General features: G+C 41.8%; 4 protein-coding genes across 5 annotated transcripts in view; 3 read left to right on the forward strand and 1 right to left on the reverse strand.

Annotated features, from left to right (window-relative positions):
- The window catches only part of SLC18A1 (solute carrier family 18 member A1), a 14,482-nt gene extending 11,468 nt beyond the window's left edge, over nucleotides 1-3,014 (reverse strand). Inside the window, exons 1-4 of the mRNA XM_042475382.1 lie at nucleotides 2,903-3,014; nucleotides 1,490-1,874; nucleotides 714-772; nucleotides 264-347 (exon numbers count right to left, since the gene is read on the reverse strand). Of these exons, the coding sequence (XP_042331316.1) occupies nucleotides 264-347; nucleotides 714-772; nucleotides 1,490-1,874; nucleotides 2,903-3,014 (640 nt within the window). The remainder of the gene's footprint in view (nucleotides 1-263; nucleotides 348-713; nucleotides 773-1,489; nucleotides 1,875-2,902) is intronic.
- Nucleotides 3,015-8,815: 5,801 nt separating this feature from the next.
- Nucleotides 8,816-30,779, forward strand: ATP6V1B2 (ATPase H+ transporting V1 subunit B2). The gene is made up of 14 exons (XM_042474305.1): nucleotides 8,816-8,977; nucleotides 18,679-18,734; nucleotides 18,932-19,030; nucleotides 19,582-19,675; nucleotides 19,787-19,864; nucleotides 20,641-20,780; nucleotides 22,195-22,296; nucleotides 23,027-23,124; nucleotides 24,016-24,139; nucleotides 25,452-25,602; nucleotides 26,559-26,641; nucleotides 27,770-27,874; nucleotides 28,140-28,269; nucleotides 28,947-30,779. Exons 1-14 carry the CDS (start codon nucleotides 8,842-8,844, stop codon nucleotides 29,087-29,089), a joined length of 1,539 nt encoding a protein of 512 aa, XP_042330239.1. The 5' UTR covers nucleotides 8,816-8,841; the 3' UTR covers nucleotides 29,090-30,779.
- Nucleotides 30,780-35,544: 4,765 nt separating this feature from the next.
- On the forward strand, nucleotides 35,545-40,182 carry LOC121935140. 2 transcript variants are annotated; one of them, XM_042476304.1, is made up of 4 exons: nucleotides 35,545-35,591; nucleotides 37,093-37,225; nucleotides 38,165-38,288; nucleotides 38,829-40,182. In XM_042476304.1, exons 1-4 carry the CDS (start codon nucleotides 35,589-35,591, stop codon nucleotides 39,409-39,411), a joined length of 843 nt encoding a protein of 280 aa, XP_042332238.1. In that variant the 5' UTR covers nucleotides 35,545-35,588; the 3' UTR covers nucleotides 39,412-40,182. The 2 variants fall into 2 exon arrangements, with proteins under 2 accessions (XP_042332238.1, XP_042332237.1); XM_042476303.1 differs by lacking the exon at nucleotides 35,545-35,591 and having other exon boundaries at nucleotides 36,510-37,225.
- Nucleotides 40,183-51,006: 10,824 nt separating this feature from the next.
- The window catches only part of LZTS1 (leucine zipper tumor suppressor 1), a 29,444-nt gene continuing 20,522 nt past the window's right edge, over nucleotides 51,007-59,928 (forward strand). Inside the window, exon 1 of the mRNA XM_042477470.1 lies at nucleotides 51,007-51,107. The gene's annotated coding sequence lies outside the window, so the exon portion shown is untranslated. The remainder of the gene's footprint in view (nucleotides 51,108-59,928) is intronic.

A 59,928-nucleotide genomic window follows, 5' to 3' on the forward strand; every position in this document is an offset into this window, starting at 1 on the left:
CACCCTGGCTTTGAGCATCGTTCTGGTGGCCCCATCCAGGATCATAAGAAGATGGTTTATTATACTGTGTCAGACCACTCACATGCAGGGTGACTGGAAGTCCTAACTACAAAGGAGGACAGGGGACAGCAAAATATAGCACATTCAAGGAATGACAGAGGATTAATTGGGACTGCTCTTGCCAAATCAGTACAGTTGGATGGTAAGGGGAGTGCTTTTCCATCCATCCAAGATCTCCCCGTAATGCCCATTAACATGTTTACCTGCAACAGAGGAACAGGCGGACCCAATGCCTTGCATTGCTCGAGCAATGAACAGCAAGGTGTAGGTAGTTGAGAGAGCAAACACTGCCAAAGAGGTAAAAATACACAAAATTATTATATTGGTAAATTCAGAATTTCTGTGTCTGTGAAGCACTTTATACGCTCTACAGTATTGCTGATGCAATGACTGATTGTATCTTTTCTGTAAACCTTTCCATGTTAACCTACCATGGAGTCCAAAATCAAAAGGTGGAATTCCACCACTTCCACAAATAAGTGGAGATTAGGTATGGGTGACTTTCCAGATATTGTTGAGTTTCACGTTCCATCATCCCTAGCTTGCATTGCCAATGGTAAGAGATGAGAGTTGCAATCCTACATCACATTCCCAAACTCTGGTTTAAATGGATGAGAAACTTGAAGGCCAGTTGTGAGGGACGCAATACTTACAGAGTGTGGAGAGAAACATGATGACAAACCCAAGAAACATGGGAATATGGTATCCTATCCTACAGAGAGAGAAGAAGTATATAGCTGCACATTCACAGTCAAAACCAGGCATATTTAATTAACATTTTGCAATGGGTGCATGGAGTGAAGGGCTGGCATCAATGTCCAGCTTTCTTGAGCAGATGATTGGTTTGGTGGCCTGGCAGGTCCTACTTACTTCCCTAGACATCAGGCAGCTAGAAATAGATTTACATATCTCACCATATCACTAAATGAACAACATAGCTGCCATTTTAATTCTCCATAATACATCAAGTTATTTGGGAAACTACAGGACAAGTAAAGTGTCTTTCACAATTACCTAGCACAGGGCCAAACATTTGAAGATGGGTTATAGTGGCAGAGAGAGAGAGAGAGAGAGAGAGAGAGAGAGATTACTCAAATCTCTTTCCATGACACTTTTCCAAAATACAGTCAGTGTTATCCATGGATTCAACTATCCACAGCTTGAAAATATTCCAAAAAGCAAGGCTTGATTTTGCCATTTTATATAAAGGACACCATTTTACTATGCCAGTGTATATAATGGTAATTGAGCATCCATGGATTTTGGCATCCATGTGAGAATAGGAGTAAAACGTGGAGGATCCTGGAACCAAATTCCAACAGATACCAAGGACCCAGTGCACTTTTCAAACACTTGCTGCAGGTGGGATTTCATATAGGTACTAAAATAAGAGAGATGGCCTCTACCCGTAGTTGGCAAGCCAGCCTACCTGTTTGTTAAGGGTCCCACAAAGGGGTTGGCTATGAGTTGCATCAAAGCTTTTGAGGCAAAGAGCAGTCCGACCCGGATGTTCTCCTTCGTAAGAAATTCTGCCCCATCCATACAACTGTTGTTCAAGGATGAAGTGGCCAGGGGGAGATGAGGCAGGACATTTCTGTTTTGGACATCAGTCGTATTTGCAGTGATACTGTCGGCAGTGTAGTCTGAAATGGTCACCACCCTCCGTGGTGGCAATGTGGTTTTGCTGTAGTAGGAGAAGATGGAGGAGTAAGGACTAGCTGATGAGAGCATTTGAACTGTTGGAACTGTAGTCTGAAGAGCAGAATGGGTAGCATTTTTGTAGGTGGCAAATAAGAAGGAAGGAATGATCGGCACTGAAAGGAAATTAGGGAAGGAGTTAGTTTATACTGTACTCCTAATCCTCATGACTGAATCAGGAAAATTAGACTATATTTTAATCTTCTGTTTATCTGTCCCAAGCAAGTCATAACACTTCAAATAAACATGCAATAAATGTAACAAAGAACAATACTATAGGAAGAGTCACAAATGATGGTAATAATACCATCTAGACATAGCAAAAACACCAGTCTATACAACCTTGAATGCTGCAAATAAACTGTTCTAATGCAACAGTGTAGAATGAAATAAATGGGTGAATATAACCTAAAACAAACATTACAGTACACCACTTGCAACTCCAAGTAGGTGTGTGCCTTCTTATGGTGGCCATATGGAGAATCTTTCATGGGCTTTTATTGGTGGCAAGATTTGTTTAAAGGGTGGGTGGGTTGCATTGCCTTCTTGTAAGGATGGGTGAGAGTGATGTGCCCAAGCTCACCCAATGGGTTTCCATGGCCAAGTTGGGATTTAAACTCTGGCCCGCCACTAAATGCTGGCCTATCATAGCAAGTTTCCAGTTGTAGATGGAGGAGGGATAAAGCCCCCAGAGTCCTAATCCAACAGTCAAACCATTGCACCACTCCATTCCATACAGTTAATACGGGGTTCAGAACTTGCAATGTTACTTTTAATAAAATGAATGGCATAACATGCTGAAACCACATCTAGAATACCATTTACTACTACTCAATCATGGATGACTTCAGCATGTCATTATATCTATTCTTCTTAAAAGTAACTTTCTAGCTCTGCCATTAGCATGCACAATATAACTAATGTTTTTAACCCTTGTAAGCCGCCTTGATCATCTCTATGGAAAAGCGGGGTAAAAATAAAAATTATTATTATTATTATTATTATTATTATTATTATTATTACTAGAAGCTGCATCTCTCACTCATAACACAAACTGCCCTAAAATGGAAGTCTCTCAACTCCTGTGTAACACCTTGAGCATAAGGCTGAAAAGAGACAGACAGACCAACATACTAGTACATACCCACAACTGTCAGCAACATATTGTCTACAAGCAAGGCAACAAAGACGACTAGTAGCACCAACTTTCGTGATTCCCTTCCCTCTTTTAACCAGATCCAAGGCACACACTCCATTGTCATCCTTGGAAATCTTGTCACCTTCTTGGTTGCCTTTGCCTGCTTCTTAGCACTCTGCGTTCCCTGTCACCTGTAAGAGAAAGAACTCCACACAATTTCTGCCCAAACGTTCCAGCTTTCCAATGTTCAAAAGCATCCTTTGTGAAAAATTGTAACTGTTGGCTTCCATTTGATCTGAAGGGATGTCATGTTTTCTGCTGCTCCAGAAACTAGACACAGAGCAATGGATTCAAACTACAGGAGAAGAGATTCCACCTAAACATGAGGAAGAACCTCCTGATAGTAAGAGGTGTTAGACAGAGGAATATGCTGCCTTAGAGAGTGGTGGAGTCTCCTTTTTTGGAGGTTTTTAAACAGAGGCTGGATGGCCATCTGTCAGGGATGCTTTGGTTGTGTGTTCCTGCATGGCAGAAGGTTGGACTGGATGGTCTCTTCCAGCTCCAGAGTTCTATGAACTGAGTAGTGTGAAAAGGCCCTTTGAATCAGTCATTGTCTCAACATAACTGTCAGGATCAGGGTCCGGACATGATTGTGTCATGCTTAATTGCTGCGTTTGAACATATGTGCGTAAATTGCAGGTTAATGGGTTGTTAGCGAGGCTGGAAAAAGCAAAGATTATGTATCATTCACAGCCTGGGATAATGAACAGATGTATGGGAGGAAGTATGAGTTGCCAATTGCCAGGTGGTTCTTGTGGGAATCTGTAGCTTGGTACAGTGTGAAAAGGAGGAGGAGGCAGGCCTGGGAAAAGACTGTTTTGAGTTGTTAACAAATGGGGTGAATGCTTTTGAATCAAGTGAATTGGTTGAATTCTAAGTATACTGATGTAACTGGGGAAAATTCCTCTGTCCTGACAACTATGAATAAAGCTTTTCTGAATCTACTGAAGGCTTGTGTCCCTGGAATGGAGTTGTCCTGTACATTAAAATAACCTACTTCACAACTTCTGAGTTCGGAGTGTGTTTATTGCAAAAAGCTATTAGCTATCACAATTCAATATTATTAAGGTAAACTGCAAACAAATAAACTACAGTAACAGTAATACATTTAAAAGAATACAGGTAACAAGCAAGTGATAGAAAAATATACAAATGCAAAAATATAAAATCATCACTAATATAGATTAAATTAAAAGCCCCCTGGGCCAGATATGATGTATCTTCATCACCTTTATGTAATTCTTATAAATGATTTTGATGCCTAGATTGTAACTTACTTGTGGCCAAGGCAAATTATGCAACCATAGTGGTAATATATGAATTGTTGCCTGGCAATAAGATACAAATCTGCTCAAGAGGAGGTGGATTTGAAAGAGAGTGGGGAATATGACTAAGAAACCTTTGTCTAAGGGCCATATAGAGAGGGCATTGCAAAAGATAGTGGTGATTGTCCTCTACTTCCCCTGACTCACAAATGCAAAATCTTTGGTGCATGGGAGTATTCTTATATCTTCCCTTCAAGTAGGCAGACGGCATACACTGAAGGCGTAGGGCTGTAAATGCTTTTCCAAATGTGGACAGGGTCAGGTTTAAAAAATATTGTTCCATCCCAAAAGATGTTTTATATAGTGGATATCATAAAGAATATGTTGTTTGGAAAAGCATTGTTTGTTTCTGTTGATAGAATAATTTGGAAGGGCTTCTGCATGAATCTCATAATGATGGAGCATCATCCTGACTGAATCTGTCCAAGAGTTTTGGGAGTGAGGTTGTAATTGCTCTAGAAAGCATTTTTAGGAAGCCAGGTGCCACTCATGCTAGCCAGCTTCATCTGATATGAGGCTAGAGCTGTTTGCATTCTGGCTTTAAGAGATATTAGCCCTACCTCACAAGGTTGTAGTGAGGATGAAGTAAAAGTTAGGGTGAACTGTGCATGACACCTTGACTTGAATGAAAGGAGGGGAAGTTATACATGCAATAAACAAATTCAATTTGTAGATACAGGATACACTTTGTTTTGCTGCTTCAATAAAGTTGTTTTACAATTGTCAGAGCATCATGGTTGCTTCAGCAACATGGATGTCCTTTCCTTGTCTGTGCCAGTTTAAAGTGTGAAAAGTCACACTTCTATTTTCTATAAGCTTTTTATTCCTTCTCTAAACTAGCAGAATTTATTTTGGATCCCTCCCTGCTTTCCCCTTTCCCTGATGTTCATTATTCTTCTTGCCTTTGTCAATAAATATAGCAGAACCTCAATTGTCGTGACACCAACAGTTATTTCTTTTTCAATCCTTTATTCAAAATCCCTGGGAGACAACTGGCCATATATTACTCCAAAGTGATTGCAATCTTATGAAAAGAGCGAAGGAGACCAAACCAATCTACGGCTTGGATGCTGCTATCTAACACATGTCACAGAGAGAGAGAGAGAGAGAGAATTTTTAATGCACCAAACAGCATTTCAGACCCAGTTTATTCCAAATCCTAGGAGGATATAGTTAAACACTGAAAATATGTACGGCACCAGCTAACATTAGAGAAACATTAAAGCAAAACATTTCACTGGCTCTCATGTGTATTATTATTCCTTCTTCTGCTCTTCTGTTTAATACATATCAGAGAGACTCATCTCATAAAGTCTTTGCAATTCTTCCAGGATCATACTTGAAGACAATTACAAATTGTATAGTTTTTTGTGGGTTTTTTGGGCTATGTGGCCATGTTCTTGAAGAATCTATTCCTGATGTTACTCCAGCATCTGTGGTTGGCATCTTCTCTGTTTCTCTGAAGATGCCAGCCACAGATGCTGGCGAAACATCAGGAATAAACTCTTCTAGAACATGGTCACATAGCCCAAAAAACCCACAAAAACTATGGATGCCGGCCATGAAAGCCTTTGACTTCACATTACAAATGCTATGTTTTGGAGCTCTTTAAAAGAATTCTGATGAAGTCCTGGAGAATTTCTAGGGAAGACAGAAGTAATTGTAGCCAATGTGCACAAATATGGTAATGGTCCTTAGCACACTAAAGGGGAAAATGCACATCCCTCACATCAAATAACTTGAGAAATACCGTTCTAAGCAATTACTTAATAGTTTGCATCTTTCTGATTATTTGGAAGCACAGAGAGAATAACCCTGCATCATGATCTCACTGAAATCAATGGGGTTACTGGTGGGGAAAGAGCAAGCTTCAGATTGTAACCCCCACACATTCCTTTCTATTTCTTGTCTTTTCTATTTCCATCTCTCACTCACTCCTTGGCTATAAAAACAAAGACCTCAAACTCAAGTTGTTGCTGCACCAGTTTTCAACTTGCTGCCCAACGCTAAAAAATATTGAGCCTACTTACCATTGCTGAACGCATCGCAGCCTACTTGTTTCCCTGGCACTGTGTTTGCAAAGAGTCCTTCCTGGCACATTTATTATAGCCCTTTTATCTGGAGAGGATATGAGGATCCCTTCCCCAGAAAGATGTAATTGAAAGCTCAAATATGCTCCATTCAGCCCTGCAGCTCTGTTTGCGTCAAAGGGAGGGAAGTGGGATGTGGACAAGGAAGGGATGCAGAGGTTATTTGCAGCTCTGAGGCACCTGAGAGCTACCATAATCTTTTTTAAAAATCAGGATTTAATGTATCTTTCAGGCGCTTGGGCTGCAGTTCTCAAAATGGCCCAATAGACGCTGTGAGGTTCACTGGATGACGTTGATGCAGTCCTTATTTCTTAGTCTAACCTACCTTGCAGGGATGTTGTGAAATTAAAGTGGAAAAAGTCATGTATATGCAAGGCCTGACATTGAAATACAGTGACCCTGTTCACAAAGCCAAAGCCTTCACAACTCCAACAAAAGCCTGGCTGAAGACTGATGGTGTTGTATGTGGAGCACCCAAATTGAAGAGGCATCTCTCAACATCATGAGAAGTCTTCTCCTCCAAAGGCCTCAGATTCCCCTGAGTAGTGGTGGCCTGTGGTGCCAATAACAGTGTAGTAAGGAATCCACTTGGCTTTTACACCAGACTATAAAGAAGCACCATCCAATGGTTCACTCTGGTTTCAGAACCTTGGATAGTTACTCTAAACGGAGGTTTGGTGCTAATACCTGAGATGAGTTCGCCACCTTCATTGACATGGGAGCTGCCAGCCATCACTGCTCATGATCTATGATCTATGACCTATCTATCTATGACAGTCTTTAAGGCTGAAGGGCAGGGTATAAATACCATAAATAATAATAATAAGCTAGCTAAAGGATCCATGGCATGGACTGCTCCCCAAGTGACATTTGCCTTTAGGAACTCCAGGCCCTTCTCCAATGGAAATTCCTCCAGCTGCGACATCTGAGGCTACATAGAGATTTGTCCTATTGTTTGGAAAGTAAAAAGGTTCAATCGCACCACATGAGAAACCACTCCAGCGCATGCGTTCAATATGGAAAATAACTGACATCATTGCTTGCCTTGTCTGGATATTTAACATGCACAAGATGGACGTTGTGTGTTAGCCATCAATGTTAGTATATGTAACTGTAGTTGTAACAGTGTCTGAGTATATGTATCTATGCTTCAGAAAATGAAAAGAAATCATACTGAAGTACCGTTGATAGTAAGGGAATGGCTTAGGTTGAGTAACTATGAAGAACACTAATTCTTTTTAAATTGATGAGAAGACCAGGCATGGTATAGTGATCTAAATGTTGGACTAGGCCTCCAGGAAAACATTCAGCCATGGAAAGCCTCTAGATGGTCTTGGGCAAGTCACACTCTCTCAGCACTTTAGAAGAAAGCAATAGCAAACCTCTTGCTAAGAAAAACCTGGAATAGATTAACCATAAGAGTTAGTTTGAAGGCACACAGCAACAAGTTTGCTGTTGTTGTTTTAAAAATAGGCTTTGGTAAGAATGTTATCATAATTGGATTTCACATATTGATTTTGTATATATTCACTGTATTGTTTTTAAGTTGTTGTTCGCCACCTTGAGTCCCTATATTGGGAGAAAGGCTGGATATAAGAAAATAATAATAATAATACTAATAATCTTTATTATTATTATTATTATTATTATTATATTATTATATTCTTTTTAACACACCTCTTTTCTATGTTTTTAATTGTATTTTTTTAATATTGTGAAGCCACTCTGAGTTCCAGTTCTGGGAAAAGAGTGGGATACAAATAGATAAATATAATATATATTAATATTATAATAATAATATAGTTTCTTTATTATATTTATTTGTATCCCACTCATAATAATAAATGTATATTATTATTATAGATTTACTATTATTATGTTTATTTGTATCCCACTCTTTTCCCATAATAATATATCTATATTATTATAATATTATTATGATGATAGAATGATTATTATATTCATTTGTATCCTATTCTTTTCTCAGAACTGGGTCTCAGGGTGGCTTTACAATATTAAAAAAAATAATACCACAGAAAACATAGAAAAGAGGTGCATATAACAACAACAACAACAACAACAATAAATCTATATTATTATAGATTTATTATTCTTATTATTATGTTTATTTGTATCCCACTCTTTTCTCAGAACTGGCTCTCAGAGTGGCTTCACAGTAAAAAAAAATTAAATAATAATAATAATAAACACAACGTTTGTTTATAATAATAAACATCCTGCTCTCCCTCGCCCTTTGCCCCCCCCGCGTTTGCTTTTGGTCTCGCCCATCAGCACTCTGGCCAGCTCCTTCTTCCTTGGCCCCTTCTGGCACTTCCGGGTCCGTCCATTTCGCGTAAAGGGGGGAGCAGAGAGAAAGAACCAGAGTGAGAGAGGCTAGAGAGAAGGGGCGTGGCCACGGCGGCTTATATGTGCGCCTGCGCAGTAGCTCCGGAGCCCAGACGGTGACAAGATGGCGGCGCTGCGGGCCATTCGAGGGATGGTGAACGGGGCTGTGACCGAGCTGAGCGGCGGAGGAGGCGGCGGAGGGGCGCCCAGGGAGCAGGCGGCCGCCGTCACCCGGGACTACCTCTCCCAGCCTCGCCTCAGTGAGTATCCAGGGCTGGGGGCCAGCTCTGGGTGGGTGCCATAAAAATAGGGTAATGTGGATAGTCCTGCTGTTTCGCTTTGGCTGCCTCCTGGGGCATTCTGGGATTTGTAGTTTAATACAAAAGCCATTGAGAATACGCAGCCAGAGAGAGCTCTTAGGCCCTTCACTGAACTACAAGCCTCAGAATGCGATGGGAGGCAGCCAGGGCAGTCAAAGTGGAATTACTACGCTCTTATAGTGCTGCTATTCCACTTTGACTGCTTTGGCTGCCTCTTATTGCATTCTGGGATTTGTAGTTTCAATGAGGTTCTCTGGCTGAGCATTCTCAGTCTCCTTCCCTGAACTGCAAATCCCAGAATGCCACAGGAGGCAGCCAGGGCGGTCAAAGTGGAATAATAGCAGCACTAATCCACATTACCCTACTACACTCTTATAATAGTGCTGCTATATTCCACTTTGGTTGCCCTGCCTGCCTCCTATTGCATTCTGGGGTTTGTAGTTTCAGTGAGGGACCTAAGAGCTCTCTCTGGCCGAGGATCCTCAATGCTCCTCTTTAAAGTGCAAATCCCAGAATGCCACAGGAGGCAGGCAGGGCAGTCAAAGTGGAATAGCAGCACTTTTATAAGAGGGCAGTGCAGTGATCTAATTGGAGGCACACAGGTTTCTTCGGAGGGGTTTTGCCATTGCCATCCTCTGAGGCTGAGGGAGTGTGACTCAGTGGGGTTTTAGAGTGGCGTTGTGGTTTTGAGTGTCGGACTATGACCCTGGAGACCAGGGGTTGATTCCCGCTAGGCCATGTAAACCCATTGGGTGACCTTGGGCAAGTTGCACTCTCTCAGCCTCAGGGAAAGGCAATGACAAATCTCCTTTGAATAAATCTGGGCCAAAAAAAACCAAAACCCCATGATAGAGTTGCCAAGAGATGGAATTGATTTGAAGGGGTACTTCAGAGTAAACATGTGTTGTATTGACCTGTCATGAATAGGGCAGACTGTACTGTCTGCTGCATTTGCTCTGCTTTGGGGCACAGTAGAGCAAGGGTTCCATTAGTTGAAAGGTTGGAGGGGTGGCTTAGAAATGAGAAGGATTGCATTGAAGTACCACCATCTGCAGTTAGTTCTAGGTATGTTTTGAGGTGACTATGAAGGGAGATGACTGTCGATGGGCTTGTAATGATTCAGTAAACTTCACTGTGTGATCCTAATACGTTCATGTTTAGGTAGGACTGGTGAACTAAGTGGCACCTGTGCCACGAGTGTCTTTAAATGCAGGCTGGGTGACCATACCGTCATCAATGCACCAGATCTCATTTGATGTTAGGAACTACAGTACTTGGTTTGAGAGGCCATTTGGGAATACCAGGGATCTCCAGGCAGGGCTAGGAAAGAATCCTGTTTGAAACTCTGGTTAAAATTGATAATATTGGACCAAATGGCCCAGTGGCCTGACTCTGTTTAAAGCAACTTTCTATGTGCTTATCTGACAAAATGGGCTATAGCCCACAAAATCTTATGCCACCATAAATATAAAAGATAGTACCTTGTTCTTGCTGCGGCAGACTAATGTGGTTACAGTACATCTTTGGAGCCTGAATTTGGTCATTCTCACTTTAAAGAGATTAGGTCCCTTCCCTTAATACTGCTTCCAGTTACTATTAGGCCTTGTTTTTAAGGGACAGGATGAAACGTCACAGTGCCGGCTCTTTTGCTTAGCCAGCTTTTTTGACGGTGGTAATCGGTGCCATTGGTGCATGAAAGAAACCACTGGCAAGCTTTCATTTCCATCCTGCCAAGAGACAGATGGTGGATGCTGCTCTTATATTCTTTCTCTGTGGTCTAAAAATAATAGGAGCGCTTCTTATTTTTTTTAGAGGCTCGAACAATGCCGATGGAGGCTGTCTATAAAAAGGACAACGAGAGCACTCGGTTTTGAAACACTCTGTGGATTGACTAATCTGCTTGAGCTAAATCTCAAGGTCATGTGGTGCACTGCAGAGCAATGTGTAGAAGGAGATGGAAGCAAGATGGCTCTTGTGTTTTGTCATGTGAAGTTCCAGCACCCATGTGTGAAATTCTTTTGGGACGGATGATGTTAAATTTTGACATGCGAGAATAGCTGCTGGGTCTCATTCCAGTTCTTTTGGTTGGTAGCTTAATCTGCTGCTTCAAAAAAAAAAAACCATTGGAGATTTTAATAATGTCACTTTAAATTTGTTTTCTAGGTGGCATAAGACCATTCTTATGGTAATGAATGTTGTCCCCGGTATTTCTAGGTGTTAATGAAAAATGAAAGAAGTGTCAAGCAAAGGCTTGAAGGTTGGAATGATCTCCAGAGAGGGAGCAGAAAGCACACACATCACAATTTGTTTAAAATCAGTAGGTCAGATTTGTTTAAAATCAGTAGATCATAAATGATCAAAATGCTATTATGCAAGATTAAACCGCATGACTCTTGAAAACCCCAGACAATTTGAACCACTAAACCTGGAGTTTAGTGTCTTGGTAGTAAGCTCCATTGGTTTCAGTGGAACATTCTTCCAAGCTAATATACATAAAATTGGACTCTATTTTATAGTTCTAGTTAATTTTGATGTAGGCTGTTAAATACAGTTATCTTAGAAAGCATGAGATTGGCAATAGCAAACTAGATTTTAAAATAAATACAACCAATTTCTGCAAATGTCTTGAGCACATCTTCATGGAGATGATATAACCTCAACTATTTTAATGTTACAATCTCTCCTTCCCTCTCTTTCTACTTCCCTTTCTTTCTTCCATGGTAAAAGCTTGGGTGTTTAGAACTGGGGACATTTTCATCTGTGTTCATGCTGTTTTGCTTTTAATGTTATTATAGGATATATATTCAGTGACAGTGATCCAAGAGAGATTGAGACTAAGTGGTACTGAATGTGGGCCCCATTTTGGATAAATGCTGCCATCCAATAGGGCTTAATTTTAGATTACCACAGTCTTGATTTTAGATGTGGCAAATGATTTTCAGATCCCTTCCTCGCCTCAACTATGGAGCTTCCTTAGAGATGTTTAGTATGCTGATCCTGTTACTGTAAATTAAGTGGAAGAAGGGTGTGACAGCATGGTAACACATTGGACTTCTACTGTTGTGAAATTCTCAAAGAGGGGAAACCCTGTCTTGCAGTGGTAAAGATTGGTTGCATGGGCCGCTAGTGATACATGAAGTCAAGCAGTAATGCTCATAGCTAAGATCTTACATGTTTGAACAACTTTTACTGGAACGATTTCCCTCCATGAAGACATATTCATATTCAAGTATGAGGGTAAAATATGATTAGGTTCAAGCACTTCAGTCCTTTAGATCCAGTTCTTAGGTAGTCTCATTTCCCCGTATCTTGCCCACTTAACTCTTTTCTTCTCTTGAAAAGAATGTTGTTATTTAGTGCAAGAAATGCAGTAGCCACAGTGTCTAGGAAGTCAGTCAAGTGAAGCCTGCTGGATGTCCAGATCACTCTGAGTTCTGCTTCTTTATGGATGCCTCAAGAGCCATACTGCTTATATTAGGCGCTGCGTTGGTTCCTGTGCAAGGAGAAGGGTGGGGTATGAATTAAATAAATAAATTTAAATAAATAGATCTTCTCAGCAGTTGCATGACTCACCCCGATATTTGCACATATTTGGGCCAGAATTTATGCTAGCGCCACCCACATCAATGCATTAGCATCCTGCTGCTACCCAGGAAAGGTTTTCTCTATCCATAGTGGAGGAGAGGTAGATGAGCAGGGAATGGCCCCTCTGGAGGAGGATTTGGAATGGACAATGGACGGGAGACAGCCAGGGGGACATTCTGCCTCCATCAGAACTGAGGTTCGACCTGAGAATTAGGAAGAAAGTCCTGGTGGTGAGAGCTGTTTGAGAGTGGAATATGCTGCCTTGGAGTTTGGTAGAGTCTCATCCTTTGGAAGTTTTTAAATGGAAGCTGGGTGGCCATCTGTTGAGAGTGCTTTGTTTGTATGTTCCTAACTTCTGTATAGCAGGGGGTTGGACTGGATGACCCTTGTGGTCTCTTCCAACTTTCTGATTCTGTCCCAGTTGATAGGCCTAGAAAAGTTGGGAGAGCCACAACAAGTAGCCTGGCATAGGGTAGTGGAGGCTCTCTGCCCAAGGTGATGGGTCACAGAGCAATTATCCCTCCAGGTGTTGGACTGCTGCTTCCATCAGCCTGATTTTGCATTGCCTATGGTGAGAAAGTATCGACATTATGTAGGTGTTGTATACAAGTTATATAGGAAGCCCTATAGATGTTGTTGGACTGCATGTTCCCCATCCCTGTTCTAACCTCCAGCAGCATTCTACCAGAATATACAATGGGTCCTTGGTATGTGTTGGGGTTTGGTTCCAGGACCATCTGCAGTCCAACACCTGGAGGATACCAAAACCCACACATGCATAAGTATTTTTACATACAGTGGCATAGTAAAATGGTGTTCCTTACATAAAATGGCAAAATCAAGATCTGCTTTTGGAATTTATTGATTGATTATTTTCAAGCCATGGATGGTTGAATCTTTGGATAAGAAATCCTTGGATATGGAGGCCGACTGTATGTGGTTTTGGGAGGAGGAGGAGGAATGGGAGAGACACTTGAATATCTATCTCCTGTAAGTCATGTGAGTCTGGGCCTTCTGAGTCCACCTCCTTTTTGTCTTTCACTAGCAGAAAGTCCTAGTTAAATAGTATTTGAGGCAGGCATGGAGCCAGCTGACTTTAGCTGTTCGTGAGATAGCTAGCTTGCTGATAATATTGAAACAAGGGAATTGGATTGTCTGGAGAACAACAGGAAGCAGCCCTTTTGCCTGAGGAACTGGGGGATGCTGACAAAACTGTCACGAGTTAAGAGTTCCACACACTCATGCCTATGGAGTTAACCAGACTGAGAGAAAAAAGCACTAGCCGTACAATATTTTAATCCAAGTTGGAGGATTTAACTTCATGTACTGAATAGATTGTGCTTGGGGGCAGGGCAGAGAACTCACAGCTGTAACTATTGATTTAATTTTGCTTTTCTACAGGTAGATTGTGAGGACAGTGGTTTTGTAAATCACCGTCTTTTAAGATAACATTATTTATATCACAACCTATTTGAACTTAAATTTGTTGTTAACTTTAAAAAAAACATGCAAATCAGGTAAATTAAAACAAGGCAGATTTCCCCAAATTGGCCTTGAGACATTTTTACAACAAGGCTGTGTTGGACTTTGGTAAGAGTCCAGCAGGAACGTTTTGCAATTGTGTACTTTTGCTAGCAGGAGGATGTCTTGACATACCGTCCTCTGAACAAAGCAAGGAGACCCAATTTTGTGGTTGATTATTTTGTTTGATCTTCAGCTGTGAAAAACTGGATCTCAATTAATTTGTACATATAAAATGCTATAATGAAGATATGTGTGTCTGTCTGACAAAACTGGAGGCCCATGGCACTGAAACCTACACACCTGAAACTTGGTGTGCATACCAGAGGGAACTAGGGTTTTTTATGTGCGTTTTCAGATGCATTGATTAGGTTTTGTTTTTAATATGCTGGGGTATTTGAAGGCTGCAGTCGTGTCTTGAGTTGTAACTTGCCTAATCAATGCATAGCTTTGCAGCTGATAACAGCTTGAAGTTGTCTGAGAGGCAGATTTGTAAGAATGCCCCTCTCTCCTGCTATGAATCAACCACTTAACCCATAGGCAACATGGGCAAGGCATACCTTTCTCTCAAGAAGCTCTAGGAGTACATCACGAAAGCAGGCATACTAGAGCTTTCTGTGCCATTGGTTTCACTCAGGTGGTGCAGGTACAATGTTTCTGTATCCAACAGTTGTGTAAGTTAGCTTGAGGATATGCTACTCAGAGCTGTTAAAACCCGTTCAGATTTATGAGTTTTTTTAGTTAGCGTTACATAAAACAATAAAAATGATTGAAAACTAACATACAGTTAAAAACAGATCTAAGAGGTCTGTATTGGCAAAATAGTCTTTCTGTTTACCTGCAGGAAAGCTTGAATTATGCAGCAACAAACTTGGTTACTACATATTTATAGTGTAAATATCTAAGTGTTGCCAGTAACACAGATATCATGAACTTAGTCACTTGGGGTAAAGAAAAGGTGGCTATTTTTACACACACACGCCCCAAGCTGAAGACTGTAGTTTGTGTTGCACAAGCACAGTGTTTAAAACTTTATAAAGTACTGTATTCATTTTAGTCCATGTATTAAAAGTGTGTTGAGGGAGAAGGAATATGAATTTTGGTTTGGATTCCACATCACTTACGAGAGCTAAGCAAAAAAACAAACAAACAAAAAAACTAGCCTAGGTTGTGTTTATTATTTATTAATTTATTTGGAGTATTTTATTTAACAACTTGTCAATCACACCGGGTTACCAGGGATTGCACAAGCAGGCAAGTGGATATGCTGGCTTCCTCTGTAGGATACTGCAGATATCAGGCCAAATGGGAAAGTCATATTGTTCTGTTTCCATCTTTTAGGTGTTAAAACTTGTCAAAGGCTAGTAATTTCCATTTCTACCAACCTCTTAGCAGGCTAGTCAGTAAACCTGCAGACTCGCCACTTAGGGTTCATGTGCAAAGGATAACATTTCATGCATTCGGTGGAAATGGTTTGTTGTTTAGAAAGGTCCATGTCACAGGAAATCACACATTTTAAAGGACCAAGAAGAATCTTCTAAATGTTTGCTGTAGTATACTGGTATCCTAACATAGCAGTGTTTTTAGATGTTAAAAAAATTAACTGTCAGGCAGGTTGAGAGTCTGTCAGTTGCATATTTAGTTGGAAGTAAGTCTCATCAGGTGTGTCAGTCACTTTACAACGTAATTTTGGGCATATTCGCTTGGATGTAAGTCGCATTGAGTTTAATGGCACTTACCCTTGGGCAAGTGCGTGCAGAAGATTGCAGTCCTAGTGTTACTAGTCAGTGGAGTAATCTGGTCTGCTCATCCTTTCCCTGTGTTCCAGGGACAGCTGATTAATGATTACTGCACTGCCTTGTGAGCCTGAGAAAGCCGTCTGGTTCACAAAAGTGCTTCTCTTTTCACAGGCCATGTGAGTTTAAATTGAAACATTTGACACTCTTGAAGCATTCAATATTTCCTTTTGGTGGAGGACAATGATAAAATGACACTTACCGCTTGCTGCTGCATCCTTGTTCCACCCCACATCTTGCTTGTTACACTACAATTGAAAAAGACTAAAAGCAGCCGTTTAAATCTGATTCAAAGATCAACGCCTTTTAAAAATAAGATAAGTTGCCTCCAGAATAGTGAGCAGCAAAGAGGTCCCTTGAATTTCCTCAGGCAAGGTGTTGAGATGCGAAGACTCAGAAGGAAAAATATATCTCTGTGGGCCTAATCTCCCCTGGGAAAATTGGGTTATAGAGTATTCTCTTTTAGAATGAAGAATAACAGGTTTAAGACTAGGATTCATATATTTACTCCTCCTGAGTTGTTCCTAAAAGCTATGTTGCAGGTAAATGGTTATACATATTGTCTCCCATCATTGCAATTCCTGGTTTCTTTATATGGTGTTTTTTTTTATGGGAATGAGTGCTTTATGTCTCCTTGGCACTGTGGATGACTAGAGGAGACAAAATAATTTCCTTTGTTTTTCTAATATTCTAATATTTCTCCTGTTTTATGGCTGTTTTGTTTGTCAGCTTCTCATAAGGTATTAGCCCAAAAAACCCCACCCAAAACCCAGAGTTCATGTAGTTTAGGATTTCTTACAATTCGGGAATGTGTAGCTGCTGCGTTTATTTAAAAAACACAAACTTTTTTAAAAAGTAATTTCAATTTCTAATTTTCTAAAGAAAAAGGTTTTAAATATATTAAACATGACAAGTCAAGTTATATATAATACATTTTATGTTCTTAAGGTAACAAACTGGCATTCACTCTCTCTGTATGCATGTACCTTCAACATATGGCAACCCCATGAATTTAATAGGGATTTCTTAGGCCAAAAATGTAAAACAACAGGGATAAGAAAGGCCCCCGTGAGCAAGTTGGGGATAAATCATACTAGCTCATACATTCAAATGGTCTAATCTGACACTCCATATACACACACACATATACACATATTGGATGATCTGGGTTTCTCAACCCCTGTACTATCAAGGGTTTGTGAGAAACAGAGAAGAGAGCTAGCATTCATCTGTTGAGTATAAGCAACAGAAGCACACTTTGTCAGGATCACAGAGCCAGGCAAAGAATGGTGAGTTTGCTCACTAGCCTTCTCAGTAGCCTTTTATCTCTTTCAAGCAAGAACTTAATTAACGTTTGGTTTATTTAGACATGCAGATTATTGCCACCAGGCAAATTAGAATGCCAACACGTCTCCCAAATGTGTACTGTGTGTTTGATACAGCAATTAACCCAGTAGTCTTGCACAGTTCTATTCATGTTTTTGTTAACTGCATAGAAGCACCAACCATGTTGGTCACTTTCCAGCCTCCAGGCACTTGAGATGGTGCAGATAACTTGAGCCAGTGTAGTCAGGATTGTATTTCCTGGTTATTAGTGAAGGAAATTCAAGCCTGCACAGTTAAATGAGTCATTGCACTCCTTTGGGGTGACTAGCAGTTGCAATCTTGAGTTCTTTGTGCCACAGTTTGTGACCCATAGCTGTCAAGTCAGTGTGATTTCTTCTGCCTTCACAAAAGGCAGTGTAATATAAACAAGGCCTACTGTAAGTTTCCCATCCGGGGCTTCATTGTTCATTGGGAGGATTTTCTGAAATGAAGTAAAAAATCAGTATGGTGACATATCATCCATTGCCTTGTACTTTAAATTGTCAAGATGCCCACTTATTCAGTATTTTGTGGATTGTAGCCCACTTCATCAGATGTGAACCCTTATTATTACTGTAACTAGATAAATTCTGTGATGTAACTCAGGGATTAATGAACCTGCTTTCTCCCCCCCCCCCTTAGTATTTTTTTCAAACTGTTATTGAAAGTATAATATAACTTTACAAAATTCAAAAGAAGAAAATATATTTTGCAACCTGACAGCAATCCTTAGCAAAACATGTAATGCACACACATAGTGGGTCTGCTGTATAGGTGGGCTAGCCATCCATGGATTCGAGCATCTGGGGATCACTCGGCCCTGTTGTCATCAATGGCGATGCTTGCATGTGGCTGCACTAATGTGGCAATTCACGTCATTGTCCATTGACTACAGTGGAACCTGAGTATGGATGTTTCTTCTCAACTGCAAGGGGGCTTCTAGAAGCAAATCCCTGTGGATGGAAAGGGTGCATTGTATATATAAACACAGTTGTTTTTCCAGCCTTTTTCTCCAGGCTTGACAGTAACTGTCATCAACTTGTACAGCAGTTTGATAGGAAATTATTTGCACTATATTGGTGCAATTGTGAAATGAGGAAACGCTCTAGATTCCTTTAGCTGTGTTGCAACTGTTGACATTGTTAGACAAGTGGCATTCCTTTTACAGAACACATATTCCAACTTGCGTCTTTCCCTCAAAGCTTCACCCTCAAGCATAGCATGATAGATCTCACTGGGGAGCTTACTGAAAAGACTTTGATTTGGCTGCACATACAGAGTTTCAAAACCATTATCTGATCACTTCTTTCAATATGTATGTTGAGTCAAAAATGTACTGAGTTGTCTAAATATATTTTTTTGTTGTTTTTTCAGCATATAAAACGGTATCTGGAGTCAATGGTCCACTAGTAATCTTGGATCAAGTGAAGGTAAATCTAGGCCTTAATGGATCTTTGAACAGAACCTTGTATCTTGTTTTATCACTCTGCATCTGACAGATGTGGACTTTACTTACATCCATTGACATAGAATCCTGTATAATGTCTGCATAAAGTTGTGGATGGCATCTTTTTAAACACTAACTTAATATTTATTTATTTAACTTATCCTTGTCTTTTATCCTTAGTTTCCTAGGTATGCAGAGATCGTGCATTTGACGCTACCAGATGGAACAAAGAGAAGCGGGCAGGTGCTAGAAGTCAGTGGATCCAAAGCTGTAGTTCAGGTAAATGTTGATGCATTGTGTTTGAGATGCAGGCATTTCCTGTGACTTTTAGTTCCATAAAAGCAGAATTTGGTATTAGAAGTATTTCCCCGACTTTCCTGAATTATACAGAGCTGCCACCATATCTTGGCAGCATTTGCAGCAGCATTGGGAAACATGGCTATGACTCCTGGATTTTGGTGGTAATAGCACCAATGTGGACTTGGAGGAAGCAAAAGTGGTAGTCAAATGCATATGAGAAGTTGCATAACCCTGCTTTATTGTTTTGTTTTACCTCATTATTGGTATTTTCCTTGACAGCTTCTGACTTGTTTGGTTTTTGCATTCAAATCTGGTTAAACTCAGAATTTTCTTAAATCCCAGAAGTAACCTCTTTAGACTGCTCAAACATAATCTTAACATGCAGGTGTTCTGTGTTAAACTCTCTTTGGTTTATTTTTCTGTCCATGAGCTAATCAACCTGTATAGCTGCTAGATTAAAAATAATAATCAGACACTAGATTGAATAAAAGTTTGAACTATTAAAATATGTACTTTTCTTCTTATTTGAGGTTTTTGAGGGAACTTCAGGAATAGATGCTAAGAGAACATCTTGTGAATTTACTGGGGATATCCTCCGAACCCCAGTATCTGAAGATATGCTTGGTGAGTATAAGACTTTGAGAGTTTATATGGAAAAATAATTTTTGCATTAAAGTTGTCAGTTTCTCTCACACAACAATAATTGTTGACTTAGCTTCTCGTTTTTGCCTGCAGGGCGTGTGTTTAATGGGTCAGGAAAACCTATCGACAGAGGCCCTATGGTCTTGGCTGAAGACTACCTTGATATCATGGGTATGTGTACAACCTTGTTAATAAAGGATTTGCATGTTAGTGTTCAAAAGATGAACTTTGTAGTTCATTGTGTGAAAGCTGCTGGTCATAATAAAATGGAAGTCCAGTGAATATATACTGTACAGATGTAGAGGTTAACTAAGTGGTTGCCTTTACGATCTCCTTTTAGAAATAGAGGAAATAGGGTGGTCATGAAAATACCTTCCTTATCCCAAAAAACTGTCAACGTGATATTTTCTGCTGACCAGTCTTGAATTTCTTTGGCTGTGGAGAATTATAAACCCAATTAATTTCCAGGGTGTCTCTGGTTACTAGTCTAGTATCTCAGCGATTGCTTTAGCTGAGATTTGCCAATCTGTCAAAATCAGGTCATGAAAACTCTCGACAGTTTCAGGAGCTGACACTGTTGAAGACCTCCCAGACCTTGCTACATCTTTAGTCTCAAAATCTCAACACTTAAAGTTGGCACACCACTTCTCCACAGTTGAGACCTAGTACTGTCTGAAGACTGATTTTTTTTCCCAAAGCATATCCATCTTACTTTGACAGTAGGTTGTCTTTTACTCCAAAGATTATGTCAGATAAAAACGGACATCAAAACTGTTAAGTTTGTTTAGTATTGGGAGAATTTGCTACTGGCATGTAAGTGTCTGAATTTCAGAATAAATCACTAAAATGATGGGCTTAATATTATTTACTGAAAAACTAATCCAGTTTCTATAAAACAATGCAGATTAAAAATGATCGATTTCTCCCCCCCTTTCAAAATTAAATAGGTCAACCAATCAATCCCCAGTGTCGAATCTACCCAGAAGAGATGATCCAAACTGGCATTTCTGCTATAGATGGTATGAACAGTATTGCCAGAGGACAGAAAATTCCTATTTTCTCTGCTGCTGGGTTGCCCCATAATGAGGTAGGTGCTTTAACGACACTTCATGCTGAAAGCACTGGGTAAGCAAACAACACTGGTGGATTATTTTTTGCCAGGTGTACTGAAAACAGTGTTCAGTGCAGTCATGTTGGCCACATGACCACCAGAACATCCTTGGACAATGCTGGCTCTTCAGCTTGGTAACAAGAGAGGAGCACTGCCCCCTACAGTCGGTTACAACAAGACTTTCATGTCAAGGGACTACCTTTACCTTTACCTTTTTACTTAAAACCTGCAGAGTGCATGCGTAGAGTTCTCATAACTTGTGCATGAAGGAAACCTTACTTCTGTAACGAAAAATGTGATGTCTACTAGTGGGAGTAGAAAACTTCAATGAGTCTGTGGGCCAGTCTTTTGCCCCTTAGATCCTGTGGGTGGCCTCAGATGTCCAAAACCAAGAAAAAAGTGACCAGAAATATAGGACTATTTTGATAGTAAAATGTACAAGATAGGTTGTCCTGCCACCTATTTAAAAGATTATTCACGGCTCTGCAGGCTTCCTTTTTTTTTTTTTGTGGGGGGGGGGGGGGGGGGATTGTCCAGGAAAGCTAGAAAGTAGCATTTTGGGTCTGCATGTTAGAATCATAGCATATGATTCTATGCTATTCTGCTATGCTATGGGGCAAAAAAAAAGAAAGATGTTGGGGGGAACAAGAGCATTGTAGGGTGACCCCTTCCTCAAGATGTTATGGGGGTCAAGGCAGCCCCCTAGCCTTCCATAATTGTCATCCCTACTTTAAAAGGAAATTACACCTTCCAGTGCCTTTTGTGGGTACACTCAAGTACTGTGCCACAACATTGTTCCTTCTAACATGTTTTCATGCTCCTGCAGAACATCTAGAGGATCAAAGTTTGGAAACCACTGATTTAGAGTCTGATTATAGCTGTTTGAGTGGCTTAAAGAACAAAGATTAGATGAAATTTGTAAGAATATAATAAAAATGCTAAATAGTTTAATAAAATACAGTTTTAAAACAATTGGAAAAAAATGAGAGTAAATGTCATGTACAGGATTACTTTAGTTCAGGAATTCAAGCTTCTGTAGTGAACCAGAAAACTTTATCCAGAAGTCAAAGATGCTTCCAGCAGACATATGTTGCCAGGACTGAGAAACCAACATTAACACAGTATAATTAAAGCATATAGTAATTCATATTTTGAATGGGTCTATTCTTCCATAAAATCAAACATTTCCCATTCAGTAAGTGTGTAATTGACCAGCCTGTATAAACTCCCCACCCCATCTATATCAGTAGATCATAGCTGAAGCAAAAGTACCATTTATCTTTAAACTCGTATGAAAGAAAGCAAATCTCTGAAATCATCTCCTTCCTCCCTTACTCCTGAAAATAGAAGTATTGTACACTGAATATTTTTCAACATTTTTTTCTTTCAGATAGCAGCTCAGATTTGTCGCCAGGCAGGGTTGGTGAAGAAATCTAAAGATGTGATGGACTATAGTGAAGAGAACTTTGCTATTGTGTTTGCTGCTATGGGGGTAAGTAGTTAAGTGCGTATAAAATGGTTATGCCAGGTCATTGTGTATAACAATATGTACTAGACAACTGATAGGTGCATTTACAACACGGATGGGCAACTGTGTGGGAACCAGGAGCACATTTTCTCCAAATCATCCCCCTTGGGCTTCAATCTGTCCAGCAAGCCCAAATACCTGTGTTTTCCCCTGCATACCTTCTCAAAACAATGAGAGGAAGTGGTGTGTCTCTTGTCATTTTGAGAGTGACTACAGAAGAAAATATGAGTTGCTTGTGGGGAAAATGTAGGGATATTTTTGCATGTTTTTGTTCATTTTGATGGCTTTCTGAGAGATATGAAAGCAAAAGTTGCCTTTGAATCACATAATGTTTTTCTAATGAAGGGTGGGGGGTTTTGGTCAGCTGGTGGGACTTCGGTCTGAGTTATACAGATAGTTTTGTATTCAGCAGAATGGCTGAAAACAGGGGCGCATGGTGTGTTTGTCCCTCTAGTGTTCCTTCCTAGATTAAGACAGGCTTAATTAGACTTGCTCAACTGTGTGTAAGAGCTTGACTAATATACACTTTAAAACCTGGCACAAAAACTCCACAATAAATAGAGTTTAGCAGCAGACAAAATTGATGGTGCCTTGTGGTTTTTACATTGGCTGCTTCTTTAGAAATAATTTTCTGCTTCTTGGGGCTGAAATAATTAGTGACTTTGTAGCTGACTTCATCTCTGCAATGCTGTAGGTGAACATGGAAACAGCTCGGTTCTTCAAATCTGACTTTGAGGAAAATGGGTCCATGGACAATGTATGTCTGTTCCTGAATTTGGCCAATGATCCAACGTAAGTACATAATATCTGGTATTCTTCACAGCTGGAAAAAATGTAGGGAAGTGAGAAGCTTTACTCTGCTTCTTCCAAAGGTTGTTGGTGTTACTTCTTGAGGAAAGAAGAAATAGGAAGTATCTATCTGGTGATTTCTTGCTTTAAAAAAAAACTTGCTGTGTCAGAGATGTCTGAGTCATTTAAAGAGACAAAATGGAAGGAGGCTGTCACTTAAACTGAGGCCCAAAACACATGAGTTATAGACTTGCCATGCAAAATAATGCTTGGAAAGAAAATCTGTAGAAAAAAGGAGCCTGCCTATTAGTATACAGACAGTGCTATTCCTCATTGGAAAATATATAGGAGACAGGTTGCATGCCTCTTCATCAGCAGTTAATAGATGGAAATATGAATGGCTGAAGAAGTTATTTTCACGTTTTAGTAATACTCATCCCTGCTTTACAGTTTTGAGAGCTTCTATTAATTTAGCTGTAGTCTAAAATTGCTTGTGCTGCTGAATTATACATATGTTTTAGCTTTCTAATTGATGATAACCTCAGAGGACCTCACTTGCAATGGACCAAACTGTACATTATCTGATCATTCTCTGAGTGGTGGGGAGCCAAAAAGTGCCTTCCATCCCTCTACACATGGCAGCACTTGCCTACCTCTGGCATCAACATAACATTGAATTTGAGTTTATGCATTAAAATCCAACATGTGTAAACCAAGATTGGTTTGTTCCTAGTGTTTTTTGACCATGCTATCCAGAAGCAGAGTTTTACATGTTTTGGCACATTGAATGCATTTTTAGCTGCCTTTCAAGTCTTCTCAAACAGTCCTTTTTTTGTGTGTTCAGTGTTGATCTCTGTTTTATGACATTAATTGGACCACATTGTTCTTTTTCAGCATTGAGCGCATAATCACACCTCGTCTTGCTCTGACCACAGCAGAATTCTTGGCTTATCAATGTGAGAAGCACGTATTGGTCATTTTGACAGATATGAGCTCCTATGCAGAAGCTCTGAGAGAGGTATTGTTCAACAGATCAGTTTCTGCCTTGCATGCAAATAGATTACAAAATCACGGAGAACTAAGAATTTTGAAAGAGTGATCTAAACTTGGATGATTCAGTGCCATACCCCTCTATAAACTAATTCAAATAAACTAAATTAAATCTGGTTATAAAAGATACTGAGTTATTAGATATCTGAAGGAAGATTTGGGAATAATCTCTGCCTTGAATGAACTCATCCTTCAGGGCTAAGACAAATTGTAGGTTGCATGCATATACTGCCCCCTCTACCAGGGTAAAACGTTTATGCAAATATGGATGCTAATGACATTGTAATTTTATTACTACTTGTGCAAGACATGTTCATAACTATGAAAGGTGTACACTTCTCATCTGTGGTAAATTATAGCAGAAGAGAATGTTCTGGGATCTTTCTGACAAAGATGCAGTTTCTTGTCAATGTGATTCTCACTTCTAGAGTGTTGGTTCTGTATAATATACAATATTTTAAAGATTCAGATGCTGTTTTGCTTGTACAGTCATATTCCAGTTGATGGATTTCGTGCTTTACATTGATCTGAAAAATAGTCATAGAAGAACTGAAATAAAATGAAACTGGTATCCTGAATTCTTGCAAGATGTTTGCTTAGATAACTGTAGGAATCTGCTGCTTATGTTTCTTAGGGACTAACACTTACTTCAGAATGTTCCAACATATGCATTACATTGTCTCCTTTTATTGCTATTTTAAGACATTCATACACATATCCTCTTTCACCTTGACATACATATTACCAATGCAAACTGAGCAGGAGATTGCACTGGTCATACAGGCTGCAGACCTGGATTTCTGAATTTAAGATGGGAGAAATGGTTCCTCTTTCAAGGTCTTTTCCTCCTCCTCCCTGTTTCCCATACTAGTTCTAGTTACGTGCAGCATGTTCAGGAAGGTTTTGTCTACACATCCTTACACTCAGCATTACAAATTTTGCTTGTTCAACTACAGCTATGTTGTAAACTACTATAGTACCAGCAACATACATTGTGCTTTCATTACATAAACAAAACATTGGTTCCTGCCCCTAGAAGCTAACAATATCAGTCTTGATCAACCTGTGCAAGACATATTCATAACTATGAAAGTTGCACACTTCATATCTGTAGTAAATTAGAGAGAATAGGTTTAACATTTTGCAGGTCTTTGCTCAGCAGAAACCTGCTTCAAAAAGGGTGTCCTGTGTTACAGAGAACTTAAGGAATGAATATTCATGCTGCCTGTGGGGTAATCCCAACATTTGCTAAGATCTTTCTTTGTCTTAATTCCCCAAAGGTCTCTGCAGCCAGGGAAGAAGTGCCGGGCCGACGTGGCTTTCCTGGTTACATGTACACAGATTTGGCCACTATCTATGAACGTGCTGGGCGAGTAGAAGGTCGAAATGGGTCCATTACCCAGATTCCTATTCTTACTATGCCCAATGATGGTAAGGCCTCTTCTAACATGGTTTACATCTAAGCACATTTCCAGATTCAGAATTTCTCCCATCATTTGTATGTGGCTGACATGTCCATCACTGGCAGGCTGCACATTGTTCTGTTACGACGCATTTGAAGAGTACTGTGCTTACTGTGGACAGATAAAAAGACACAGAGATGGGTCCTAGAACAAATAAATTGTGCTAGAAGCCAAGATAACTGAAGCTGCCATGCTTTCGTCACATCATGAGAAGACATGACTCAGTAGAAACAGTGATAATACTTGGAAGGTGGGAGGAAGTCGGAAAAGAGGAAGACTTACCAATGGACAGACTTAATCAAGGAGTCTGAGTGCTTGATGTGTGTCAGATATGTCTCATTCAAAGGGTTACCATGAGTCAAAGTTGACTTGAAAGCAGTTAACAACAATAAACCTGGATTATATGGATGAAGGCAGTCTTCAAAAGGAGTCATCTAAACTGTTTAGGGATTTAAGGGTTACAACAGCATTTTTAATTGGACTCGGAAAACAAGTAAGCAGTGCTATAAAAATCGGTTACCTCTTGTGACTCCCCTGCTAGCATCCAGGTGGCCATATTTTACATTAGATGGCATTTCAGATGCCTTGCACATGCAGCAAGCCAGGATAGGAAAATCTCCACCATCTTAAGGTTGCTTCTCCTCTCATGTTTCCCTTCCCACAAGAGAGAACCTTCCAAATATGTCTCCTTAGTCAGAATTTACCTATACACAATTCTCCAGAGCAGCCACAAGGATTCCTGCTTTCAAAGATGCCCACCTCCAGTTTCCTACAAGTACAGTGGCTATTCTCTGTGCTGCCTTGATAAAAGCCCTTTCCCCTTTTCTTTCCCTCCAGTTTTTTCAGACTATCTGTCCCTCACAATAGAATGAGTCATTACCTTGTGTAGTAATCTGAAAGCATCAATATAATTTCTTTTTGCAGACATTACTCACCCTATCCCTGACTTGACGGGGTACATTACTGAAGGCCAGATCTATGTAGACAGACAGCTGCACAATAGGCAGGTAAGTATGCTAGATTCTGATCAGATTCTTTGTAGATTTGGGAGTGAAACAGATGGTCAAAAAGAGCTGGCTTCCCGGCAGACTGAGGGCACGAAATTCAGACAGGAAGCTGTGCAGCCAATCTCATGCGCAGTAGATCCTCAGCATTTCAGTGGTGCAGCATTTACACATGTTGCACCAAAGAAATGCTGAAAAAGCATAGCGGCAAAGACACCCTTTTCCTGGTGCAAAAAGGAGCAACTTCCTTTTTGCACTAGAAAAGGCAAGGTTGAGTGTGTGTCATGCGGTTGCCACGGCCCCAACCTGGCAAGCAAAAGAACAGCGGTAAGCCGCTCCTTACCTACCGTCTATTTCACCCCCAAATTTCATTTTCTTATAATCATGCTTTGCAGGAATTATGGTTATATGCTGTACTTTACAGGAAGACTTGACTGTTCTACTAGAGATTGTACAGATGCCAAGTAATGCTGGATATCTCAGCTATTAAGGGTAGTTCGCAGAACTTGATCACAAGGGGCAGAATGGTTAAGATGTGTCTAAGATGAATGCGTGTACATTGCACATGGTTAGGAATTGTGTGAGTTGTAGCGCAACAACATTGCAAGACTACATTCCCCAGCTGTGTCATAAATTGTTTTAGTTTGCTCAGCATGGGATAATTGCTTTCTTAACACAATCAGAAAAATCTATGGAGGTGCAACACTGGGGAAAGACTTATGGTGCTACCAGTAAACATTCAAAGGACAAATTTCTTTAGAAGGAAATAATTAACTTCAGAGTTGTAGTACTTTAAGAAGAATGAGAATATTACTGTAATAACCAGGAAAGCACAAGGGAGAAATCAATCAAACAAATGCCCTGGGACAGTGGCTTGGATACAGATATATTATGCTTAGACCTGCAGAAATCAGTGAGATGTAAGTGATTTGTGACTAAATTGCCATTTTGATTTCAATTGATCTATTCAAAACCTGCTTTATTCTGGATGCAGCTTTCTGTTGCTTTCATCTTGTTTCTTAAATGCAGGTTCAATTGGATTGCAAGTTCACTGCTTGTAACAGCAAACTATTTCACTTCCAGCTCTTGATTTTCAAGGGTGTCATTGTGAAAACATGTTTTTTCTTCCAGATTTACCCGCCTATCAATGTCCTTCCCTCTTTGTCTCGATTGATGAAATCTGCTATTGGAGAGGGGATGACAAGAAAGGATCATGCTGAGGTTTCAAACCAGCTGGTAGGTGTGATTATCTTTCATGTGCATATCTCATGTTAAAGAATGAGAGGAGGAAATTAGGGAGAATATTGTGTGCAACTTACAGTGAAATACCAATTAGTTTGCCTTAGGAGTCCTAATTTTAAATCAGGTCTTAGCCTGTATGGCTTGAACCATTTTATCTTGGCTTCATGTCCCAGGTTCCAGACTGAAACTTTATGTCATAATACATTTGCTCATTTTTAAGGTTCCATAAGACTATTTATTGCTTTTAATTTTTTTCTAGTATGCCTGCTATGCCATTGGGAAGGATGTTCAAGCTATGAAAGCTGTTGTAGGAGAGGAAGCACTTACTTCAGATGATCTTCTCTATCTTGAATTCCTGCAGAAATTTGAAAGGAACTTTATTGCTCAGGGTAGGTGTTTGATATTTCTGATGTCTGGAGAAAGTCACAGTTAAAGAAAGATGACATAATTATTATTGTTGATATGATTATTATTAAGAATAAGAATAATTATTATTGTATCCTCACCTCTTTCTCAGTTTTGGACTCAAGGTAGCTTACAACAGTTAAAACGTAGTTAAACATATGCAAGGGGATCTTGTAGCACCTTCTTGCATACTGGTATTCCATGTCTCTGAATAGTTAAAATTCACAGCCTACAAAAGTTAAAGAGCAATTGAACTACCATAAAATTAAAATTAATTAACAACATCATTTAAAAAAAAACACACACAACAAATACAACTCCAGCACATAATACATGGTCTGTTTGCCCTGACAAATCAATTCTCAAAGGCCTGCCAGAATGGAGAAAAATGATTTTACTTGCTTGTGGAAAGATATTAAGGAGGCTGCCAGTATTGCCTTTCTGGGAAAGAGATTTCCAAAGGTTGGGAGCAGCCACTGAGAAGGCCCTCTGCCATCTTCCCACCAAATGTATCTGTGCTTGCCTCCCCAGAAGATCTGAGGTTTGGATAGGAGAATATAGTCTTTCAAATAACCTGGATCTGAACAATTAAAAGTGTCATTCTTACCCAAGCACTTGGTCTGTATTTATATGTGACTATGCCACTGGTTCTTCTTTTCAGGGCCCTATGAAAACCGCACTGTTTACGAGACCTTGGACATTGGCTGGCAGCTGCTGCGTATCTTCCCCAAGGAGATGCTGAAGAGAATCCCTCAGAGCACGCTGGCAGAGTTCTACCCTCGAGACTCCACTGCAAAGCACTAGTCACACCTTGAGCTCCACAAAACGCTGGGTTTTCTTCCCTTGTGTTGGTGTTTACTTGTCATCCCTGTAATTAAACCAAGAATAAGTGACATATTTGTGCCAGTGTTCCTGATGTTTTAAGCTGATAACAGAGTTTAAAATATGCTCTTTCTCAAGCACCTGGATCTTGAGTGGTTTACAGTTTTATACATGGGGGAAATGGTCTGCCTTCACAATCCTAAATTTGATTACTGGATAAAATAATTCTTTAATTAGTCTGGGAAGAAGAAAATATTTGAGACTGCATTTGTGTTCATTGGTCTATGAAACAAATAATAGCCATGGGAGGGGTGATGTGAAGGAAGACCTCTGTTTATCTTGGCCATCCTGGTCCATTCAAATTTGTCACTCCTGGGCTGTTGCTTAGGACAGAATATATTTAATGCAGGCTTGTTGACAGGAAGAAGTATGCACAGCAGAGCAGAATAATTGTAGTGGCAGGTCAGACTGCTAGATCCCCCACTCCCCCAGCTTCAATAATGGCTGAGAAATTTTACAACAAAGACCTTGCAATGTTTGCACACCTTGGTGCTTGCTGAATGACAGGTACATGATTCCTACCTCTTTTGTGAATTTGGTCGGAGGGCCACTGCTGACTGGCTGGTCTTAACTGGCCAATTTCACACTTGGCATCCACACACCAGTGCAGGTGTGGACATAAATGTGAAACAGTAGCAGAATAGGGACCTCACTCCCACTGTTTCCACTTTGGAAAGCAGAATCGTTGGGACTGAAAAACTATGCTGGTAGGAGGGCAGTGCTGGTAGCTACTGAATTATTTGAACAGTGTTAGTCTGCATAATAACCAGTCTGAGGGCAGACCAATGCTGAATGGGTCAATGTTTGAGCAAAGTTGGGTAGCACCTAATTGTAATATAATCTGTTCCCTTAAGAGGTACACTAGTGGGGCCCTGCAATTTGTTCATCTTGGCAGGCTTGGACTGAATGAGACAGAAAAAAAAGTGAAGGCAAACTGAATATGTGAAGGGATATTTTAAATTCTGTTATTAAGCAGCCCTTTGGGTAACACTGGGTTTTGAACCACGTCTGTTCTTGGGTTTGTTTTCAAACAACCTTCCAAATGACAAGTTGGCTAGCCATATTAAACTGGATGAGAAGAGGGGGGAAAATAGAGTGGTATTTTGGCATGTGTGTCATTGGCAGCCGAATGCTTATATGGAATGAACTTCAGTGGAATTCAAAGCCCAGGGGCCAACAGGATCTGTGTGTCTTTGCCTTGATTTTGCTTTCCAGGCTATTCCTTGGGGTCAATCCCAGCATTCCAGCTTCAGCGACCCAGCTTGCAAACTGTTGGCAGCATCCAGGATCACAACTGGGAGCTGCTCAGAGAAGTTTTTGAGGACTCAGGCTGCATTGGTTCCAGCACCTCCCGTCTCGTAGCCCTCCAACGCTGTCTCCTATGCAGATCTTCTTTGTATTGTTTTGCTCGATGTGCTCTGTATCTTGGGTTCAGTAGCCTTTTGTTTACTCTAGCGCATTCCATCAAAGTTGTGTCAATTCTATATTTTTCTCTGGACAGAGGAGGGGGGAATCATGGGGATGGGGAGATAGCATGAAAATATTTTAATGTAGGAAACTGTGATACCTGAATTAAATTAAACATGACAAATAAATGTTAAACAAAGAGGGACTCTGCTCTTTTCTGGGAATTGGTTGTTTCTTTTCTCTGGGGATTCCACCACAAAGTGTGTGCTGCTAGACTTTTGTGTGCTGCTTCTGCAGAGGACCTTTGTTGCTCTTGTTCAGCAGATATATCCTGTTCACCAAATCAGTTATATGAAGGGTATGGGTAAATTCATGTCCTCCTTTCCATCTGAGCCTATTTGGATCAGCTGATGTTTTGGATAATAAGGATGATTCTGCTTCCATGTTGCGACAAAAGTGTGGTTGGTGGGGCAGAGGATGTCTCGGTGCTGAGTCTGCTTTGAGGGATCAAACAAGCAGATAAGCTGAGGCTTGGATTTAAGGTGTACTCTTGTCTACAGATTTCTTATCTTCAAACCCTTGAACCTGTAGTCAGTGATAATAAGGGAGTTGGCCTTGTTTGGTTGAATGTCTTTCAGTGAAATTTTAACACTTCTTAATGTAATTTGCTGGGAAGATGCATGCATTTTTGCTTTGGTTGGGAGGGGTATGAATTTTTGCTTTTGTTCTCTAGCTTGAGCCCTAGGATAAGTTGAGTTATTAAACTAGAACACTGGGTGGGGGACATTTAGCCCTGCAGATGTTTTAGGTTGCATCACCCTTGATTGCTTGCCACAAATCATGATGGCTGGGGTTTCTGGGATTTAAAGTCAAAAACATTTGGACTGTCAAAGGTTCCCCACCCTTTGTTGGAAGTGACACCAAGCCACCCAGCTTGTTCTGCAGATACATGTGTTTGCATTGGAAGGAGTATAGATACATATAGACTGGAGGAGGGGAGTTAGATTGTCCTTTTTCTGCTCAGTGTACACTGACCTTCCTTGTTAGACTGGTACTCTTACATTGCTAGTGTCATTTTTCTTTTCTGTCTTTCACCATCCTCTTCATAAGAGCAGAAGGCATCTTGGTTTTGTTCCATTAGCAAGAAATAGGTCTTCTTAGCTTGCTAGACCTAGATTTTCTCTTATCTTTTCTCCTTAAATAAACTGCTGTTGTGTGCCTTCAACTTGATTCCAACTTATGGAGATCCTAAGGTGAACCTATCCCAGGGTTTTCTCAACATGATATGTTTGTTGCCTTCCTCTGAGGATGAGGATCCTCAGGATTTCCATTGCTTTCTTTCAGGGTGAGAGAATGTGACTTGTCCAAAGGCAACCAGTGAGTTTCCATGGCTGAGTAAGGATTCAAACCCTGGTCTCCCAGAGTCCTAGTCCTATACTCAAACCACTATATCACACTGGCTTTCACGTAATAAACAATAGTTTAACAAAAACAAAGACAAAATACGATTAATGTTATTCTATTTTAGCGGAGGGGAAAGACCCCCAACCAATCTGATATTTAAGTAGGTTGCATTGACAATACGTTGATGCAGAAAAGCCATCTTTGCTAACAGTTATGACAGCTGGCCATTCATTTTAATCAGATGAATGTCTGGTTCATAATCTAGGATTCTCAACTGGTGTTTCTCCTGTGGGAAATCAAGGTCTCTTAATAGCTGGGAATCTGTCCGAATAAGATATCTTTTAACGGATGAAAAAATGCACTCCATCATGCAGCACTTAGACCTCAAATGGCCAACTTTCAGACTTTACAATCAACAGAAATTGGCATCTTAGCCACCACATCACCTTTCATTTACAGTACATGCATGCAAAATGAACACTGGACATTGGATATAAATTTGAATTATCTAACTAGTTGCTACACCAGCACAGTGGAGGGGAGATGTTCATACACAGATGCTGCACGTTATAAGGGAGTATCCCTCCAAACTGTGGCTTAGGTGATAGACATGCCGTTTTCTCTGTTGGTTTTGGAAGAATTGTCTACATTTTTAGACTAGGAGATGTGGAAACGTGCTATTGATACTGCCTTGATCCTTGACTTGGTTAACTAATTAATACAAGTATACTATGTGCCTAAATATCCTGAAGGCAACAGATCCTGTCTGATCTTGGAAACTAAGGAGAGTCAGCTTTAGTTACTACTTGGATAGGAGACCACTAATGTGTTATATTTCAGAGCAAGGAACAGGCAAAACTAGCTCTGATGGGTCTTCCTTGCCTGAGGAAATCCTATGAAATTCATGGGGTCACCATAAGTCAACAGGTGGCTTCAAGGCACATATATACACATAATGGGACATTTTAAAATAAATGAATCAATGACACATGGTGACTTTTGTGGGTCTTTCGAACTACCTCAAGTCATAAATACAGTTGGTCAATCAATCTTTATTGTGCAGTCAAAGACCATTAAAACAGAAAACCCATCATATAAAACATGATAAAAAGCTAGGTGGTGTAGAACTGACAGGGGTAATGTCATACAAATACAAGCGTAGGTATTTCAATCATAACCCAAATTCCAAAATCTATATTGTAGGAATACCTCTATTAGTTACTGTTCTGTATCTTTAAATCAATTTTGACTTAGGGTGATGCTATCCTATGGTTTTCTTGCCAAGGCTTATTCAAGGGAGGGTTGCCACTGTTGTCCTCTAAAGATGAAAGAATGTAATTTGCTCAGTATGACCAAGGTCTAATCCACTCTGCAGAAATAATGCAGTTTGACACCATTAAGTGCCATGGGTCAATGCTATGTAATTCTAGGATTTGTAGTTTGTTGTGGCACCCGAGCTCTCTGAAGGAGAAGGCTACACAAAACTACAAATCCCAGAATTCCATAGCATTGAGGCATGGCAGTTAAAGTGGTGTCAAAGTGCATTATTTTTACACTACAGATTAGACCCTAGTGGTTTTTCCATTGCTGAATGACGATTGCAACCCAAGTCTCCTGAATTACTAGTCAAACTAATACTCCGTACCATCTCACTAAGTCTTTGAAGGGGTGTCGCACTGAGGATGGAGCAAGCTTGTTTTCTGCTGCTCCAGAGGCCTAGAACACAAAACAATGGATGCAAACTCCAGGAAAAGAGACTCCACCTCAACATTAGGAGGAACTTCTTGACAGAGGAACACATTTCTTCCTCCAAGAGGACCTCCATGTGTTTCAGACTTGAATTCCCAAGTGCCTCAACCAATATGGTCAACAGTAAGGGGTTACCACAGTTGTCCATACCACTGGGAATGTGCAATGCTCCCCAAAATCAACAACTGAATCTGGATCTGCTAATTACTGCTAATCAGACTTGCTGAAGGCACAGCTACAGGGGCCGGTTGAAACACTGACTACCTTAAGCTAAAATAGGTGCACATCTGAAATCCCAGCCTAATTAGTGAGCAGCATGTGTTCCCTGATTGCTGTGCCAGATAAGATATAAAGGAGATGCAGTAGACTCTAAGGAAGGAAGGTGTTCCATAGTTTTGTCATGGCTGGTCAGAAAGCTGGGTGTCCTGGTATATGGAAAGTGTTTTGTTGCTTGGCTCCTAAAGGTGGGTGCTATAGGACTTTGTTCAGGATGGATATATATTTGCAGTTATTGCAATTCATTGAAAAGAATGTAAACAAGAATGACCTATTGGTGGTTGAACTCTGTTTCAGGGAGGGAAAGTAAAAGGACACAACCACTACAAGAGAAGGTTATGTCAGTACTTAGCACCATCCAGTTACTCTTCTAATGTCTCTCAGTTAATTGTCATGGTTATCTTCAGTGCTATGTAACCAAAACTGGTCCATCAAATACAAAGCTGTGTTGGTCTGGAAAATAAGTATGCAAAGGGTTCTTGTAGCACCTTTGAGCTGACTGAAAAAGCATTTGTGCTTCCTAAGTAGGCTCAAGTCTACGAAAGCTCATGCTGCCAACATCTCTCTTTCAGTTAGTCTCAAAGGTGCTCCAAAATCCCTTTGCATACAGGGTGCGCAGTGAGAATCTCACAGGCTACTTGAACTCTGAAGATGGTTTGCCTGACATACGCACACCCCAGATCTTGGGAAAGGGTTGTAAAGGTTGCTTTGAATGACAACTCTGGGAATTATCGTTGAACGAAATTAGTATTGGAAGCTCTCTCCAAACTGGAAACTGGCACTGAATTCCCTAATGTCCCTTTACAATCCTCAAGCTTACTGCTTCTTAAGAATTAAAATGATTTTCAAAAATTTTAATTTCCAGCTTTTGCTGTATCAAGTCTATGCTTTGAGCAACCAGTAGAGGAAGGTCTCTTTCTTGCTGTCACTTCTACTATGCAGCTTCTGCTTCCTCCATGTTCTCCAGATATGACTATAGCTGTGCTCTTTTCCTCAGTGTAGATTCCCCACAGCAGCAGCCGCAGCAACAATCTGGTGACATCTCTGACAGCCACATCAACCCAGAAAATGATAGTGTCCAGGAAAATGTGAGTACAAGGATGGGGCCACCAGTTGCCATGATGGCTGGGGGAGGATTCTCATAGTCCAAAAAGTAAGTTTCCCAGGCCTTGTTCAGGATGATCTCCTGAATGCAGTAGAACAATACCAAAAAAGGTTCAGTTGTCGCCATCCCTGTTTTCTTTCCACCATCAAGCACAGAGTTTCTTGCCCCAACACACTGAATGCAACTACTGTTGCACTGTCAATCCAGTTTACAGCAATGAAAGCAAGCCCGGGGCAAAGGGGGAAAGTGGAAGGAGGAGAGAGACACTGGGACATTTTAAAAGCAGCTGAAAAAGTGGAATGGCAGAAGATATTGTCCCTGCCAAACCAGGAAAGTTGGAGGGTCTGTACTAGCAGTAGGAAGTCTTATCACAAAGTATTATTTCCTTCTAGCAGGCTCAAGCCTCTCTCCCTCAAGAGATGCATCAAACCATAGACACACCAAGTCATGATATTGAAGAAATGTACCTGAGGCGCATCTATGGTAAAACATCTTATTTGAAGGGTGTTCTTCAAAAAATATTTTTAAATTTAAATGAAGATAAATATTTTAAATGAGGATACATATAAAAAGATCCAACTTTGGATCAAACATGAATGTTGCTGCTTTGTTAACTACATGCAGCATGCCTTTTGCACCATAGCTACAGCATTCAATGGCACCTAGAAGATATAACCTTGTGCCATGCAAACCCACTGGATGTCCTTAAGCAAGTCACACTCTCTCAGCCTCAGAGAAAAGAAAGGGCAAATGCCCTCTGAACAAATCTTGCCGAGAAAACCTCATAATAAGTTCACCTTAGGATTGCCATAAGTCAGAAATGACTAGAAGGCATGCAACAACAAAAACAACAAGAGGGAGGAGGACGCTTACACTAAAACCTAGAAGTATCTGACATTATGGGGTTTTTTTCCATGCAGACCTTGAGCAAGAGCTGCATACTACGATGGAGAACAACAAGCAATTGTCCCGCCAGCTAAATGAAATGGGCCGTCTTGTGTTTCCAGAGGTAGAACAAGTCATTTGGGTGGTGGAAGGCTTTATATACTTGATTATATTGCTTGATCTAAACACTCTGAAGGAAGCAGATCCCATTTGATCTTGGAAACTAAGCAAGGTCAGCTTAATACAGTACTTGGAACAGAGCCTGGCAGGGAGTACCAGATTCAGTAGATATATATTTCAGAGGAAAGGAACAGCAAACCACCTTTAAGATATTTCTTGCCTGACAAATTCCTAAAAAAATTCACAGGGTTCTTCATAAATTGACAGGCAACTTGAAGGTACACATATGCACACTCACACAAACACTGGCATCCTGTTAATGGCATTTGCAAACATAAGTCATCCTTATACTGGTGTATGTCCCTTTTTGATTCATGTGGATGTTAATATTCTCTTCCTCCCTCTGCACTGATCCATGGATCTACCCTTGAGTTGTTGCAATCCCCCCTCAAACAGCAATTCTACCTGATGGAGAGCTGGGGAAGGGGGTATCTGGCTATGTTACCATAACCATACATAAAATGATGATGTGATTGAGAACTTGGGGACCCCATGGACCACATTTCACATTTGGCTCTAGTGACACAACCAGATGCTTCTCTGATCCATCACAGCTACCAGCAGGCATGGAATGGATATGTGGGGTGTGTATGCTGCAACAAACCTACAACAGGTTCCCAGAGTCAGTGAATGCCCAGCTGTAGAACTATTAGCCCCATTGGACCATACAGGATTGTAGCCAAGGTGTGGCTAAGAATAGAGGAACCTGCTTGCTTCCTCCAAATTATTCTGCAAGTTCTTTCCATCACAATTAAATATCCAAAAGCAAATATGTATACATTCTTCCCTGCTCCAAACCATCATCTGGGCCAGACCGTTTGTACTGATGGACTAACTTTGGTTCAAGATGATGTCTGTATGTGTTGCAAAGCCTGAGTTTGACATGCGATGGTATTTCCTCTTATTCCTATACATGGAGCTGGCTGACTGTACACAGTTCAGTCTCATAGAGAGGCTGAAGATCTACCTGGAGTGCCAGCTGATGGAGAAGCAAGATCTAGAGCGGAGAGTAATTGAAGCAGAGGCAGCCATGTTGGAAATGGAGAATGCAGGTAAGAGAAATCAAATTCAGTGGGTAATCTCTTTGTAGACCCATCTTCCCCAGAAAATAGGGGTATATGTAGTAATGATGTAAGTATATCGCCTTCAGAATCAGGGAGACACATGTGTTGGTGATGAACAACTGGGGAATGCTAGTATCCACGGACCCTGGATGTTGGCTTCTTGTCTGCTTGGCCACTACTGGAAACAGGATGCTGGGCTAAACAGATCTTTCATTTGATCCAGGAGGTCTCTTATGTACTTGATTTAGTCATGTGTGTTGATATTCGCATACATCAGTAACTTTCATGGGCCCTAAAGGGCATAAGAGATATTCCTCTACATTGTTGGAAACTTTTTCTTTCATAAAGCCGTAAACTAATTGACCTGGATGTGCCAGCTCTATGGGACTAAGAAAGCATCTCAATAGTTAGTGCCAACCCTGCAATGAGGTAGAGTCGGGTTGTTGCTTCAGGCAGTTAGTGATAAGAAGCAGAGAGTGCATAGAGCTTCCATATGACAGCTCTGTGTTTGCCTGAGCTATTTTGCTGCTATGAGTTGCAACAGAAGATGCTGTCCTGTCACCAGTGTTGGAATAAAAAATGTAACTGGCAGTCTGGTCAGCTTGTGTATGTCATGGAACTAAGGTGGTGTCATCTTTTCCCTGCGGCAACAAAATGTTTTAAGTGAGCCCTGTCAACAGTGTCTATTTTTCATCAAAGTCTCTAACTTTTGCCCACAGTTCAAAATCCAGTTCATGTAAAACCAACTGAACAATACAAATTAACATTATATCTGACATTCCTCTATGATGTTCTCATTCAAAATGCCTTGAACGGATGATTCTGAAGTGTTTGTGGCTACATCCTTTGAGAGAACTTTCTGTGGAACAAACACACCAGGTAAATTAACCTGATAAACCAATCTTGACTGGTTTTTCCTCCCTGCAGTGGCTGTTCTGCAGAGGAGATTGCAGAATGCAGACTATTCCTCCACAAAGCAGATGGATGCTCCAGAAAATGATGTACTCGGGCTCTCAAGTTCTACTCTCTTACCCATGGAAGCTCCTAGCAAGTAAGTTGCCACTGCATCACACTTCTTAGTTGTCAAGCAGTAGTTTTTCACACTCAGTCCTTGCCCCTGGAACTCCAGTATAAAGCCACAACTGCAGAATTCTGTCCTAAATAAGGATGGATCATCCTTTTCCTGGATGCTTTAGACTGCAGCTCCCAGAAGCCAGCATGGTCAGTGGTAAGGGCTGTGGGAGTTGTACTCCAAAATATTTAGAGGGCCAAAGGTTCCCCAGTATAAGATAGCTTTATATTATTGATTTTCCTAGGAGTTTATCACATGCAATTTTAATGCTGACCCGGGCACACGATGGGATCAGACAGGAATGAGTTAAAACAAATTTTACAACAGACAAAATTGCTGTTGCACTGTTGTCTATCATCTGTCCTCCAGCAGTGCTCTGGAGGCCGATTTTGGTACTATGAAAAGCTTAAACTCCCTAGTTTGCAGGGGTGAGCAAAGGGTTACCGATGGAGTCTTCAGCCTCCAAAAGAATAATCTCTCTCTTTATCCCTCTCTCTCTCTTCTCTGTGTGCCCATCAGGGTACAAGATTTTGACAGTGTGAGTACAACCAGTACACTTCCAGTGACCTCCCCACTGAGCAAAGCAAGTGATGACCATTATGAAACACTCTATCATTCTTCAGACAATCCAGATGTTTGCTCCACAAGTTCAACCCTGGAAGAATCGGTAGTGGAGGATCTCAGTGTATTATTGCATGTTCATGCTTTACCAACTGGAGAAGAAAGACATGAAACACGAGAGGGAATGATGGTAAGAGGCCAGGAGAATGAAAACAGTGCTCTAGACATTGCCACTAAGAAACCAATGGACTGGGCTGATCCTATTACTTTTAAGAACCAAGCAGGCCTCCTAGATTCTGGTCCTTGTGAAGCCAAGCCTATGGCAAAGGGGAAAGTACAAGTGACTCACCCAGCTGGGAAGGATGCTTCTGATGATGACTTGCTGGATGGTGGCAGAAGCCTGACCATCTGTTTTGTCCATGCAAGTGAAACAAAGATGGGGGATCTGACACCAGAAATCAGTCAAGCCATGTCTATACCAAAAAACCCAGAAGAGACTTTGGCTCTGATCAATAGCCCCATGTCACCAAGTCTTATCTAAAGAGAGGTGAAGGCTCTAAGTGAAAAGGAAGCATTCATTCATCTACTTCTATCAAATCACTGGAAACAACAAAGACAATTATTATGGGGAAAATGGGTTTGAAAGGCTCACCCAGAGCAGCTGAAGCAAAAAAAAAAAAAATGAATTATGCATTTCCTCAAATTACAACATGGCTGTAGCTGATACTTGGGGTGTAGGAACTGGAGTTATGTGTCCATCACCATCTTGTCCTGCTACATCAAAAAAGTAGTTATGTGGAATCTCACTAGCCAACATTTCTCGCTATGACAAACTCTGAAGGCTTAATGGAGAAAGCTGATCTTGACTGAAGACACTTTTGTGAAATTAGGACACCCAAACTGTAGCATGTAGATGGTGAATGGCTTCTAAGTTTGTCATAAACTGATCTGGAGGCAACATCTCCCAATGACTGTGTGCTCAGATGTTGAAAAGCAGATAAAAGTGTGTGCCTTTGGATGGAGGGTGTATGTAATAGAAAAGCATGAGAGGGAGAAGGTAAATAGTTGCATACCTGTAATAAGAGGTGGAAGTAAATGCTGTTGAGGAGCTTAGTTTGGAGTTTGGACACTTTGCAGTTGTGGTCTGAATATTGTTCTGGATTAAGTTCCTTTTTTGAATGGCTAAGAGGAATAAAGGCAAATGACTACTCCTATTTTAAACCAAAACACAAGCAGAAGTCTCCACTCTCAGGTGTTGCTTAGATTATCTCTCACTAAAGCACATCCACCTATCTGGGAGAATAAAATTTGTTTTAACTATACAGTATACCTTAAATGGAGTTCTGTTAAGGTGCTATTTCATAATTGACCACAGTATGGTGCTCTTAGATCTTAATATGTGATCCATCTTTATCTTGGTTGTGGAACACTCTGGATTCTGGGTGGGAGTTGGAGACTCAAAGTGCAAAGCTATTTTGGTGGTTGAAAGGAACACTGCAAAAATATATTTATGGATCTTCTTTATGCACATATGGAATTGTACACGCACAGATTATGAGTAGCAATACCTGCCTTGCTTTCTTACAGAAGGTGTTCTTGATTGTCAGTGTTAAGGTGGTGTGGCTATGCTGGCTAAAGATAGATTATAAAATTAGATAATAATACTACTGACAGCTTTTTGTGTTGTTGTTAGCTGCCCTCAAGTCAACTCCAACTCATGGCAACCCTATGGATGAGACATCTCCAAAACCTCCTGTCCATCACTGCTTTGCTCATGTCCTGCAAATCCGTGCCCATGACCTGCCTGAGTCTATCCATCTAGTTCCAGCCTTCCTCTTTCTTCTAACCTTTACCTTTCCTATCGTTATTGCCCTTTCTAATGAATCATGCTTTCTCATGATGTGGCCAAAGTATGACAGCTTCACTTTGGTCATCTTGGCTTCCAGGGAGAGTTCAGGCTTGATCTGTTCAAGGACCCATTTGTTTGTCTTTTGAGCTCTGCACTGTATCTACATCTCAAGTGCATTGATTTTCTTCTTATTGTTGATAGCTTAGTATATCACAATAGATGCAATGTGCAAACTGGCCATCTGTAAGCCATGTGGTGTGTTGGTATTCACTTATGTACACCGAGATTAGATATTGTTCAGATTTACAACTTCTATCAGCCCAAGCAAACATACCTAATGGGTATTGCATGCCAATATCACCTCTGTGAAGGTGTTGTTGTTGTTGTTGTTGTTGTTGGGTTTTTGGCCTGTAAAAGATTTAGATGCATCTATACGCAAGAGCCATCTACATTCCTTGTAGTCAAATAGGATGCAAGAAAATGAAGTGTCCACACTAACAATTCCAATATGTTATTTCCTCAAAGGCAAAAATACCATGTGCTCTGAGCTGGATGGATCTTGGCAGTGGTCCAAAGCTGCCAACTGTCTTTCCCAGTTATTAAATGGATAATGTTTTTCCTCTACCTCCCATAGTTTTCTCATGCTTTGTATACTAGCATTCATTAATGGCCTCCTGTCCACCTATCAACCCAGAGCTGACCTGTCCCTTGCATACTAACAATAGAGGGGCTATTGAGGTTCTTTTATCTTTATTTGTTTCTGCATCTCTTCTCAAAATCCCTCCCATCCAGCTGTACAAAGATTCAATTACAGTTTGGCATTTACGAACAGACTGCCGTTTTGTTGCATACGTGTGTAGTTCTCGTCTCAAAGATGATGCCTGTGAAGGTTTGCAAAACATCTAGCTGCCCATATGGGGAATTTGATGGAGATGCAATTTTTATATATCCATGATCCATTGGGTTGTGCATATCGTCCAGAAATTAATTTTAGAATGTGATGAATTGTGTGGAGCAAATTATTCACATGAGCTGAAAATCTGTCTGGTGAGCTGACAGAGCAATATGTGGTTTGCCATCTGGCCTGTTTCAAGACGAGCCCTTGGATAAATTTGGGCCAGCTATACATTTAGGAGGGTTTAATTTTTTCCCTTGGGTTTTGCCTTTTACTTCCTCTAGTGGGAAGACTCTCAATACCTATTCTTAACCTTTCTTGCTCACCAATGATCTTCCCATTTTTATGGATTCCCTAGTGTAGTTTGTTTTCTTGATCTAAACAGCAGCATGTTGTTTCTCTTTATTGATGAAACGAAACAGAAAAATTACCTCCATGGCAGCTTGGAAAATTAAAAAGAGATACACATTAAAACATCTCCTTTGTACACAAAAAGGTACCAAAAGCTATCCCTGGCATGGCCTGTTAACAAATAGCAAATGATGTACATGTGCCTGCTGTCTTACTACTGGCAGTCAGAATACATAATACTGTGCTTGATACAGTGATGGCAGGAAGGTTCTGGCAAGAACACAAGAATATAAATTAATTTAGCACTTATCCAACAGATATATGTGGTTTGGGGAACAACCAAAATGAAAAATACTGACCAAATAAAATATGTGTCCACCTGGTATTGTTCATGATCAATGACTAGAGCTAGGCACATAGTTGAGGGGGGTACTTTTTGGACTATAGCTCCCAAAATCATGGCCCTTGATTACTTGAGCACTGCTAAGATGATGGCGGCACGATGCCCCTTCTAAAATAATCTAGCAAAACTTTAATAAGCCATGTTTTAACTTGGCACTGAAATGAAACCAACATGGGTGCCAACTGGCCCTCTAAAGAGAGAGAATTGCATAAGTGGAATGCCACTGGTGAGACACAAAGGAGGGCCAGCAAACATCAGGGTCTTGGAGAGGACTATTGAGAGAGATGCATTCCCTTCAGGTGTCAAAGCCCCAAAGGTAAAGGTGAAGGTTTTCCCTTGACAAGATTGTCTAGTTGTAACTGACTGTATGGGGTAATGCTCATTACTAAGCCGAAGAGCCAGCATTGTCCAAGACAAATCTGATCATGTAGCCAGCATAACTACACAGAACACTGTTACCTTCCCACCAATGCCAATTTCTGGATTAAAGAACCATTAAAGAACCATCAATCAGAAAAAAAAAAACCTTCTTTATTGGGATTCAGCTTCAGTTTACTGGCCATCATCCAGCCCATTACAGCATCTAGGCACTGGCCCAGCACCTGCATAGCCTTACCAACCTTGGCAACAAGAAGCAGAGCTGAGTATCATCAGCATACTAATGGCATCTCACTTCCTAATGTCTAATGACCTCAACCAGTGACTTCATATAGATATTGAATAGTTCGCTCATTTGCAGTTGGAATCACTCTGTGACCTCTTTTTGTACTTCTGCAAACTTCGGAACTTCCCTCAAGCTTAATGTGACTTCCGTTTTGTGTGCAGATGGTGCTATTCTGGCTGCATAAGGGTTAGACACTCGTCCTTGTCCTTTGAAAATGAGAGGATGCTATTGATGGCATCACTGTTCAGGCCCAGCTCTAACATTAGGCAGAGTTAAGCATCTCCTTCAGGCAGGAGGCTTTGGGTGCCATGAAATGGCAGTACATGGTGGTTGTTATGATGCCTTCTCAATCTGGGGACTCAAGGTGGCTTACAAAAGTTAAAATAGACACAGCTAGAAGTTCTTGTAGAAAACTTAAAATATATCTAAACTATCAATACAATGAAAAGCAAAGAAAAACAACACAATGCAGCACATTATTAAAGGCCTTTTCCTCATGACCTCAAAGACCTGTCAGAAAAACAAATCTTCATCAGTTTATCTGGAAGGGAAGCAAGGAGGGCACCGTCTAACCTCTCTAGGAAATAAGTCCTGGGGGCAGCCATTGCCAATGTTTATATAAAGTTGGCTCTATGAGTCTTTCCATTTCAAAATGAACTGTACAGCTAAAAGCATACAAGTGAACATTAAAATGGAAGTCAGCTAAGGGCCACTAAGAAGGCTCTCTTCTACATTCCCACCAGAAATATTGGTGAGGCTGGTGGGATGGAAAGAAGAGCCTTTCCTAAAGATCTCATAACGTAGGCAGGCTCATACAGGAAAATATAACCCAGGCCTGAGCTATATAGCATATGTTACCTCTTTAATTTGATATTACTAGATTTTGTGCATTTTGTGATGTGGAATGCCAGAGTTAGGAGGGGAAGGTAGTGACATCTTCTGCCTCATGTACTAAAACTATTTGGCTGGCTAAGCCCCTTGAGTTGGTGATAGGCCATGGTTTTGCCTGGCTCTGCCAGTGTGAGCAGATGAAGAAATGCCTTTGGACCAGGCATGAGACCAGAAGGGCAGTCAGTCACAAGGAAGATGAACACTGTTGCCTTTCCTTCCAATTCTTCTTCTAAAGAAAGCACTGGTGGTGGGATTTTTTTCCTCAGATGACCCACAAAACAACCATCCTGAACAGGAGCTGGCAGCAGCTCCGCTCTAACTGCGATTAAACTGTCTCTCATTCCCCAAAGATGAATTATTTAGCCAAATGGTGTGGCAATTGGGTTGAATTATTCAGAGGGACTCAGGGCTGCTGGCCAATGAAGCAGAAGCGTGTGGCGCTGCTGAGCAGCATCTTGAATAATCCCAAGAGGAGGGCAGCCCATGGTCGGCAATGGGAAAGCAAAGGGATACAATATTCATAACAAGAGGGAGACAAGGCTCCTTCATGAGCGGAGCTGTGCTTTACTGCACAAGTCATTTGCGTGGGTGTGCTTTTGAGAGCATATGCAGCATCAAAGGCCAGAAGCATTGCAAGAGAGAGAGAGAGAGAATACAAAATTTAAAGGAAGGATGAAAAAGCTCAGATGTTATAAAAGGAAATATCTGACCAGAATGTGACCTTGCCACTTAGTGACTGTATGTCTGAGGTGGTCCAGGATGCTTTACTATCTGAACCAAAGGACATGTGTGTTCTGTCATTCTCCATTCCATGTATGGAGGATGACGGGGTTGGCAGCCAAATCTTACTTTGCATTGGCAATATGAGATATCATTTCTGCCATACCTGAGGACAGAAAGAGTTTGGGGCTGCAGGACAGACAATATGGAATACATAGCTCTGTCCTCCAAAAGAAGGGAGTGGAAGGGGGGCCCTCAGGACAAATGTTTGGGAGGCTGCCTTCACTGCATCCCAGCATCTGCCACCTGAAACCAGACAAGTGTGAGTGGCAGAGTAGTACATAACCAACTTAAAAGTTTGGAAGAGGCCAGTTTGCTCCATAAGCTACCATTTTGTCCTCAGATGCAATTAGGGTCGCCCTTCTGTACCTTCAGTTGTTGTGTAGATGAGAACTATTTTCACTCAACTAGGTGCTGAAATTCCCTCTTCTACACAACGAAGATACAGGAACCATTCCCAGTTTTGACTCTGGCAACTCTAGGTGAAACAGGGAATGTTGTTTCCTTTGGGCAGCAACAATGGTTTGGTCTGATGCCTTCTTTTTCCTGCCAGTTTGAACCTCACTTTTATATGTATGCTTTTAACAGAATGGTTTGTTTGCTACATGTTTCATTTCCTGAGAACTCTTTAGTGGTCTAAAGGGTCATACATATCCACTTGGGCCCTGGGTGTCATGACCTGAACTTGAGAGCCTCGCTTAGAGGAGCCATGCAAAGGCTGGAGTTGGGCTGACAACCTGACAAGAGCCAGCTTCCCTATTTAGCTGCCTCTTGCAGGCGCACTGTGCTGTGTGTGGGCGACAGCAATTAGGAACTCTGATGAGCTCTTTGAATGGAGACAAAATAATCTCTGGGTTTTGCAGAAATGGAATGACAACTTTTCTCCTCGGGAGGTGTAGCTGCTAGCTAGCCACCTGTTTGAGCGGAAGTTGAGGGAGGGAGGCAGTTACTGAGGTTCAGTTTGAGAACCACGGACTAACTATCGCTGCAAGCAGTCTTCAGCATCATCAGAGTGGATCGCTGTGAGAGAAATAAAATAGTATCTCCAAAGCTATATGGTACTCATTTCGGCATTGTCGCTGCACATCCTCCAATTGTCTCAGTTTGGCAGGGCATTCCTGATTAATCCTCTCTCTTCCCACTTTTTTCAGCTGCTTTTAAAATGTCCCAGTTTCTCTCTCCTCCTCCCGCTTTCCCCCCTTTTGTTCTCAGGTTCCTTCAATTGCTGCAAACTGAGCTCCATGTCCAACAGTCATTAGCCCTCAGTTGCCACGGCTTGTGTGTTTTCCCCTCATTAATAACATTTTCCCAACTTATCCAGGCTCTGATGTTCTTTGACCACATGTCCCAGTTTTCATCTGTGGTGTCATTCACACTATGAAATAACCCAGGTTATTTTTGCTGGTGTTCATATTGGCCCCGACTGCACATGGCACAGTTTGTAGGAGGGGGGCACAAAAATACCCATTTAACCCGGTGCATTCAGCACCAGGTCCCTTACCATTTCTTTATTTTCCCTTTCTTTCTTTCTTTCTTTCTTTCTTTCTTTTTTTGTCCTGCAATGATCCGGATCTTGAGAATTATAATCCAAAATACTTAGGTGGCACTACGTTGCCTACTGCTTTCTTGACAATCTCAGGGGCAGTTGTGGAATATATGTATATTAACACTGTTTTGTATACATTATATGTAATTCTTAATTTGAAAATATTCTAATCTATCATCTATTGTTTCTCTGGTTTGTAGACTGTAAAAAAAACAGTTACTTGACTTGTAGCCTGTTCCACAGAGTGGGAGTTGTTTTCTGGCCACGAATCTATCATGATGCTGACCCTGGAGATTGGCATCTTGGGTGATTCTGAGGAAGAAGCCAACGCAATAGATTCCTCATGCATTTTTCGTCAGGACATCTTTGTGTTGTCACTCCCTTCCCCCCAAAAATCTTCCCAGTGATTTTTGGCACTCAGTGATATTCAAAAGAGTCAGGCTGGCGGAAGAGGCGAGAATCAAAGCAAGTTCTAACTTGTGCATCACTGGTTTGGAGAAAGGAATTTCTTTCAAGGAGAAAGAATTTACTTCAAGGAAAATAGGAGGCAAAGGCCGAGATGGAGAAAAGAGCAAATATTAATCTGGTCATGGAAAGATATAAAAAGCAAAGGACACAAAAAGTAACATATTGTTTGCCCACAAAAAATAACACATAAGCACACAAACAAGATCAGTGCAAAAGTAATATGAAAGAGCCACCCAAAGGATTCACTCAATTTAAGATAAGAGGAGAAACAGTAAGGATTCTATGCAAGGCAAAGCCACCTCTCAGCAGCATAACCAAAAAAGAAGGAAAAGCCATCAAGGACCTCAATTCGGGCGCAGAAATCATCATGCTCCCAGCAGAGAAAGGCAATGCCACAGTAATCATGGAAACAGAACAATACAAATCAAGGAACGCCTGGATCCTGCAGTATACAGAAAACCAAAACAAGGCCCAACCAACAAAATCACCAGGAAAACAAACACCCAAGTAATGCAAACAAAATCCATCAGTGATACCTTTATTGGCCAACTGAAGTGCACAATATATAGTACTTGTTGCAAGCTTTTGAAGCTCCATGGGCTTCTTCATCAGACAAGATGTTCAAAACCAAATGGGAGGGAGGAAAAACAATTGGAGATATTAGATTCCTGTTGTATGTTGTTTCAGTCCTTAGTAAAGATGTTATGCTGGGGAGGATATATTTTGTGCAGGCAGGCTTCTCCTCTTCCTGGCCATGGCAATAGGGAGATTTTCAAAGTCCGGGAAATTTAAAGTCCATTTACCTCTCAACAGAGACCTCTGTTTTTCAGCCCAGTATGTCTCCATTCCAGTGAGGTCATAATTCATCTCCGCTAGCAGCAGATCTTTTGTAAAGTTAATGACTCCTAATTTCCTATATAAGATCAAGCCATTACAGTAAGTATAGTTCTCAATAATATAATGTCGGTGAGAAAATTCCTTGCCCAATGATGCTACACTTGGTGGACCACTAGGATTGCCAGGTTAAATCAGGGACAGGGCTTGAATAGTTGTGTAGTAGAAGAGGGAACATCAGCAGGTGTTGTTTTTCATTTAAGCAGCACTACTGAAATCCCCTCTTCTACACAACAGTTAAAATTCCCTGTCATATATTTCACTGAGCACTCCTAAAGGCTTGCCCTTCTGGCATTGGCATATCTAACAACTTGGGATGATTTCTGGGATTCCCATGGTAAAGTCTGCATACAGACTCTCCCTTTCTTTGGCAACACATCTTGTATTTCTTGCATTTCCAAGCCTACCTGTTGTGTTGCAACACACACCAGGTTTTCCCATGCTATGGCGCATCAAGATACTTACAATATGTGGACTAGAAGACAAAAGTGCATCTCTTTATGTTTCTGAGCAAACCCTCAAGGTTTGCAGCATGTCATGGGGCTTTGAACCTAACATATAACGCTTTGCTCATTTCTCTCTTTGGTCTTTTAAGGAGGTGAAAGCATCACTATAAGACACTTTTTAAAAAGAAAAATCAAAAGCAAACATAGACATCTGAGACTGTTTTTTAAAAAATAGCCCCTAGGGCTGTGTTTGGGCTTGTTCTCCAGTGACAGATGGATTGCTCCAGGTGAAAAAAAGACATTACAAACTACACACCTGGACACAAGGCGTACAACATGACACCAAAGACCATAGAATATCACAAGCCCCTCCAGTCTGCACATTCCAAAGAAGTTGATTCAATAATATCCATTGAAATAGACTTCTTTTGATGGGGAGGGAAAGTGAAGAATGTTGCAAAATCAGCAGAGAAGCCGTTTTGCAAGCATGCTATGGATAAAGTAGCAAGCATTGAAAGCACTGCTTTTTAAAAACACAATTTTACACCTTCCTGCAGAGTACAGAGTATAACAGGATTCTGTACCTATGGCAGCTGAGACATTGCCTCAAATATTTGTGTGCGCCAGGTCTGCTTGCAAGATACTGAATTGCCAGATTTCCAGTGGTTACTTCAGGTTGCACCAGTTGGATCAGCTTTGACGTTTGCTTCGCCTTGGGAAGCTTGTGCAGACAACTCCTGGGATTAGCAATGCAACGCTGTCTAGTGGAGAAGCATTGTTTTGGTTGCGCTTCATGTTTTGTAGCTGGTAGGGGGTGTGACTGTAGGAGTGTGTGAGACTGACTGAGCCCTCAAGCAGAAAGCATCCAATTTTCAATGTGGAAGGTGGGATGAAATTAGTGAAGTTCTATTTAGAGTGTGCCTTGGGCTAAAAGCAAACCAACATGGCAGTGCATGTTGGGAATACTCTTGGACATCTTCCAGAATGGATGGATAAGATAGCCTTTGATTCTAGCATGCCAAAGCTAAGGAAGAAATACACCACTTGGTCCTCCGTGCATTTGTTCAGTGTAACTTTGAATCATTGAATCACACAGTTGGAAGGGTCATCTAGTTCCACCTCTTGCATTTCAGGTGTCCCTTGAAGACCTTAGTGTTCTGGCAGATTCATATGGGGAAATACGGTTCTTCAAATAATCTGGACCTAAGCCGTATATGGCTTTATAGATCATAACCAGACTTTGTATTGTGCCTGGAAACAAACCAGTAGCCAGTGAAGCTGTTTCAACAAGAGAGTGCTATATGCTCCTTATAGTTGGCCCCATTCAGCATTCAAGCCACAGCATTCTGTATCCACTGAAGCTTCCTAACAGTTTCCAAAGGCAGCCCCATGTAGAGTGCGTTACAGTAGTCCAAAAGGGATGTAATCAAGGCATGTGTGACTGTAGCCAGATCTGACGCCTCAAGAAACAGGCGCAGCTGGCACACTACTTTTAGCTGTGCAAATGCACTCTTGGCCACTGCTGAAACCTTGGCATCCAGGTTCAATGTTCAGTCCAGGAGCAAAGCTAAACTGCCAGCCTGAGATTTCAGGGAGAGTGTGATCCCATCCAGCCCAAGCAAAGTCCCTATTCCCTGATCTGCCTTAGGACTGACCAGGAGCACCTCTGTCTTGTCTGCATATAAGTTTCCCATAGCTTTGAGCCACTGTAGTTGAAGGCAGCACTGATGGAGCCTAAGGTCCAAAACACACTGCAGAATGAATGCAGTTTGAAGCTGCTTTCACTGCCCTGGCTCAGTACTGCTAGGGAATCCTGGGACTGTATTTCTGAAAACCATTCTGCCTTCTCTGTCAGAGAGAGCTCTGGTGCCCCAGTGCACTATAATTCCCAGGATTCCCTAGCACTGAACCAGAGCAGTGAAAGCAGCTTCAAACTGCATTATGTCTGCAGGGTGTTTTGGCTTTAAGTCAGGCTCCAAATGGAGGGCAGTTTGGGATTCCTCCTGGAGAGGAGGCTGAAATGGAGGACATGTCCTGGAAAAAGAGGACACCCGGTTGCCCTGTGCATCTTGTCACTGATGATGAAGATACATTTCCCAAAGAAATGCATCTTTTCTAGTCTTTCCTCTCCGGTTGGTAACAGCTGCCTCCTGGCTTTTGCTTGCGATTCTGGGAGACCTGGCAACAACCAGCCTCCATCGGAACCAACCAGAACCTCCCAAAAGCTCTTTAGCTACACCAATCGACACCTTCCCTCCTTCCTTTCATTCTTTCTCTTTTTACCCAGTAACAGCGATCGGCAATGTGGAAGAAAAAGAGAGGAAAGGAGGAGAGGGAAAGCAGAGGGGAGGAAGAGTTTTGCAATGGATGAGCAAAAGGCAGGGGAGAGATGGCGAGGCCCAAGGCACTCTGGGGATGCATCTGCATTGCAGGATTAACCTGGTTTGACCCCGCTTTAACGAGATGCACACATGACAGTCCCTGCCCAGAACCAGACTTGCCCATAGAGAATAACAGGAAAATAGTTGACTATAAAGAATAATAGAATACTTGCCCATAGAGAATATAGAAACTGGGTTTCTAAAACATTCAACACCAAATAAAGGAACCCATAAATGATTCTCTATGGGCAAGTAGGGTTTCCCTTTGGGCAAGGACTTTCATTTGTTTTAGTAGATCCCCGCTTTTCACTGCCCTGGCTCCATGCTCTGGAATTCTGGGAATTCCCAGAATTCCAGAGCATGGAGCCAAGGCAGTGAAAAGCGGGTTCTCCTGCAGTTGGGATGCAACCCTGGTCTTCCTGCCCGGTTGTGTTCTTTTCCGCCGCGTGCCCCGACTCTGCGACGCCACCAATCAGCGCCTGGTATGCAAATCTTGGCCCCGCCCCTTCTGCCGCGTTCGGGCTCCCCCTCCCTCCCTTTCCCCCAATTCCATGCGAGAAGCAGCAAAGGCTGGAGCCAAAGAGAAAGAGCAGGAGGGAGGCTGGTGGCTCGGTGCGCTTCGGACGGAGAGGAGCAGGAGGAAGAGGAGGAGGATGAAGGTGGCTGCAGGTAAAGAGGAGGAGGAGGAAGGAGAAGAAGGGAAGAAAGAGAGAAGAGAGGAGGAGGAGGAGGAGAAGGGAAGAAAAGGAGGAGGAAGAGGAGGAGAGAAGGGGAAGAAGGGAAGAGAGGAGGAAGGAAAGAGGGAAAAGGAAGAGAGGAAGAGGAGGAGAGGAGAAGGGGAAAAGAGAGGAAGAAGAAGGGAGAGGGAGAGTGTAAAGAGGAGAGGAGGAAGAGAGGTGGAAGGAGAGAGGAGAAGGAAGAAAAGGAAAGGAGGAGGAAGAGAGAAAGGGAAGAAAGGAGGAAGAAGAGGAGGAGAAAAGAGAGGAGGGAAGAGGAAACGAGGAGAAGAAGGGAAGAAAGAGAGAAGAGAGGAAGAGGAGGAAAGGAAAGGAGGAGGAAGAGAGAAGGGGAAGAAGGCAAGAGAGGAGGAAGAAAAGAGGAGGAAAAAAGAAGAGAGGAAGAGGAGGAGAGGAGAAGGGGAAAAGAGAGGAAAAAGAGGGGAGAGGGAGAGTGAAAAGAGGAGAGGAGGAAAAGAAGGGGACAGAGGAGCGGCAGAGCCAGCTGTCTGCGGAATAGTGGGAAGGGGGCAGCCCCAGGTGAGGAAGAGGAGGAGGAGGAAGAGGGGGGCTGGCAGGGGGCCAGGGTCGGGGGGGCAGTCCGAAGGGCGCGTGCCAGGGAGCCAGGAGAGCCAGCCCTGACCGAGCCAAAGGAGGGCAGCCCTGGCCCAGAGCCCTCGGGCACATCGCCTGGAAGCCTCTCCGCAGAGAGCCCGAAGGGAGCCCGGGGCAGGGAGGCTCTTGTCCGGAGGAAGGTCTGGGAGAAGGCAGGAAAGAGCCCAGGGCCAGTGCCCAGGCAGCGAGTGGCAGGAAGCTCAGGGCTAGCAGATGAGGGGATGGATGGCATTCATGGGGGCAAGGAAGGGGAAAGCAGTCTGACTGGGTCCCCTGGGGAGCAGGTGGCACAGGAGGAGAACAACAACCACAACCACCTTTATTTAGAAGACCCTTTCCACCAAATATATAGAGATAGATGTGCATATATATGCTCACATACATATACACACACATTCCTCCACATTTGCAGCTTTGATTCTTCACAGATTTTATTCATATGTTCTCTCTAGGAATATCTAGGTCCCCCAGCGCAGCTCTATGGTCAACTTGAACCAAAGGTCACGTAATTCCCTATGGTCAGTGTCTGGCAGAGTGGACCACAGAGTTGCCCTGGAGGACCTAGAGATTCCTGGAGAGGTGTCCTCTCAGGGAAAAACGTAATGCTTTTGTTATTTGTGGTTTTCCCACATTCATGGGGGTCCTGTGCCCCTAACCCTAGGGAATATGGAGGGACAAGTGTGTATGTGTGTGTATACACACACAGTCGTCCCTCCATACCCATATATTCCTTATCCATGGATTCAACCATCCATGGCTTGAAAATATTAATATATATAGATTCCAAAAAGCACACCTTGATTGTTCCATTTTATATATCAGGATGCCATTTTACAACACCAGCGTATTCAATGGCACTGGAGCATCCACAGATTTTGGCATCTATTGCAGTAGGATCCTGGAACCAAACCCCGAGGGCCCATTGTATTGGAACCTGGATGATAAAACACAACACTATAAAGCACTGCAATAATGTGCCGATAGACTAAAAGCAAACTCCTTATCAGTCACTACACACCTGGGCCACCTTAGGCACCCTCAACCTAAATTGCACATCTTAGATGTTGGGCATCTCAGCCTCAAAAGCACAAAAGGCTGGCCTGGGGTAAGGCAGTTTCTTCTCTTCTGCAAGAAGGGGACTTGGGGGTATGTTAAAGACATTACCACTTCTCTCATTTGCTTTGTTGTTGTTGTGTGCCTTCAAGGCATTTCTGACTTGTGGTAAACCTATCAAAGGTATTATGGGGGGGACTGAGAGGCTGTGATTCACCCATTGGGTTTCTATGGCTGAGTGGGGAATCGGACTTGATCTCCAGAATCCTAGTCCTGCATTCAAACCACAGCACCCCACTGGCTTTCCATGTCTTTCATATGTACCAACAAACCATGCTTCTGCAGGTTCAGCCACAGAGCAGCGCTGGCTGCATGACAAGCTTAAGCCACAATCAAGGTGTTAGGAGCAAAAACACAAGCTAACACAACTCCCACGCTAGAATGTGTCACCAGCATTCAAACCATTGACAGGGAAGGAAGAATGAACTGGTGCATGGTGGGAATGCAATTGCAACCATGGCTTTCCTATTATCCTTGCACTATCCCAGTGCCCGTTTGTTTTCCTGCACTTGCAGATATATATAGATATGGAAAGTATGTCTGGCAGCATGCATTAAGGGGTAGAACAGGAATTTGTGGTTCCTATGTGTTATTCTCTGGCATGGTCATCACCATGTATACATCCCACCCATACAGTATCTGTGGGGTGTGGAATAACATGGCTGACAGGTATTCACTTTGAAGGGGTCAGTGAAGGCTTTCATGTCCAGCATCTATAGTTTTTTGTGGGTTTTCCAGGCTATATGTGGCCATGTTCTAGAACAGCTTATTCCAGACATGTCTACAGTGTCTAAAACACTGCAACATGTAATGTGCATTAAATGGTGCTAATTATTTGTATAGGTTTACTGTGGCATTTGGAATAAACAGATGTGGATTGTTCTGAAGTTCCATTTTATAGCAGCAACCATTTTCCTGTAGCAAAACCAGTTCCCCCTTGCAGTCCCTGTCTCTTATGTTTGGGCCACCACAATATTCTCTTATGCGTCTTACACCCTTATTAAAGATGGGATACAAGGAGTAGTAGTGGTTAGTTTCATTCACATCTTGTTGCTGAGCTTCCCATAGATAGCTAGTTGGTAATTGTGAACAGAATGTTAAACTAGATAGGACATTGGTCTAATCCATCATGGCAGCTCTGGCTTGTGTATATCTCTCTGAAATTGTATGTCATGTCTTCTAGACGGTGGAGTCTAGACACCATGGCATGCAACCATTTTTAAAGTCATAGTCTTGAACAATTTCTTAAAATGAGGTTTCTGAGAAGTGGGACACTGTGCCACTGGGTCTTCCAAAGAAAAATAAGGAGCTCTGCTGGTTTAGAAGCTTGATTTTCACATCTCCTGTGACCTAGTTCAATGTGCAGTTCCCCGACTGCAGACCTGCAGACCTTGTGTGGAAGAAGCATATTCCCCATATTTTGTTGTTGTTGCTGCTGTTGCACAGTATTGTCAGTGCCTCTGCTGCTTTTCCGAGGAGCAGCAATAAGACCCTAAATACCTTGCAATGATTGTAGAACTAGAGCACCAATCCAAGAATGGGATCTGGAGCAGGGAGCGGTACCTTGATAGATTTGGCTCTCTAGTTGTGACAATTGCTGTAGCGTGATCAATACCAGAATCTCTTAATATATGACCTGGTACCCTATGCCTCACTACCTAGAGTCCAAACTGTGGCACAGTGGGTACCCTTTACATATTTACCTTCCAAACCAGAATCTGTCTATTCTAGATTAGTTTGGTCTGTGACCTATATAACCCCAGTTAGTCAGAAGAAACTGCCATTTACTAGGTCAGGCTATTTATTCATTTGACCCAGTATTGTCTGGCTATGACTTTCCCATATCTCTGGCAGAGGTCTTCCACATCGCCTGTTGACTGACAATTTAACTGCAGATGCAAAAGGTCAAAATGGAGACCTCATGAACTCAAAGCATGGATTTTACCACTGAACCGTGGGATCTGCCTGCAAATGCTTGTCAGTCCTGAAAATCCCATGTGATGTAGCGATTAGCACAGCTTTTCTCAACCATTTTTACCTAGAGGAACACTTGAAATAATTTTCAGAACTCAAGGAACCCCTGCATTTAAAAAAAATCTACAGGTCAAAATTTATTTTTCCCAAACACAAGCTCTTGTGGAACCACTAGCAACCTCTCATCAAACCCTGGGGTTGCATGAAAGCCTGGAAACCCTGCCCTAGAATGTTGCATTCAGACATGAGAGATTCAAGTTCAAGTCTCCGCTGTGCCAAGAAACTCACGATGGACTAGTTATGGCCAGTTTCATAAGATTATTAATATAGGGAAGAAAAGACCTATATTCCCATGAGCTCATTGGAGGAAAGGCAGAATAAATACGTGAAAATATTATTATTTATAATAAATCACTGGTGTATCTTGATCAGCAGTATTTTTTCCAATTTGTTTTTTTGTTTTGGGGAGGCAGAACAGGATATCAGAGCCAGAAGAATGGAAGGCACTAAAATCTGAACTTGCAAAAAGGCTTTATGCTCTAAGGTTTCTCTGGAGGGGGAAGGGTTCAGATTAGAGCCCAGGTGAGGATGTAATTCTCCATCTGATCTTCCGTCTTGTTCCAGTGTAAGTGCGATAGGTAGGAGTGAGAGCAGCTGTGGTTTCTGAGGAGTGCACCACCTGGAGCAAAGCCCTAATGAGGCAGCGCTATCTAGAATTCCTGACAGAGTGGTGCCAGACGCCGGCTGGGTACCTCACTTCAAAATGATTGCTGTAGTGCAGTTTGCCAAGTTCAGTGAGAGCATGCTAATTCAGCTGGCCTAGCATTGCTTGCACACAGTTTTCATAGTCGGTCATCATTGGTGTGTAGTTGATGTGATGCGCCCTGAGACTGCAAATTACATTTTCAGCACAGTGAAAATGTGAAACTTTGAGGACATGGTATTACTGTGTTTGAAACCTCAACAATTTGAAAGACGGCCTTTTTTTTTCTCTCTTGCTGCTGCTTCTTGTTTAGCAAAGTCCATTCCACAAATGGTCTGATAGAGTGCTTAGAGTATTGGACAAGGAAGGCAGAGACCCAGATTCAGATTCCTACTCAGTCTCAGCCAGAATCTTCTGGGGAAAATGGTATAAAAATCAAACAAATACAATGAATGCATCCATAAATAGTTACTTTACTACACCAAGACAAACTGCTGATCCATTGCATGGCCAGAGCTAACATTAGGCGTGGTGAAATTCCTGCCTCAGGCAGAAGATAGTCTAATAAAACCTTAAAAGTTGGAAGGGGCTGCAAGGTCCATCTAGTAGTCCAACATCCTGCCATGCAGGAATACACAACTGCAAAATTCCTGAAAGATACCCATCCAGTCTCTGTTTAAAAGACCTCGAAAGAAGGAGTCACCTGTGGAAACATTAAATGCAGCATGCTTCTTTGAACGGGATCCTTGGTGAAATTACTGGCCGATGCAGCATCAGAGGTGTGATGAATTGCCATCCTGGAGGAGAGTGATAGAATGGCAGTTTAAACTGTGAGACTGCCATTTCCAACATCCCCTACCACTGGCTAGGGTTGTGGAGGGCTCACATTCCCCATCCAGTCTCAAATGATGCTGTAAAATAACTAGCACAATGTGTTGAACATCCAGTACAGCTGATAGCTATTCAATATGCCAAATAGCAAATTTTTAAAATGTCATTATGTACTGTACTATATGCTCACATGCATAGTACGTGTGTGTGTAGCCAGAATGGCACATGCTTGGACTCTCTGTCCCCCATAGTCTTGCACATCCTAGCAGTACTGTACTGTACTCTTTATCCTAGCAACTCATTAGCTGTTGAAACCACCCAGTTCTCTGTTTGAGGGAGCCCAATTCCTGACAATGCAGCCTCCGTTTGGCACCACAAGCTACTAAATTGGGCTTTTAACTTGCTGCACTTCCACCCACCACCTTAGTCACTCCATTCTGGCAGGCAGGGCTGAAACGTGGTGGGAGGCTGATGAATGCTAGTGTTCTGCTTGAAAACTGGCAGTTTAAAAGCTACCAATTGGAGAAATTGGGCGGGGGGGGGGGGGGGCGGGGGAAAGAAGTGAACACCGCAGGATAAATTTGGGCTCAGTGCAGAGTGGAGCAAAGATTGTGTTCTTTCCACCAGTACCATGTTGGTGTGACCTAACCATGGGTTATTCCCACCCTAGCCATGTTCACTGCAGTTGTCATCCTTTATCCATGGATTACACAAGGCTTGTATCCTCTAGATGTGTTGAGCTGTTGCTCCTACCCTCTCCAGCCAATGTGCCAAGCATTAGGAAGGCATCAAATTGAGGAAAGCAGTTTTATTCATTTTACAGAGCACCTTGCCCTGTAACCCATTGGCAGCAGAAGTTCATTTGACTGGGATACAGGACAAGGTGTTTTCAGTTATGACACTGTAACAGTAGAACTCCGTCACTTTGCAGGCTGGGTTGGCACTCTTCATTGGCAATTCAATGTTCTGTTTTGTTTCACTGTGTCTCATGTTTGTGTCTCTTCTTCCCCTCCTTTTCTTCTTTTAGACTGTGATTTTAACATCTGCTCTGCCTTTCAGTTTAACTCTGTGGTTTGCATTTGCCTGACTGGAACACCAGAATTACAAACTAATTAAATATTAGTTGCAAAGACCTCTTTCTCAGCATCCAATGAGAGTTGTAGTTTCAGAGATGTTTTTAAAGTCAGCCCCCAGCAGAGTACATTACAGTAGTCAATTCTAAACAAATGCAAGCATAATAATAGTAAAAAGTAGCTTCTAAACTTGGCATAGAAGCATTAAAGTTGGCATATTATTTAATTGTTCTTCATGATGATGATTTTGCAAGGCTGTCTAGCCATTTTCTGTTTTTCGGCTATCTTATGCAGCCACTGTTCCATTCCATAGCAACATATTTCAGGGATAATTTGTGTGCTGGGTGAATTTTTCCTCCCCCATTAGTTTATTTTTGGGGGAGAAATGTTTCAGAAGGAACAGTCTAGGATGTGGATTAAATGGTTCATTTAGAGATGAAGATACAGTCTCTGTGACAAAGAACATGCTGTGTTCTGGAACAAAGATAGCTGTCTTTTGTGAGCATCTCCTGAGGCAGTGGGACAGCAGAGGAAGAGAGGGAGGTTAAGGATACAAAAAGAGCCATGCTGAGCCCTTCGAGAGGTCCATCTACTCCAGAGTCCTGCTCTCCACCATGGTTTTTCACCTGTGCAGGAAATTGAAAGTGGGCAGGTTTTGATTTGGCTGTGTGTGCATGGAGCCCATCACAGGATGGACTGGGCCTACAGAATGTTCCTACCTTTGTTTAATTTTTCCATCATACTGATAGACACATCTGTGAAGAATGGTTCCAGAACCCTTTGAAGCTGTTGGAACTCTCTTCAAATGCCTGAAGAGCGATGATTTAGAAGAGAGCAAAACTTGTTCTCTGCTGCAGTAGTGTCACAGGGGAGGTGCAGGGGATGCGGACCACACCGGGTGACACCCCAGAAATGGGGTGACACCTGGCCAGTCTCCCACCCCCTGCAGGGCTCCCTCCAGCTGCATGGGGCTTCTGTAGCCCTCCCTGGGGCTGCTCCCCAACCTTTCCCTGAGGCGTGAGGGACTTCTCTGGCTGCGCACTTGAGCTTTCTCCAGCTGCGCACTTGAGCTTTTGTGTGCACTAGAAGTCCTACCTTCATAAGTCTTCACACACACACACACACACCCCAATGAGTGACCGCACCAAGTGACACCAACCCTAAGGATGCCACTGCTCTGCTGACCTGGTAAGCAGGAGTAGGCCTAATGACTTTGAGTTGCAATAACATAGCTAGGGTTGAACTTTTTGTCAATATGAGCATTTGGCTGTGAAACCAATGACTCTTTAGTATGCCTGCCCTCTCTCACTGAAAATGTTGAAGTAGATCTGCCAGCTGTTGTGACCACCTTTGTCTCAAATTACAATTTTATCATTCAATATGAATTAGCATTACATTGCCAGGAGATTGATATACCAAAGGTTGAATAGCAGAATAGGGGGGAAATGAAAAATTGAAAAGGGAATCACTTCTTATTAAGGAATAAGGCTTGATGTGAGGTATCTTGTAAAAACATTTCCAGCATTGGACTCATTACAGGCGGCAAAGAATGAAAAGGCATGTGTGTGTTACTGTGTTGGGAATATATAGAAAAAATAGGGAAAAAAGCAAAGAAATGCTCAAAAAATGCCAGTGTGCCAATTGCAAGTGGCACAGGAACGATTGTTTAAAATGAATTGTGAATTGCGTTCAAAACAGAAGCTCATGAGACAATAAACAGATAATCAACAGGATCTGGGAGAATGACAGTGATAAACATCCCTGGCTGGTAATACTGAAGACATAAAATTATTTAAAAAAATTCAAATTCTGGTTCACCTTGGCACATAATATATTCAGTTATTATATTTGTCAGACTATTTTATCACAGTCCTGCCCATCTCCATCTTTGATCACTCTTGCTGCCAAGAGCTAAGTATGCTTCATGCGTGTTGAGTGTCCCAAAGCTAAATCACCAGCCTTTAATGCTGCTGCTTCTAAAATACAACATAGGGATCTTGTTTATTACAGAGAAATGATAGAGGGTATCAGTGTTGCAGAACTGAAAAATCTGGAAAAATCTTTGATGTGTATTTGCTATTCAGCTTTGCAAGCAAATAGAAGAGAACAAATGTATTAGCTGTAGAACTGTAGAGATCCAGCATGGCATGCTCAGCCATGAAACTCATTGGGAGACTGTGGGCAACTCACATGCTCTCAGCCTCAGGGGAAGGCAATGGCAAACCTCTGAACAAATCTTGCCAAGGAAACCCCATGATAGGGTTGCCTTAAGGTAGGGTTGCCATAACTCTGGACCTCAAAAACGGGAAAAATGTAGGACAAAATTTTCAAATGTAGGACACAGGAAAATATGTGTCCTACATTTGAAAATTTTGTCCTACATTTTCCCGCAGAGGCCGCGGAGGAAGGCGTGAGGCCTCGGGCGAGCGCCGAGGCCTCCCTTCCTTCCCCGGCCCCCGCGGAGG

This window comes from Sceloporus undulatus, chromosome 6 (genome assembly GCF_019175285.1).
Source record: "Sceloporus undulatus isolate JIND9_A2432 ecotype Alabama chromosome 6, SceUnd_v1.1, whole genome shotgun sequence".
Taxonomy (NCBI): Eukaryota; Metazoa; Chordata; class Lepidosauria; order Squamata; family Phrynosomatidae; genus Sceloporus; species Sceloporus undulatus.

Bases quoted from the DNA above. Each gene is read 5' to 3' on its own strand.
- LOC121935140 (XM_042476303.1), top strand. From the start codon at position 37,021: ATGATGTCTGTATGTGTTGCAAAGCCTGAGTTTGACATGCGATGGTAT. The intron at 37,226-38,164 runs GTAAGAGAAATC...TCCTCCCTGCAG, and splicing joins GTTGGAAATGGAGAATGCAG to TGGCTGTTCTGCAGAGGAGA. The intron at 38,289-38,828 runs GTAAGTTGCCAC...TGTGCCCATCAG, and splicing joins CCCATGGAAGCTCCTAGCAA to GGTACAAGATTTTGACAGTG.
- ATP6V1B2 (XM_042474305.1), top strand. From the start codon at position 8,842: ATGGCGGCGCTGCGGGCCATTCGAGGGATGGTGAACGGGGCTGTGACC. The intron at 22,297-23,026 runs GTAAGTAGTTAA...GCAATGCTGTAG, and splicing joins TTGTGTTTGCTGCTATGGGG to GTGAACATGGAAACAGCTCG. The intron at 27,875-28,139 runs GTAGGTGTGATT...ATTTTTTTCTAG, and splicing joins CTGAGGTTTCAAACCAGCTG to TATGCCTGCTATGCCATTGG.